Source organism: Erinaceus europaeus, chromosome 15, assembly GCF_950295315.1.
Source record: "Erinaceus europaeus chromosome 15, mEriEur2.1, whole genome shotgun sequence".
In the NCBI taxonomy this organism is placed as follows: domain Eukaryota; kingdom Metazoa; phylum Chordata; class Mammalia; order Eulipotyphla; family Erinaceidae; genus Erinaceus; species Erinaceus europaeus.
Genome location: NC_080176.1, coordinates 95,015,227 through 95,082,676, shown reverse-complemented (window position 1 = coordinate 95,082,676; position 67,450 = coordinate 95,015,227). Strand labels below are relative to the sequence as shown.

The 67,450-nt window shown below is 65.5% G+C and overlaps 2 protein-coding genes across 12 annotated transcripts in view; both read left to right on the top strand.

Moving 5' to 3' along the window:
• Positions 1-1,732, top strand: part of ATP9B (ATPase phospholipid transporting 9B (putative)) — a 68,415-nt gene extending 66,683 nt beyond the window's left edge. For 5 of the 10 annotated variants that reach the window (XM_060174069.1, XM_060174068.1, XM_060174072.1 and 2 more), the window contains 4 exons: positions 363-471; positions 671-728; positions 1,033-1,236; positions 1,548-1,732. In XM_060174069.1, coding sequence (XP_060030052.1) covers positions 363-471; positions 671-728; positions 1,033-1,236; positions 1,548-1,684 — 508 coding nt within the window. In that variant the 3' untranslated portion in view covers positions 1,685-1,732. The other 5 variants (XR_009545107.1, XR_009545108.1, XM_060174071.1 and 2 more) reach the window with 5 other exon arrangements.
• Positions 1,733-11,593: 9,861 nt separating this feature from the next.
• NFATC1 (nuclear factor of activated T cells 1) lies at positions 11,594-47,397 on the top strand. Of its 2 annotated transcripts, XM_060174067.1 has the most exons (12): positions 11,594-11,777; positions 12,969-13,199; positions 15,628-15,741; positions 18,495-19,521; positions 22,817-22,976; positions 26,129-26,331; positions 26,457-26,629; positions 29,318-29,458; positions 32,939-32,994; positions 33,910-34,042; positions 35,146-35,420; positions 46,089-47,397. In XM_060174067.1, exons 1-12 carry the CDS (start codon positions 11,759-11,761, stop codon positions 46,089-46,091), a joined length of 2,535 nt encoding a protein of 844 aa, XP_060030050.1. In that variant the 5' UTR covers positions 11,594-11,758; the 3' UTR covers positions 46,092-47,397. The 2 variants fall into 2 exon arrangements, with proteins under 2 accessions (XP_060030050.1, XP_060030049.1); XM_060174066.1 differs by lacking the exon at positions 15,628-15,741 and having other exon boundaries at positions 11,597-11,777.
• Positions 47,398-67,450: the final 20,053 nt, after the last annotated feature.

Sequence of the window (67,450 nt, the reverse complement as noted above, 5' to 3'; positions counted from 1 at the left end):
GGGTCGCCACACCAGCACCACGCCCAGGGACGGACCGACAGGCATGTGGGAGACAGCTCCGGGGGTTGGGCATCCAGCCCGGGGGGGTGTCCCGTCAGGGTGCAGTTCTGGACCACAGGGACATGTGCGCAATGTACAGAGAAACGCCGGCTTGACCAAGGCCAGCAAATGCTGCCCGCCACCCCTGGGCAGGTGATGGGTGCAGTCCCACGCAGAGGTGGTACAGCTCAGAGCCACCCCAGCAAGTGACCCGGCCCGGACCGGGCGGGCTCCTCGGTCCCTGTCCCTGCCCAGGCACAGAGGGCGCAGGCCATCAGGGACAGGAGAGAGAGCACCCCCAGAGCCCCGCGCCCCCGCCACAGGTACGCCACCGTGTACACCATGTTCCCCGTCTTCTCTCTGGTGCTGGACCGAGACGTGGAGCCTGACGTGGCTCTGCTCTACCCTGAGCTCTACAAGGACCTCACCAAGGTGGGGCACAGCACAGCCATGGGGACAGGCTGTGGGGGCACAGGCGGCTGCCTAGCTGCAGACACCCTGGGACACCGACTGTCCTTGGGCACGTGGGGCCCTGACCAGGCCGGGCAGACCCACAGACCCAGCAGGGCACGGGAGGGGTGGCTGTGCCCAACTACAGAGCCCAGGTGCCAGCTCTGACACACACCCCCAGGGCCGGTCTTTGTCCTACAAGACCTTTCTCACCTGGGTGCTTGTCAGTATCTACCAAGGTAGGTGTCTGCCCCCAGCCTTCACTGTGGGGGTGCTGGGGTCCCCAGTGTGTTGGGCCTCTGGGGCCCACAGTCCAGCCCTCTGAGCCTGTCCCAGGACCCCAGCCCTTGGCACCCAGGTGGTCAGCATGGGGGGCACTCACTGCAACCAGCAGGATCAGACACGCCTCCCACATCTTCCAGGCCCCCGTGTCCCCCCCATGCCCCCACACATACCCCACACTGCCCCCTATGCCCCCCCATGCCCCACACCTCTCGTGCCTCCACACCCCCACGCCTCCACGTCCCGTGTCTCCGCCCGCAGGCGGCACCCTCATGCTGGGCGCCCTGCTGCTGTTCGAGAGTGAGTTTGTGCACGTGGTGGCCATCTCGTTCACGGCGCTGGTGCTGACCGAGCTGCTCATGGTGGCGCTCACCGTGCGCACGTGGCACTGGCTCATGGCGGGCGCCGAGCTGCTCAGCCTGGGCTGCTATGTGGCCTCGCTCGCCTTTCTCAATGAATACTTTGGTGAGTGGGGACTCGGGCCCCAAGACCAGCACTGACCACAGCAAGGGCCATGCCCCGGTCCCACGGGGGCACATGTGGCCGCTGCCTCCGGGAGCCCACACGGACCTGCCTGCGGTCGGCCCAGGGTAGCCACAGGAGAGGCCACAGGCCACGGGGGAGGCGGTCAGGGGAGGAGGCCACAAGGGACAGCCACAGGAGGACAGCTACGGAGAAGTCCCAGGGGGCGGATGTGAAGGTGTTCACAGGAGAAAGAGCCGGGGGCGGGGGGCGGCAGGGCCACCGGGTGAGGCCGGGCTGCCCCTGTCCCGCAGACGTGGCTTTCATCACCACGGCCGCCTTCCTGTGGAAGGTGTCGGCCATCACGCTGGTGAGCTGCCTGCCTCTCTACGTGCTCAAGCTGCTCAAGCGTCGGCTGTCGCCCCCCAGCTACTCCAAGTTGCGCCCTTAGCTGCATCACGCGCCCCGCCCTGCCCCCGCCCCGCCAATAAAACCTGGACACAGCTTCTGAGTGTGTCTCTCCTGCCTGCACTGCCCTCGGGGACTGCCAGCTCTCTGACCCCGTGCCACGCCCAGTGACCCCAGCTCCTGCCATCCCCACTTCCTGGCTGCTGGGGACGTTGCCCACCGTGCAGGACGGGCCGGCCACGCCCACCGGCCTCAAGGCTCCAGGCTGCCGGCTGCCTGAGAGCAGGACCTCCTGTGGGTCACTGGGTGCTGCCTGTCCAGGCTGGGCCCCTCCCGCCAGCTCTTCCTGGCTAGGTGGCCCTATCCCCACCCACTCTGGCCAGTGGGCTGGGGGGACCCGGGTGCCCCTGCTGCGTGTGTCGCTCACAAGCCCGCAGCCAGCCCACTGGGCCCCTGCTCCCATGCAGCTGAGGGAGTCCAGGTCTGCTCCGGGGCTGTCCCCCTCTGGGGGCGGCTGCAAGGGCCTCTGTCAGGAGGCCTGGGTGTCCTGGCTCCCAGGATGGGTGGGCAGCAGGGCAGGACGCCATGAGCGGGCGGCGGTCACTCCCTGGCTCCTGAGTGGGTGGGCACTGGGTATGGGCGCGGGCATGGCCAAGATGGACGGCAGGGGTCAGGGCTACTGCGTGGGCTGAGGGCTGAGCCCGCCACGTCCCCGAGAGCCACAGTCCCTGGTGTGAGAAGGGGAAGGGATGGATGGATGAACGGGGGGCGGACAGGCGTGTGCATGGGTGGACAGATGGGCGGACAGGCGCGTGGAGGGGTGGATAGATGGACAGACACGTGAGGGGGTGTGGTGGGTGGGTGAGGGGTGCAGTGTTGGTGTGGGTGGGAGAAGGCCGCCCCCGCTGGCCCCGCACATCCTGTTTCTGGGGATCAGGAGGACGCTGCGTACCCATGTCCTGTCCCTGAGTCCCCCATCCCCATGCCCTCCCTCCCTGTCCTCGTGTCCTGTCTGTGTGTCCCGTGTCCCTATGCCCTTGTCCCCTTGTACCCATGCCTGCTGACAGGGCCACTTGCTCAGCTTGTCTTATGCTGGGTACCGGGTGACAGCTCGGTGCTACAGAGCAGAATGTGAGCTGCTGTGGACCAGGCGTCTGGGTCAGTGCCACAGACCAGTCATCAACCAGCTGGGACCCCCGCCCCCCAGACAGCCTCAACACCAGCTGGTCCCCGAAGTCCCAGTGGGCCTGAGGGGGGAGTGCCAGCCCACGGCTCCCCCATGTCCACGTGCCCAGCTCAGGAGCAGGAGGAGGGGCGGGACCCCACCATGGGCTGGGGGTCACCAGCTGTGGGCCCCAGATAAGCCCAGCCCAGGGGAGACACCAAGGAGATTCCTGCCCAGGGGAGACCCCAGCCCAGAAAGAGTGCAGAGGATAGCCTGCTGCCGCCCATCAGACTCAAGTCCCCTCCCAAGGCACACTGCATCCAGACGTCAGAGCAGACTGACCCACTCGGTCCTCTGGCCTTGTCCCCACCCTGTGGAGGGGAACTGAGGCAGGGGGGGAGGGCTGCTTCAGGGACCAGGTATCTGCTCCCCAGGTCCACACCGCCTGGGGGGAGCATGGGGCTGGCCTCTAGAGCCCCTGGGGATGCTGAGGGACATTGCAGGGGGCTGACAGGAAGGTCCATTCCCACCCAACCCACGTGGGGCCCCCCAGTGGGGAGTATGAAACCCCCCAGATGACCCTGTGGGCCAAGCAGAAGCTTGGTTGCGGTTTGAGGGGCGTCTGCACCCCCCCCCCGTCTAAAGGGGCACAGCCCTTTGCTGCCAGGATGCAGGGCCCCAGGTTCTCGCCTGTGAGGGATGCTTTCCCGGGCCCCCTTTCCCTGTGGGAGCAAGCAGGCACCCCAGAACCAGCTGGCAGGGCCCCCCCAGAGTCAGGCATCCCGGCAGGTGTCCCTGCCTGTGCTGCAGACACAGCCGTTCCAGAAGCTTCCAGAAGGTGGTGCTAGAGGCCAAGGAATGCCACTGTGCTCGCCTCCCTCCTGCAGCTCCGAGGGGGCTCCCGCCCCACCGCTGGGCTCCCCAAGACATGAACTCCCTGAGCGGAGGGGCCCCTAGGCAGGGCTCCCAGGTAACCAGACCTGGAGCCACAGCAGCAAGGGTATCTGCTCGGTCTCAGAGCGGCGGCCCCTCCCCACCAACTCAAGGCCCATGTTTCCCACACCACCTTTTTTTTAATTCTTTTTTATTTTTCCCCTTTTTGTTGCCCTTGTTTTTCACTGTTGTTTTATTGTTGTTGTTATTGATGTCGTTGTTGGCTAGGATAGAAATGGAGAGAGGAGGGAAAGACAGGGGGAGAGAAAGACAGACACCTGCAGACCTGCTTCACCGCCTGTGAAGCGACTCCCCTGCAGGTGGGGAGCCGGGGCTCAAACCGGGGTCCTTGCGCTTTGTGCCACGTGCGCCTAACCCGCTGCGCTACCGCCCTACTCCCATGACACCCCTTCCATTCCCCCAGGGGGAGGGTCGGCAACTATGGTCTGGGGTCAGCTCACAGCCCCGCCCCTCACTGACGCTCAGAAGAGCCACCTGTGTCCAGACAGGACCAGGACTACACCCAGCACCCTCCCCACCAGCTAGGCTGCCCCCGCGGAGGACAGGAGTCGTGCCCCTGAGCGCCCCCAGCTGACGTGTGGGCCTCCTGCCCCCTGGGCCCCGCGGACTGTCCTGGGGACGAGACAGAGGAATGGCGGCCAGCAGATGCGGAAAGATAGACAGACGCTCCTCTGCAGGAGACGTGGGGTCAGGGACAGAGACAGAGGGGATGGAGTCTGGGACAGGAGAGGACAGGATAAGAACAGGTGGGAACGGGTGGGGACAGGGTGGAGGCTGGAACTGAGGGCAGGGAGGTGGGACAGGAGCAGGCAGAAGGGTGGCGGAGGGGACAGGAGTGTGGAGGGGCTTGACGTGGTAGCAGAGCTGTGGGGCAGCTGTGGGTGTCTGTTCCCTCCCCTCCTATCCCGGGACCTGCTGCCCTTGGTCAACACCTGTCCAGCCAGCGAGGAGGCAAGCAAGAATGGGAGTTCGGGGGTGAAGAGATGCCGGAGTCTCACAGGCACTGGGGCTGTGGTCCTGGCCCCACTCCCGCTCTGCCATCCTGCTTCCATGCAGGGTGCAGTGTGGGCTCCCCGGGCCCAGCCCCTCAGCTTCTGTCTCTCAGAAGCTCAATTCCCAGAAGTGACGGCCCCCGCACCCCTTGCCCTCTGTTCAGCGGTGATGCCTACCCACGCGTAAGCAGAGGCCCCTGTGACACGCGGGGGCCAGCACCCCACTCCTGGCAGGACTCAAAACTGAAGCAGGGCCAGGGGGCGGGTGGTCTCGGTCCCAGAGCAGCATAGGGGGTGAGGTGGGGGGTAGAGCCCTGGGCCACTCTGTCCCAGTCGGGACATCCTGAGGGCCTCCCATCCCTGGGCAGTGGGGTCTGGGCAGAGGCTGTGGGGTCTGGGCAGGGGCAGTGGGGTCTGGGCAGGGGGCAGTGGGATCTGGGCAGGGGGAGTGGGGTCTGGGCAGGAGGCAGTGGGGTCTGGGCAGGGGGCAGTGGGGTCTGGGCAGGGGGCAGTGGGGTCTGGGCAGGGGGCAGTGGGATCTGGGCAGGGGGAGTGGGGTCTGGGCAGGAGGCAGTGGGGTCTGGGCAGGGCCAGTGGGGTCTGGGCAGGGGGAGTGGGGTCTGGGCAGGGGGCAGTGGGGTCTGGGCAGGGGGAGTGGGGTCTGGGCAGGGCCAGTGGGGTCTGGGCAGGGGGAGTGGGGTCTGGGCAGGGGGCAGTGGGGTCTGAGCAGGGGGAGTGGGGTCTGGGCTGGAGGAAGTGGGGTCTGGGCAGGGCCAGTGGGGTCTGGGCAGGGCCAGTGGGGTCTGGGCAGGGGGCAGTGGGGTCTGGGCTGGAGGCAGTGGGGTCTGGGCAGGAGGCAGTGGGGTCTGGGCTGGAGGCAGTGGGGTCTGGGCAGGGGCAGTGGGGTCTGGGCAGGAGGCAGTGGGGTCTGGGTAGGGGGAGTGGGGTCTGGGCAGGGGGAGTGGGGTCTGGGCAGGGGGAGTGGGGTCTGGGCAGGAGGCAGTGGGGTCTGGGCAGGAGGCAGTGGGGTCTGGGCAGGGGGCAGTGGGGTCTGGGCAGGGGGCAGTGGGGTCTGGGCAGGGGGCAGTGGGATCTGGGCAGGGGGAGTGGGGTCTGGGCAGGAGGCAGTGGGGTCTGGGCAGGGCCAGTGGGGTCTGGGCAGGGGGAGTGGGGTCTGGGCAGGGGGCAGTGGGGTCTGGGCAGGGGGAGTGGGGTCTGGGCAGGGCCAGTGGGGTCTGGGCAGGGGGAGTGGGGTCTGGGCAGGGGGCAGTGGGGTCTGAGCAGGGGGAGTGGGGTCTGGGCTGGAGGAAGTGGGGTCTGGGCAGGGCCAGTGGGGTCTGGGCAGGGCCAGTGGGGTCTGGGCAGGGGGCAGTGGGGTCTGGGCAGGAGGCAGTGGGGTCTGGGCTGGAGGCAGTGGGGTCTGGGCAGGGGCAGTGGGGTCTGGGCAGGAGGCAGTGGGGTCTGGGTAGGGGGAGTGGGGTCTGGGCAGGGGGAGTGGGGTCTGGGCAGGGGGAGTGGGGTCTGGGCAGGGGGAGTGGGGTCTGGGCAGGAGGCAGTGGGGTCTGGGCAGGGGGAGTGGGGTCTGGGCAGGGGGAGTGGGGTCTGGGCAGGGGGAGTGGGGTCTGGGCTGGAGGCAGTGGGGTCTGGGCAGGGGGAGTGGGGTCTGGGCAGGGGGAGTGGGGTCTGGGTAGGAGGCAGTGGGGTCTGGGCAGGGGGAGTGGGGTCTGGGCTGGAGGCAGTGGGGTCAGGGCAGGGGGCAGTGGGGTCTGGGCTGGAGGCAGTGGGGTCTGGGCAGGGGGCAGTGGGGTCTGGGCAGGGGCAGTGGGGTCTGGGCTGAAGGCAGTGAGGTCTGGGCAGGGGGCAGTGGGGTCTGGGCAGGGGGAGTGGGATCTGGGCTGGGGCCAGTGGGGTCTGGGCAGGGGGAGTGGGGTCTGGGCAGGGGGCAGTGGGGTCTGGGCAGGGGCAGTGGGGTCTGAGCAGGGGGCAGTGGGGTCTGGGCAATGGGGTCGGGGCAGCAAGGAAGCAAAACAGAGACCAAGGATTCCAGCCATGTGAGTTCTGAGCCAGCAGACATGTTACCCAGGAAAAGTCACGCCCCCCCATCCCAGGGAAAAGGAAGTGGGGGGTACAGGAGATGAGGCCCCCAGTCACAGGGATACCAGAGTCCAGAGGCACAGACTGCAGAACCAGAGCCCACAGTGCTCAGACACCTAAACTGCTGACCCCCAGAACCCACAGCCCCACATCACAAGCTCCCCCAGAAACCACAGCCCCCAACCCCAAGCCTCCACAGCCTCCACACCCCAAGCCCCCCAGAGCCCACAGCCCCGACACCCAAGCCCCACAGAACACACAGCCCCCACACCCCAATCCCCCAGACCCACAGCCCCCTCACCCCAATCCCCCCCAGACCCACAGCCCCAACACCCCAAGCCCCCCAGAACCCACAGCCCCGACACCCCAAGGCCCACCAGAACCCACAGCCCCCTCACCCCAAGCCCCCCCCAGACCCACAGCCCCGACACCCCAAGCCCCCCCAGACCCACAGCCCTCACACCCAAGCCCCCCAGACCCACAGCCCCAACACCCAAAGCCCCTCAGAACCCACAGCCCCGACACCCCAAGCCCCCCAGAACCCACAGCCCCAACACCACAAGGCCCCAAGAACCCACAGCCCCCACACCACAAGCACCCCAGAACCCACAGACCCCACACCCCAAGTCCCCCCAGAACTCACAACATCCAGAACCCACAGCCCCAACATCACAAGCCCCCCAGAACCCACAGCCACCACACCCCAAGTCCCCCCGAACCCACAACCTCCAGAACCCACAGCCCCCACACACCAAGCCCCAGAACCCACTACATCCAGAACCCACAGCCCCACACCCCAAGCCCCCCAGAACCCACAGCCCCCACACTCCAAGCCACCCAGAACCCACAACATCCAGAACCCACAGCCCCGACACCCCAAGCCCCCCAGAACCCACAGCCCCCACACCAAAAGCTCCCCCAGAACCCACAGCCCCCACACCCCAAGCCCCCAGAACCCACAGCCCCCACACCCTAATTCCCCCAGAACCCACAACCTCCAGAACCCACAGCCCCCCCAGAACCCACAACCTCCAGAACCCACAGCCCCCACATCCAAGCCCCCCAGAACCCACAACCTCCAGAACCCACAGCCCCACACCCCAAGCCCCCCAGAACCCACAGCCCCCACACACCAAGCCCCAGAACCCACAACATCCAGAACCCACAGCCCCCAAGCTCCCCCAGAACCCACAACATCCAGAACCCACAGCCCCGACACCCCAAGCCCCCCAGAACCCACAGCCCCCACACAAGCCCCCCCAGAACCCACAACCTCCAGAACCCACAGCCCCCACATCCAAGCCCTCCAGAACCCACAGCCCCCACACCCCAAGCCCCCCAGAACCCACAGCCCCCACACCCCACCCCACCCCAGAATTCACAACCTCCATTCCATTGGGGGTCCCGTGGGTGGTTCTGAGTTTCAGGGCAGGGCCTGGACAAGGGAGGCTTGTCCAGTTTGAGGGGAGTGCCCACCAGGTTCGGCAGTGCCCAGAAGCCTGCTCCCCTGGGCCCTGTGCTCCCCAGGTGGGGACTCCCACAGGCTCAGAATAGAGATCAGGTCTGGTGGTCAAGCTATCTGCAGAGGCAAGCTATCTTGCTTAAGTCTCCCTGAGCCCAAAGCCGCCCCAAGTGCTGGGGAACCCTACATCCCACACCCCCTCAGCTTTCCATGCCCGGGGGGGGGGTCAGCTGTGTGGTCTGGGGTGCCCTGGGAAGTTGCCCCACATAGGTGGGAATGGGGAGCAGTGCTGGGACTGGGGCTCAGCTGAAGGGAGACAGGTCTGTCCCTGCCCTGCCCCTGCCAGTGACCAGGGAGAGGTGACTGTCCCCATGTTAGCGTCTGAGAAAAGTCACCAGCTTGCCAAGCCAGGTGTCCCCAAGTCAGGACACTGGGCTGCAGCGGGGCAGAAACTATATTAGGGTCCCTGGCCAGTGCTCCCCCCAGCTCCAGGCAGGGGCTCTGCACCCCCAGGGGCAAGGCACAGGGGCTGGGCTGGGGGACTGGAGTGGGAGGCTGGGGATGAGGAGGGGGGTTTTGGGTCAGGGGCTGGGGATCAGGATAGGGTTCTGAGCAGGGCTGGAGGCCAGGAGGCTGGGGATCAGGAGGGGGTTTCTGTGTTTCTGATCAGGAGGGGGGCTGGGGGTCAGGCGGGGTTCTGGGCGCGGGTGGGGACTGGGATGGAGAGCTGGAGCAGGGTGCTGGGCAGGGGGCCTGGGGGGTTGGGGAGGATGGGTGGGGAAGGAGGTCTGGGCAGCAGAGCCAGGAAAGGGGATGGCTGCTTGGGGCCCTGGGTGGGAAGCTGGGGGTTGAGCATGAGAGCACCTCGGTGACAGGGAACCCTGAATGGTGAGGGGTGCTTCCTGGTCCTTGGCCAGGTGCAGGGGCAGAGTGCGAGGGAAGTGGGGTGCGGCGCAGGGGGGTCCCCAGCAGCCGCGGGTTCAGGCCGCCAGGCACAGGCATCTCCATGGCCAGAGCCCAGGTGCTAGCGGGCGGCAGCGTGGAGCGGCCGGGCGCGTTTGCCCCAATAATCCGAGAAACAAGGCTAAAAATAGGCCTGTTTTCTGTCCCCAGCTCTGACTGTTAGTCATGGAGCCTGAGGGGTCTCCCTCCTCGCCTAGACCAGCACCTTAAGGCCCCAGGTGCAGCGGCCTGAGGGGGTCCTCGGGCAGGGGGTCCGGCTCCTGGAGCCGGAGAGCGGTGGCGGTGCCCGGGCGGGGGAGGGGGGTCGGGGACAGGGGGGACGGGGAGCCCGGGTAGGAGGGGCAGGGAGTGGGGGGATCGGGGACGGGGAACTGGAGCCCCGGTGGGGGTCGGGGGGCCCCGGCGGGGAGGTGGGGTTCGGGACGGGGTGTCGGGGAGCCCGGGGGAGGGGGACGGGGAGCCCTGGCCTGGTGCGGGCGCGGGGCGCGGGGAGCCCGGCGGGGCGCGGGCCGCGGGCAGAGCCGCCTCCTCCGGAAGCCCGCTCCTGGCCGGCCGCCCCGTGGCCCCGGCAACGGCATTAAACACGCGGCAACAGACGGGGATTCCGTCAGCGGGGCCGGCGGGCAGGAAAGGCGCTTCTGGCGGGAGATTTATAGACACCCCCCCCCCCCCCGGGGCGCGGCTGCCGCGTGTGCTGCAGACTGGGGGCTCCACGCTGGAGGGGGCGGGGGGCTCCACGCTGGAGGGGGCGGGGCGGGGGGCTCCACGCTGGAGGGGGAGGGTTGGGGGGCTCCACGCTGTAAATGGGGGGGAGCTCCACGCTGGAGACGGGGGGGGGGTCCGGGGACTCCACGCTGCAGACAGGGGGGCCGGGGACTCCACGCTGCAGGAGGGCTCCACGCTGCAGACAGGGGGGATGTGGGAGATCCACGCTGCAGACGGGGGGGGGGTGGGGGCTCCGCGCTGCAGACGGGGGGATGTGGGGGCTCCGCGCTGCAGACGGGGGAGGGGCGGGGGCTCCACGCTGCAGACGGGGGGGGGGGTGGGGGCTCCGCGCTGCAGACGGGAGGGGTGGGGGCTCCACGCTGCAGACGGAGGGGGTGGGGGCTCCGCGCTGCAGACGGGGGGCGGGGGCTCCGCGCTGCAGAGGGGGGGGGTGGGGGCTCCGCGCTGCAGACGGGGGGGCGGGGGCTCCGCGCTGCAGACGGGGGGGCGGGGGCTCCGCGCTGCAGACGGGGGAGGGGCGGGGGCTCCACGCTGCAGACGGGGAGGTGGGGGCTCCGCGCTGCAGACGGGGGGGCGGGGGCTCCGCGCTGCAGACGGGGGGTGGGGGCTCCACGCTGCAGGGGGGGGTGGGGGCTCCGCGCTGCAGGGGGGTGGTAGAGGCTCCACGCTGCAGACGGGGGGGGGGGGGCTTCACGCCCAGATGGGGAGGGGGGCTTCCTTCCTAGCGTAGGAGCGCGCCTCCAGTGGCCCCCAGACACCCCCCAGCCCGGGGTGGCTACCCCCCCCCCCACCGCAGCCCCGCTGGAAAGCCGGGCGGGGAAGGTGAAAACCCCAGGCACAGCCGTGGCACCGCGCCCACCCCACACGCCCCCATACCCTCGAGGGACACCCGAGCCGGACTCATGGAGCCCCCCAACCTGGGCATCCCCGCCCCCGCCACCACCCCCCCACTGCACATCTTGTCTCCGGCCCCCTGCGTCTGGGCATCCCAGAGGAGCCCCCACCCACGCGGGCCAGCAGCCGTGGGCGCTGGGTGCCCTGACCCCGGCCCTAGGGTCCCGCAGCGGGGACGGGGACGGGGGCGGGGGCGGGGGTACCCGCCGGGCTTTGTTTTCCAGCTGGAGGTGAGGTGTGTGCTCCCCCAGACAGGGGAGCCCCAACGGACAGAGGAGCCCCCGACAGGGCAGCCCGCGGGGCAGGAGGACCCCCGACACGGCAGCCCGCGGGCAGCGGAGTGGGGCGCCCTGCCCGGCCGGCAACAGGCGACGTGGACGCGGCCTGGAGTTTCCCAACCGGGGAAGCCGCGCTCCGGCCGCGCCCCCGCCACCCGGGATCCCGGGACCGCCGCCCGCGCTCCGCCCCCACCCCGAGCCTGGGACCCCCTGCGCCCGGGGGACGCGGCCCCGCCCCCCGGCCGGGGACCCCCGCCCCGCCCCCGCCCCCGCGGCCCCTTCCCCCCGCCCGGGGACCCCCGACACCCATGGGCGGCGGGCGGGCGGGGCGGTGACGTCAGGCGGGGCGGGCGGGGCGGGGGCGGGGGGAGGTGTTTCCCGGCTTTAAAAGGCGGCGGCCGCTGCGTCAGAGCCGAGGGGACTCGGCGGGGACCAGGCGGGGACCAGGCGGGACAGGCGGGACCGGTGGCAACCCCGCGCCCGCGCCCGCGCCCGCCCCCCGCCCCCAGGCTCGGGGCGCAGCTCTCCCGCCCCCCGAGTTTCCTCTCTCCGGGGCCTGCGGAAAGTTTGGGGCGCCCCGCCCGCCACCATGAAGTCGGCGGAGGAAGGTACGCGCGCCCGGGAGTGCGGGCCGGCGGGCGGAGGGTTCCGCGCCCTGCAGCCGCCACCGACCGCGTGTGGCCCGCGGGTCCCTGGCGCTCGGGCACATGGGCAGCGGGCAGCAGTGGGACAGCGGGCCGGGTCGTGGGTCAGGCAGGGGGCTGAGCAGGGGCAGCGGAAAGGGAGCCGCAGGGGCGGGCGGCGGGTCGTAGGCGGTGAGCGGGGCCGGCAGCGGGCTGACCCCGTGGGCAAGGGGCGGGCGGGTCCTCGGCGAGGTCGGGCGCTGCGCCCCAGGACCCCTCAGCGCCCGCTCCCTACGTCGCCGTGAGGGGACCGCGGTGGTCACTTGCTGTCTGGCCCGCGTGTAGAGAGCCCCCCGGCTCTGCGTGGTATCTGCTGTACAGACAGCAGCTGTGTTTCTCCGCCCTGAGGGACCACCGCCCCACCACCCCTGGTGGACACCCACTGGCCAGACACCCCTCCCCGCCAGCTGCAGGGAGGGAGGCAGCGTGGGCTCTGGCTGTGGACTGTTGGTCCCCAAGACCCCACTGTCCCCACGTCCCGCTGTGAAGGGGGTGGCACCCCCGCTGCTTTGCCTGGCCTCCGACAGAGCGGGGGTGGGCCTGGGGGTCCCTGTTGGAGGCACCAGGTGCACGGGGGGGGGGGGGGTCTGGGTGGGGTGAGCACCCGGCCAGTGTCTCCTCGAATTCAGGGGGAGGGGGCCGGGGGGGTGCATCCTGTGGGTCTCCTGCCCAGGTGGGGGGGCGCCCTGTGGGGCTCTCTGTCCAGGTGGGGAGGCCTACCGAGGCTGGGGGGCGTTCTGCAGGACTCCTTGTTCAGGTGGGGGTGGGGGCGTCCTGTTGTACCTGTCCTGGCTGGAATGGGCGTTTTGTGGGGGTCTCCTGGCCAGGAGCGGGGAGGGGCGTCCTGTGGGGCTCCTGTCCAGGCTGGGAGAGGCATTCTGTGGGGTCCCCTGTCCAGAAGGGGGTGTCCTGTAGGGCCCCCCTGTCCTGGTGGGGGCATTCTGCGGGGTCCCCTGTTTAGAAGGGGGTGCATCCTGTGGGGCCCCTGTCCAGGCTGGGCGGGCGTTCTGTGGGCTCCCCTGTCTGGGAGGGGGCGTCCTGTGGGGCCTCTGGCTAGGTGGGGGCGTCCTTTAGGGTCCCCACCACCCCGGGGGTGTCCTGTTCACTCTCCTCTAGAAACTCCAGAGGTCCTGCCCCTGTCCTGGGGGAGCAGGGCCATGGCGCCCCCGCCAGGTGTCTGCAGACAAAGCCAGCCTGTTCCCGCCAGTGCCGCCGTCCAGGGAGCAGGCCCGGCGCCGTCCCCCCCAGACTGGGCCGCGCCCGCCAAGCCAAACACCCCAGCCGCCTGCCCAGAGGAGCCTGGAGCCCGGGTGTGGTCTGGGACCGTCCTCAGCTCCTGGGGATGCGGTGAGCGGGCATGGGGGGGCGCAGGGCGCGCTCCAAACAGGGCTTCAGGGCGCAGGTCTGGGCCTGGCCTCGCCACCCTACACGCACACACACACAGTGTGGAGGCGCCCAGCAGCACTCAGAGGCCCCCCAGCACCCCCCCAGCTGGCAGAAAACGAAGGGGCTGCTCTGTGCTGGGAAGGAGTGAAGCATACAGGGGTGACAGGAAGCCGGGGTTCCAGCTGAGCGGCCCAAGGCTGGGGGGGCTGCTGCTAGCACCTTGGGGTGCTGTCTTCACACCCCCACCTTACATCGCCCCAGGAAGCTGCTCCTGTCCTTTCCTGGCTGTTGGGCTCAGCTGGGGCCAGGGCTGGTGCTGCGGACTAGGAGACCTGGGGGGGCTGGGGCTGGGGTGCTGGGACTGTGGACTAGGGGACCTGGGGGGCTGGGGGTGCTGGGACTGTGGACTAGGGGACCTGGAGGGCTGGGGCTGGGGTGCTGGGACTGTGGACTAGGGGACCTGGAGGGCTGGGGGTGCTGGTACTGTGGACTAGGGGACCTGGAGGGCTGGGGGTGCTGGGACTCTGGACTAGGGGACCTGGAGGGCTGGGGCTGGGGTGCTGGGACTGTGGACTAGGAGACCTGGGGGGCTGGGGTGCTGGGACTGTGGACTAGGAGACCTGGGGGGCTGAGGTGCTGGGACTGTGGACTAGGGGACCTGGAGGGCTGGGGCTGGGGTGCTGGGACTGTGGACTAGGAGACCTGGGGGGCTGGGGTGCTGGGACTGTGGACTAGGGGACCTGGGGGGCTGGGGGTGCTGGGACTGTGGACTAGGGGACCTGGAGGGCTGGGGCTGGGGTGCTGGGACTGTGGACTAGGGGACCTGGAGGGCTGGGGGTGCTGGGACTGTGGACTAGGAGACCTGGGGGGCTGGGGTGCTGGGACTTGGACTAGGGGACCTGGAGGGCTGGGGCTGGGGTGCTGGGACTGTGGACTAGGGGACTTGGGGGGCTGGGGCTGGGATGCTGGGACTGTGGACTAGGGGACCTGTAGGGCTAGGGGTGCTGGGATTGTGGACTAGGGGACCTGGAGGGCTGGGGCTGGGTTGCTGGGACTGTGGACTAGGGGACCTGGAGGGCTGGGGCTGGGGGTGCTGGGACTGTGGACTAGGGGACCTGGAGGGCTGGGGCTGGGGGTGCTGCGACTGTGGACTAGGGAACCTGGAGGGCTGGGGTGCTGTTACTGTGGACTAGGGGATCTGGGGGGCTGGGGCTGGGGTTGCTGGGACTGTGGACTAGGGGACTTGGGGGGCTGGGGGTGCTGGGACTGTGGACTAAGGGACCTGGGGGGCTGGGGGTGCTTAGACTAGGGGCCTGGGGCTGCAGACTAGGGCCTTGGGAGCTGGAGTCTGGGGGTGCTGGTGCTAGTGCTATGGACTAGACTACCTGGGGGCCTGGAGGGTTTTGTGGGGCTGGGGCTGCAGACTAGGGGCTGTGGGGCTGGAGTCTGGGGGTGCTGGTACTGTGGACTAGGGACCTGGGCACTTGGGGCTGCAGACTAGGGGCTGTGGGGGGAGGTTGGGTGTGTCTGGTGCTACGGACTAGGAGATGGGAGAGGCTGGGGGGCTGGAGACTGGGGGACTGGAGGTTGGGGTGCTGGAGGTTGGGGTGCTGGAGACGGGGTACTGGATGCTGGGGTGGCCTTGGCTGCAGACTATAGGACAGGGGCTAGAGCTGGGACTGCTGACTAGGGGTCCTGGGTGGGTTGGAGACTGAGGTTGTGGGGGCTGCAGACTAGGGGACGAGGTGTGGCTGTGGGGCCCGGATCTGCCGACTAGGGGACCCAGCTTGGGGCGGGCTGGTGCCTCCTGCACTCCCACCTCCTGGGGACGCCATGGGTACCAGCGCTCAGCTCCCAGGAGCGGTGTGTTCATGGCTGTGCATCCAAAACAGTGTACCCCCTCTCGAAAGGCCGGGCACCCAGTGGGCTACGCTGGTGAGGAGTCCTCAAGCCACCCCCACTGCCACTGTCCAGTCTCTGGAGCTGACTCCACCCCATGTCCTCCTGTCCTGTGTCCCCTATCCCCATGCCTTCCTGCCCCCAGCCTGCATCCCTTGTGCCCTGTCTCCATACTCATGTCCCCTGTCCTGTGTCCCCTATCCCCATGCCTTCCTGCCCCCAGCCTGCATCCCTTGTGCCCTGTACCCCGTCCCCATTTCTCTGTCCCGTTCTCCTGTTCCCTGTCCCCTACCCCGCTCCATGGTTCCCGTGTCCGTCTGTCTCCACATTCCTCTGTCCCCTGTCCCAGAGTCACTGTGTCCCCGCCCGGAGCAGCAATGAGAGTTTATTTAAAACTCGGAAGCATGGTGGCTTGTTTGTGTCGACCCGGAAACGGGAGGGGGGGTAAGAGGGGGCGGTCACGTTACCGGGCGGCAGGGCGGCCCCACAGGTGCCCGGGACCCGCCTCGGACCCGGGCCGCCATGACGCGGTTGGAGGAGGACCCAGAGTTCGACTTCGAGTTCCTCTTTGAGTTTAACCAGAGCGGCCCGGGCGCCACCACAGGTGGGTCCCCAGGAGAGAGGGTGCAGGGCGCAGGGTGCTGGGGGTGGGTTAGGGGAAGCAGGGTGCCGGGGGAGCGGGGTGCAGAGACGCTGGGGTGCGGGGCACGGGGGTGCAGGGGGTCTGGGGCGTGAAGGGTACCGGACGCAGGGTCTGGAGTCAGGAGAGAAGGGCCGCAGGAGAGGCACGAGGATGCAGGGGCACAAGGGGCAGGGCTGCAGGACTGGGGATGTGGGGCACAGGGGGTGCAGGCCAACCGCCCGCTGTCCCCGCTGCCCACAGGCCCCTCCCCCTGCTGTGCAGCACCCGCTGTCCGGGTCGGGTTTCAGGCGGTGGGGGGGGGGCGGGGGCGGGGTGCCCCCAGCAGGGAGCCTGCATGCACCCCGCCCCCCAGGCCAGGACAGATGGCCAGCTCAGCCAGAGGGCGGGGTGCCCCCAGGGCACTTAAAGTGGCCGCCCGCTGGGCTTCTCTTCTCCCCAGTGGTCAGCCATGAACACTGCCCCCCAGAGCCCGTCATAGTTTCCACCCCGTGCTTCCCGGCCAGGCCCAGAACCCCGCACCCCAGCAGGCAAGCAGCCTGTCCAAGGGGCCTCCGCTGGCCCCCACCCCAGATGCTGAGGCCCGGCTCCTCAGGCCCTCAGGGCTCCTTCTCAGCGCCCCCAGCCGGGGGGTGGAGGGGCGCTCGTAGGGCAGGGCCCCCCAAGCCACACACAGCCTGGGCCCCCTGCCCAGGAGAGGTCAGCCAGGTGCCGGCTGAGCACCGTGTCCCCTGCCCGCCAACCCCCTGCTCACACCCCGCTAGCTTCACCCAGCAGGGTGAAGACCAACCAGCACCACACGGTGAGTGGAGAGGGACGAGAGGGACGTGTAGCACTTCAGGGCTGGGCACAGGCGCTCCTCCAGACCCGTGCCCGGCATAGTCAGAGCGGGGTGGCGTCCACTCCCTGTGCTGAGAGGACTCCGTGCTGTGGCAGGAGGAGGTCACTGGAGGAGCCTGCTGACCGGGCCTCTCTCAGTGGCTGAGGGGGCCAGGCCTGTGGGTCACCCGTGAGACCAGGCATGTGGGTGGCTTGTCCCGCAGAGGCCCCAAGGGAAGTGTGGACAGCCAGGTGCGAGGTCTGAGGGGCTAGAGGCCTGGTCCCACCCTTATCCCATACCCTCCCTGCACCACTGTCCCTACCCTGCAACCATCCCCTCCCCGCCGCCCCCACCAGCAGGCCTGGGGCTCCCCCGAAGGTGAGGCCTAACAGCCTCACCGTGTCCCAGAAGACAGAGTGTTGTTATGTCATATGGCTCTCGGTGCCGCTCAGCCGGGTGCTGGGTGCTGGGTGCCCCTGGAGCCCTGCTCTCGGTGCGCCCGTCCCTCCTCCCCTGTGCCCCCCACTCCACAGCTCTGATCTGGGGGCCCCTCCCCATCAGAGAGCTCAGGGCTCTCCTCAGGAGCCCACCGCAGAGCAGACAGCCCTGATCCTCTGTCTCCTGGAGCCATCCAGTCCACTCAGGGCTGGGGGAGGGGTGGGGGGTGCAGGCAGCCTGCAGGGGGAACCTCCGTGCTCCCCACACACACCCCCAGGGCAGCTTTCCGGGCAGGGGCAGGCCTGTAGGCAGACTGTAAGCCAAGGACTCTGGGGTCCTCCCAGGTGCCCTGCGTCCGTCCCAGTCCCAGGCAGTGTGTGGGGCGGCTGCGGCCCGCTCAGCCTCAGGGTGTGGGGCTCCTGTGAGACCGGAGGCTGGTGGTTTCTGGGAAAGTGACCTGTCCCAAGCGTCACGTGACAGTTCCTGAGGTGGGCCAGGCGTTGACGTTCTGTTGCCAGTTCCCCTTTATTTGGGTGTTAAAGGCTCCTGCTTCCCCCAGCCCGGTGCTGCCCTGTGGCCATGGCCGGCCGGGGCCTCGGTGTTGCCCCGAGAGCTGGGGGCACCCTGGGGTGGGGCAGCTGGTGCCTCGCGGGAGGATGGGTGCGGGAGCCCATGGCCATCCCGAGAGCCTCGACGGGCCCTCAGCACTTTGGGTGTCCGGTTCCCTTCTAAACCCAGCACCCACCCCGGGCTTCCCAGCCTCTCTCAGGGTGATCAGCAGTGACACCCACACCAACTGCACCCACCCTGCCATCACACTCCCTTCGCAAACATCTGTCCATCCGTCCATCTGTCCAGCCATCCGTTAATCTTGCTGTTCCTTCACCCGACCGACCCCCTGTCCTCCAGGCCCGCAGTGCCGTCCCACAGCTGTGAGCTCCGAGCTCAGGGTGCTGCGCTGTGGGTGTCCCTGCTGAGAACTGCTCTGCAGGGTGGCCGTGGTACAGGGTGCTGGAGCTGAGGTGCTGCGGGGACCCCTACCCCGGGGAAACAGCTTCCCACAGGGGCCTGGGCCAAGGAGCCACCCGGAGGGTGGGGCCGGGGCCGAGTGTCACAGCGACTCCAGGGCCGTGGGCCTTCTGGCGTGTCCACTGCCTGAGTTTCTGACCCAAGCCCGCCTGTGCACTCCCCTCCCCTCTGTGGGACCCCATCTCTCTCTCAGTATGTCACACAGCCCTCACGCACGCCTGCCTGCTGCCCTCGGCTCTCACCCCTCCTCCTCCCCCTCAGCCCCTCCCCCCCACCCCCTCAGCCCTGCACCCCTCACCCTTGCAGCCCTCCTCTCCTCACCCCCTCAGCTCTCCGACCCTCGCCCCTCTGCCCTCAGCCTCTCTCCACCTGCTCTCGCCCCTCCCTGCTTCCCCACTTCCCCCTAACTCACCCCTGCTTTCTCCCGCAGAGCACTACACCTACCCGTCCTCCAGTCTGGGCCCGGCGCTGCCTCTGCCCACAGCACCCCCCACGGTCTCAGGGTGCCATGAGCTGCAAACAGTCGGCCTGGGGGGCCCGCCAGGGGGCTACGGGGCTGTGGTGGACGCTGCCCCGGGCTACTTCCTGGCGGGTGGTGGGCGGCCCAACGGGGCCCCCCCGGCTCTGGAGAGTCCCCGCATCGAGATCACGCCCTACCTGGGCCTCCACCCACACAGCCAGTTCTTCCCGGACACCGAGCTGGACGCACTGCCCGGAGCCCGGCGCCCCTCCAACACGGCCACCCTGGGCCTGCCCCCCCTGGACGCCTACCGCGACCCCAGTGGCCTGAGCCCAGCCAGCAGCCTGTCCTCACGCAGCGGCCACTCCGAGGCCTCGTCTTTCGAGTCCGGCTGCTCCTACAGCTATGTGTCCCCGCAGACGTCCCCCTGGCAGTCCCCCTGCGTGTCCCCCAGGGCCGCCGAGCCAGATGACGCCTTTCCTCGTGGCCTGGGCAGCCTGCTGGGATCCCCAAGGCCCTCGCCCGCAGCCTCCCCAAGGCCCGGCCTGGGCGAAGACGGCTGGCTAGCCGAGCGCCCCTCACGGCCCTGCTCTCCCTCTGGCCACAAGCGCCGCCTGGCTCCGACCGGCTCCCCGCAGCCCTCTCCCGGCGCGTCCCCTGCAGGCTCCCCGAGGCTCAGCGTGACAGAGGATTCCTGGCTGGGCGCCGGCCACTTCCCCAGCTCAGCCATCGTGGCCGCCATCAATGCATTGAGCACGGACGGCCTGGACCTGGGTGACGGCCTGCCCCCCAAGGCCCGTCGCACTGCCGAGCCGCCCACCCCAAGCCTGGCGCTCAAGCTGGAGCCCGCCTGTGAGGACCTGGGTGCGCCGGGCCCTCCAGCCACTGGCTTCTCTGGGGATGGCCCCCCACGCAAGCCCACCTTCTGTGACCAATTCCTGGCCGTGCCCCAGCCGCCCTACACCTGGGCTCGGCCCCGCTCCCCCGTGGCCTTCAGGTGAGTGGCTCTCAGGGGCGAGAGGCCAGGCGCAGGGCCAGGCCGGGGGTCAGGGTCAAGGTTGGGAGACTGGGTCCGGGTCTAGAGTCAAGGCCAAGGATTAGGGTCGTGGCTGGGATCAGGGTCAGGGGTCTGATCTGGGTGAGCTCTAGGGTCAAGATCAGGGGCCAGGTCAAGGGCTGGGGATTAGGGTCTAGGCTTAGTGTCAAGGTCAAGGTCAGGGTCTGGAGTTAGGGGTTAGGGTCTAAGTTCAGGGCCTGGGGTCAAGAGTCAAGATCTCAGTGAGCCCCAGGGTCAAGGTCAGGGCCTGGTCAAAGGTGGGAGTCCAGGTCTGGTTCCCTTGGGTACAGCTAGGCCTCTGGGGGTTAGCTACAAGGACACCACCCACACCCTGCCTGCTGTCCCCGCACCCCTGTCCCTGTGCCCCCGTCACTATGTGCCATCCCTGTGCCCCCATTCACTATCCCAACCCTGTCCCTGTGCCCCTGTCCCCCGTCTGTGTCCCCTGTTCACTGTCCCTGTGCCCCTGTCCCAGTGCCCCGTCTGTGTCCCCTGTTCACTGTCCCTGTGCCCCTGTCACTGTGCCCCTGTCTGTGTCCCCATCTGTGTCCCCTGTTCACTGTCCCAGCACCCCGTCCCTGTGCCCCTATCTGTGTCCCCTGTTCACTGTTCCTGTGCGCCTGTCCCTGTGCCCCTGTCTGTGTCCCCGTCTGTGTCCCCTGTTCACTGTCCCAGCGCCCCTGTCCCTGTGCCCCGTCTGTGTCCCCTGTTCACTGTCCCTGTGCCCCTGTCCTTGTGCCCCTGTCCCTGTGCCCCGTCTGTGTCCCCTGTTCACTGTCCCTGTGCCCCTGTCTGTGTCCCCTGTTCGCTGTCCCAGCGCCCCTGTCTGTGTCCCCTGTTCGCTGTCCCAGCGCCCCTGTCCCTGTGCCCCTGTCTGTGTCCCCTGTTCACTGTCCCTGTGCCCCTGTCTATGTCCCCTGTTCGCTGTCCCAGCGCCCCTGTCCCTGTGCCCCGTCTGTGTCCCCTGTTCGTTGTCCCTGTGCCCCTGTCCCTGTGCCCCTGTTCGCTGTCCCTGTGCCCCGTCTGTGTCCCCTGTTCACTGTCCCTGTGCCCCTATCCCTGTGCCCCTATCCCTGTGCCCCTGTCCCTGTGCTCCACCTCAGCTGCCTCCCCCTTAATCCCAGCTAACTGCTGTGCCAGGCACAGAGTCTCCAGGGCCCCCCCGCAGCAGCAGAACAGCGGCCCTCGGGGACAGGGACTCGGGGACGCGGCTCCTGCTCCTGCAGCTCCAGGCACTCAGCCGCCCCAGCAGAGGATCTGTGCACCAGCTGCTGCTGTGTAAGGCAGGCTGGGACCATCCCCTGCCCGAGACTCTGTCTGCGTGTCCACATCCACACTGCTCCTGTGGGCTGGGACTGTCACCAAACTGCCTCCCAGCAGGGCCACCCCCTCATGCTGGGCTGCTGGGACAGAAGCTGGGGCCGCTCCACCGCCCTGTGTCACCCCCAGGCACAGTGCGGGTGTCACCTCCGGCCTGCCGGGTCAGAGTGGGGCCCCTCCTCTGTCCCCCAGGCCACAGCTGGGTCTGCCGCAGCCCGGCTTCCTGCCTTGCCTTCCGCAAGGTGCTTCCCCTGAGCGCAGGGTCCTGGCGGCTTCCGCCCCAGCAGAAGTGATGCTTGTCCCTTGCTCCTGTCCTCACCACCCCATTGGGGCCCAGTGCCTGGTGGAGCTCACCAGGTCACGGTCACCGGCGGGGTCTGTCCACTCTCCCTGATCCCCCAGTGGTGCTGTGAGTCTAGAAATGGACAGAGAGGAAGGCGAGGGCCGGGAGGGCTCCTGGACCCTCTTGTAAGTGAGAAAGGGGCTTTTGGCTCGAGCGTGCATGCCAGTCTGCCTTAAGGAAATTATAGCTGCGTCCCTGGCCCCTTGCCACCGCCCCCAGGCCCTGTGGCACCCCTGGCCTTGGGTGCCGTTCAAAGGTGTGCTCACACTCACTGTGGAGAGAGAGCGGAACCAGGCCCAGGGTCCAGAAGTGGAGCAATGTGCTGCCCCACCTGCCCACTCAGAGCTGGGCACCTGGGAGGTGGAGAGGCTGATCAGAGCCTTGGGGGCTCTGGGGGGGGGGGCGAGGCTTTCTCAGCTGGGCCAGCTCCCTGCCTTGGCTTTCTGTTTTACTTTTAAGGTTTATTTTCACATGAGAGGAAGCAGGGGGAGCACAGAGCCCGGCTCAGGTGTCCAGTGCTGCTAGGGCCAGGGAATGGGCCGGGGGACCGGGCGGGGTGGGGATGGGGCCTGGCCTCGGGGCCCGAGGGTGTGCATGTCCTGGGTCTAGTAGCTGGGCTGTGCCCCGGCTCTGGGGCAGCGGGTCCTCAGTGGGGCACCGTGACAGGCTCCCTGCTGCCACCAGACCAGAATGGGGAGCCCGCTCCAGGTGCTGGTGCTAAAGTGGGTGTTTCCTGGTAGGGGCCTTGCTCAGTCCAGGCTGCCCCCTGGGAGCCCAGCGGCCAGCATGGGGGCGCCTGTGGGGACAGTGTACACTTCCTCACACAGCACCCAAGGGCCACGGGGTTGCTGCGCAGGCCCACTAGCAGGAGGCCCTGTGGGCTCCGCCCTCGCTGTGTCTGTCCCTCTTCACCGAGGGCCATGAGCCTCCCCGGCGGTCAGTTTGGCCCTGTAGCCCCTCCTTGGGCCCCAGCAGTCCCCCTTGCCCAGAGTACCCTGCCGTGGATGCCTTCTTCTCTGAGGAGGGGCGGTCTGGGGGCTTTTGCTGCCCGGCCCTCCTGGACCCAGCTGTCGTGGCTTTGCAGAGGACATGTGTGCACACCACGTGTGTACCAGGCTCACCCGTGAGCACAGCTCACACCCACGAGCACAGCACATGCTTGCATGCACGTGGCAACACGTACGTGGCAACATGCACGTGCCATGTTGAACCCACAGAGCACACGCCTCATGCGTGTGCACACTTGCTCCTGGCACGAGCTGAGCTGGGGGTCCCCATGCAGGTGGATGGAGGGGCCTGGGAACCCATGAATCTAAGGCTGTGGACTCGGAGCTCCTGTGGCATGTCCCCGGACCCCATGGCTGTCACCCAGCACTGAGGGGTCCAGGCTGCCTCAGCTCCAGGGTCTCAGGGCCTTCAGAAGGTTCTGGAACCTTCCTCCCCAGGGAGGCCCTGCAGGCTGTTGGGGGGGGTGTGATGGCCCACAGGCTCCAGGGACTCCCCTGGAAGCTGGCCAACCTAGACCCCTGCGTGGGGATGGGCCACCCCCAGCTCACTCCCCCACCCCCTCAGCCCTACCCTGCCCGCCCTGGACTGGCAGCTACCCGCCCGCTCAGGCCCCTATGAGCTGAGGATGGAGGTGCAGCCCAAGTCCCACCACCGCGCCCACTACGAGACGGAGGGCAGCCGGGGCGCCGTGAAGGCTGCAGGCGGCGGACACCCCAGCGTGCAGGTAGGCACCACCCACCCTCACCCTGCGTGGTGGCCAGGGCACCAGAAGACAAAGCTACTCCAAGGGGTGGGGGGTGGGTGACAAAGAGTGGCTCCCAGGGTTTGGGGTCCTGGAGGCTGGGGAGGGGCATGGGGTCTGGGGATGGGTGTGGGGTCTGGGGGCCTGAAGGGCCTAGGGGTCTGGGATGAGCATGGGGTGTGAGGAGCCTAGGGGTCTGGGGATGGGCATGAGGTCTGGGGGTCTGGAGATGGGCATGGGGTTTGGGGATTGGCCTAGGGGTCTGGGGATGGGCATGGGGTTTGGGGATTGGGCTAGGGGTCTGGGGATGGGCATGAGGTCTGGGGGTCTGGAGATGGGCATGGGGTTTGGGGATTGGGCCTAGGGGTCTGGGGATGGGCATGGGGTTTGGGGATTGGGCTAGGGGTCTGGGGATGGGCATGAGGTCTGGGGGTCTGGAGATGGGCCTAGGGGTCTTGGATGGGCATAGGGCATGGGCATCTGGGGATGCTCCTAGGGTTCTGGGGATGGGTATGGAGTCTGGGGATGGACCTAGGGGTCGGTGATGTGTATGGGGTCTGGGGGTCTAGGGATGGGCGTGAGGTTTAGGGGGTTTGGGAATAGTCCAGGGCCTGGGGATCTGAAGGCCAGCAAGGGGCCACTCTGGGCCTGTACCCCCTTCCCCCCATCCCCAGACTCCTCATATGGCCTCCTGTCCATGTGAGGGTTGGAGGGACAGACAGACTCATGCCCTTGCACCCTCAATGGCTGGATAGACAGACCTTCATTCTCTGTCTCGGGGGCAGAGTCATGTGGGCAGGGGCAGATGGGTAGACCAGCTCGGAGCCTTCAGACCCTGGGCGGGGCTCTGGGAGGAGTGAGTGGGCCGTGCGGGGAGGTGGCACTGTCAGAGGGTGGGGCCCAGGCTGGGGAAGGAGAGGGGCTGCCTGCGGGGCCCATGTGGGGTCTCCCTGGAGGGCAGGCCCAACGGCCTGCAGTCTCGTCCCCACAGAGTGTGGGCTGAGCACTTGGCTGTCTCGGGGGAGCGAGAGTCCCCAGCCGGGACAGCCCCCCAGGGGAGGCACCCCAAAGCTGCCAGGTGCGGACAGAGGGCTGTGCCCCTGCCTGGAGTAGCCCTGGCTGGGGTCCGAGGCCACTGTGTGGACAAGAGTCCTGTTGGCAATGGATGCCTGTGGGGGCGGGGCAGGGGCAGGGGCTGTCCCTCTGGCCAGAGGCCACCAAGCAGAGCTGTATGGGTTGTGCTGCTGCCAGGGCACCCATCCCCCAGCACCCAGACAGGTGGGGTAGGCTGCTCTGCTTGGGCCTTGGAGCCCCCACCTCTCGACACCCCCAGCCTGGGTGTGGGTGACCCTGGCAGAGGGCAGGGCAGGGCGAGGCCCTGTGATGGTTCTGTCCCTGGGGAATGGTCCGGCCCCTCTGCCCCTGTCCTCTGCTGGCTGGGAGCCTGGGGAGGGGGGGTCCTTTGCCCTGCGGGAGCCCTTCCCCCAATCTGTAGCTGAGTCTGGCTGTGGGCAGAGTGACCCCTGACCCGGGTCAGGGCCAGCTCCACTTACCCAGGGCCAGAGCCACCAGCGGGTGATAGCATCTGGTCCCCTGAATAATGCAGGTCCGAAAGGGAGCTGACTGTGGCCTCCTGGGCCTGCCACTGACCAGCTGGGTGGGACCCGAGGGATGGGGCAGGGCAGCCGGGGGACCTCTGCTCCCTGTTGGCTCCCCTGCGGCCACTGGGCTGGGCACCGGTCACTCACAGTCCAGCCTATGGGGACAGCTGCCCCATGGTGGACACGGGCAGTTGGAACCTGGGCCCCGCCCCCTCCCTCCCTCCCGCCCTGATGTGGGTCCCGCTCTGCTCCCCACACCCACCGTGTGCTCAGGGCCGGAGTCCCCCCGTGGCACAGACTGCAGAGCCTCAGAAGCCCGGGCTCAAGCCTAATGAGCGTCTTAATGACACCCCGTCCTCGGCACTCCTCAGCGCTTTTCTGGAATGTTCCTTGGGGCAGAGCAGTGTCTTGGGACTCTTTCAGGATCTGGGTCCCGCTTGCACCCAGCCTTCCAGCTCAGTGTGGGGGTGGGGGGGACAGCAGACGGGGTGCCAAGCGAAAGGAATGAGAAAACACGGACCCTTGTCTGCCGCCCTCTGCCTGAAGGGGGGCTCGGCCATGGCCCCCACTCCTGCCGGGTGGGCATCTTCCCAGGCCACAGAGAGTTCTGGGTGGGGGTCACAGGAAGGGACACTGGGACTCCCAGGTGGGGAGGGAGCCACCGAGGTCTCTGGCTCGGGTCACCACAGCAGAAGCCACCCCGGGGTCCCTGCCTCCAGCAGCACCCATTTGCCTGTCTGTCTGTCTGTCCCACTGCAAAAGCAGCTGTCACTGGCCCCATGGGCTGGGGGCTCACCCAGTGGCCCATCTGAGCACCTCCCTGAGGATCCTGGCTCCTGTGGGGCTGGGCTGGGTGGCCTGTCCCTGCAGGTGAGGTCAGAGCCCGGGCCCCATCCTGTGGACACCAGGCTGGGCATGGCCCTGCCAGCTGGCCAGTCCCCAGACCCTGTCACAGAGGCGGGGGGGGGGCGTCCCTTGTCTGAGCCACCCCTGGCCTGCCCTGAGGGCCTCCGGTGGGTGTCTGAGCTGGGCGAGCTGGCCACCACCCCGTCAGCCCTGAGGGTACATGGGAGCCCACACACCCAGGGTACGCATACACTTGGAGAAGTTCCCACAGGGCCAGGCTCCTCTGAGGCCTCTGCTGTCCTGTGAGTCTTGCTCCCCGGAAGCTGGTGGAGGGGTCTCTCTAGATTCCAGACGTATCCTCCAGGGACTAGCTTCTCCCATTTGGCCAGTGCCAGCCTTGTACCTCCTGCTGGCTCGGGGGGCTTGCAGGGAGCTTGCTTACTCTGTACACCCACAGACCTGGGGGTCAGCCTGCCCAGTGTGCATCACATCCCACAGAGCTGGGCACCTCTCTCTTAGACTGCACCCCAAACTGAGGCGCAGTCTGCACTGGGGCAGGGTCACAGCACAAGGCTCCCAGCTGAGCCCCAAAGCCCTCTATCCAATGCCCCCACCCCGGAGCCCCCTCTCCTCCCAGCTGCACAGCTGTGTGTCTGGTGAGCCCCACTGAGCCCCCTCTCCCCCCAGCTGCATGGCTACGTGTCCAGTGAGCCCCTGACTCTGCAGCTGTTCATCGGGACGGCTGACGACCGGCTCCTGCGGCCGCACGCCTTCTACCAGGTGCACCGCATCACAGGCAAGACAGTGGCCACCAGCAGCCAGGAAGCCGTGCTGGCCCACACCAAGGTGCTGGAGATCCCTCTGCTGCCCCAGAACCACATGCGCGCCGTGTAAGTGGGGCCGGGCGGCCTCGGGGTGCTGGGGGCCCGGCTGCGTGGACTGAGCGGGGAGGGTGCTGGGTGCCCGGCTGCGTGGACTGAGCAGGGAGGGTGCTGCTCACTGGGTGCCCTGGCAGCATCGACTGTGCAGGGATCCTGAAGCTGCGGAACTCAGACATCGAACTGCGCAAGGGGGAGACGGACATCGGCAGGAAGAACACGCGTGTGCGGCTGGTCTTCCGTGTGCACGTGCCCCAGCCTGGTGGCCGCACGCTGTCCCTACAAGTGGCCTCCAACCCCATCGAGTGCTGTGAGTCCTCCCCCAGGGTCCTCCTGCGTGTGCCGGACAGCCCCCAGCCCCAACCCCACAGACGGGCAGCTGGTGCCACAGCCAGAGTCGCTGTGGTCAGAGTCCCCATGGTCAGAGTCCCCTGTGGGCAGAGTCCCCGTGGTCAGAGTCCCCCCGTGGTCAGAGTCCCCCATGGTCAGAGTCCCCTGTGGTCAGAGTCCCCATGGTCAGAGTCCCCTGTGGTCAGAGTCCCCATGGTCAGAGTCCCCTGTGGTCAGAGTCCCCATGGTCAGAGTCCCCCCACATGGTCATAGTCCCCCGTGGTCAGAGTCCCCTGTGGTCAGAGTACCCATAGTCAGAGTCCCCTGTGGTCAGAGTCCCCCTGGTCAGAGTCCCCCCTGGTCAGAGTCCCCGTGGTCAGAGTCCCCCGTGGTCAGAGTCCCCGTGGTCAGAGTCCCCCAGGTCAGAGTCCCTGTGGTCAAGAGTCCCCGTAGTCAGAGTCCCCATGGTCAGAGCCCCCCTGGTCAGAGTCCCTGTGGTCAAGAGTCCCCGTAGTCAGAGTCCCCCTGGTCAGAGTCCCCGTGGTCAGAGTCCCCCCTGGTCAGAGTCCATGTGGTCAAGAGTCCCCGTAGTCAGAGTCCCCGTGGTCAGAGTCCCCCTGGTCAGAGTCCCCTGTGGTCAGATCCCCCTGGTCAGAGTCCCCATGGTCAGAGTCCCCCTGGTCAGAGTCCCCCTGGTCAGAGTCCCCCTGGTCAGAGTCCCCATGGTCAGAGTTCCCGTAGTCAAGAGTCCCCATGGTAGGAGTCCCCGTGGTCAGAGTCCCCCCTGGTCAGAGTCCCCCGTTGTCAGAGTCCCCCTGGTCAGAGTCCCCCTGGTCAGAGTCCCCGTGGTCGGAGTCCCCCTGGTCAGAGTCCCCGTGGTCGGAGTCTCCCTGGTCAGAGTTCCCTGTGGTCAGAGTCCCCGTGGTCAGAGTCCCCGTGGTCAGAGTCCCCCTGGTCAGAGTCCCCTGTGGTCAGAGTCCCCCTGGTCAGAGTCCTTGTGGTCAGAGTCCCCGTGATCAGAGTCCCCCGTGGTCAGAGTCCCTGTGGTCAGAGTCCCCCCTGGTCAGACTCCCTGTGGTCAGAGTCCCTGTGGTCAGAGTCCCCCTGGTCAGAGTCCCCGTGGTCAGAGTCCCCCATGGTCAGAGTCCCCCTGGTCAGAGTCCCCCCTGGTCAGAGTCCCCGTTGTCAGAGTCCCCCTGGTCAGAGTCCTCCCTGGTCAGAGTCCCTCCTGGTCAGAGTTCCCTGTGGTCAGAGTCCCCGTGGTCAGAGTCCCCGTGGTCAGAGTCCCCCTGGTCAGAGTCCCCTGTGGTCAGAGTCCCCCTGGTCAGAGTCCTTGTGGTCAGAGTCCCCGTGATCAGAGTCCCCCGTGGTCAGAGTCCCTGTGGTCAGAGTCCCCCCTGGTCAGACTCCCTGTGGTCAGAGTCCCTGTGGTCAGAGTCCCTGTGGTCAGAGTCCCCCTGGTCAGAGTCCCCGTGGTCAGAGTCCCCCATGGTCAGAGTCCCCCTGGTCAGAGTCCCCCCTGGTCAGAGTCCCCCCTGGTCAGAGTCCCCCTGGTCAGAGTCCTCCCTGGTCAGAGTCCCCCGTGGTCAGAGTCCCCGTGGTCAGAGTCCCCGTGGTCAGAGTCCCCCTGGTCAGAGTCCCCGTGGTCAGAGTCCCCATGGTCAGAGTCCCCGTGGTCAGAGTCCCCCTGGTCAGACTCCCCCTGGTCAGAGTCCCCTGTGGTCAGAGTCCCCCTGGTCAGAGTCCCCGTGGTCAGAGTCCCCCTGGTCAGAGTCCCCTGGTCAGAGTCCCCCCTGGTCAGAGTCCCCCTGGTCAGAGTCCCCCCTGGTCAGAGTCCCCCTGGTCAGAGTCCCCTGGTCAGAGTCCCCCTGGTCAGAGTCCCCGTGGTCAGAGTCCCCCGTGGTCAGAGTCCCCCCTGGTCAGAGTCCCCCCTGGTCAGAGTCCCCCGTGGTCAGAGTCCCCCTGGTCAGAGTCCCCGTGGTCAGAGTCCCCCATGGTCAGAGTCCCCCTGGTCAGAGTCCCCCTGGTCAGAGTCCCCCCTGGTCAGAGTCCCCCTGGTCAGAGTCCCCCCTGGTCAGAGTCCTCCCTGGTCAGAGTCACCCCTGGTCAGAGTCCCCCTGGTCAGAGTCCCCCCTGGTCAGAGTCCCCCCTGGTCAGAGTCCCCCTGGTCAGAGTCCCCCTGGTCAGAGTCCCCCTGGTCAGAGTCCCCGTGGTCAGAGTCCCCGTGGTCAGAGTCCTTCGTGGTCAGAGTCCCCCCTGGTCAGAGTCCCCCGTGGTCAGAGTCCCCGTGGTCAGAGTCCCCTGTGGTCAGAGTCCCCCTGGTCAGAGTCCTTGTGGTCAGAGTCCCCGTGATCAGAGTCCCCCGTGGTCAGAGTCCCTGTGGTCAGAGTCCCCCCTGGTCAGACTCCCTGTGGTCAGAGTCCCTGTGGTCAGAGTCCCTTGTGGTCACAGCTCTCTGTGGTCAGCAGGGTACTCCCTGGGGCATTGGGGATGTGTGACCAGTCTCTCCTCAGAGCAAGAGGCACAGACATGCCCGGGCTCTTGCCACCTGTCACCTGCTGTCCCCAGGCCAAGGCGGCAGAGCCAGCAGGGCAGGCGGAAGGGGCATTGCCAGGAGGGTGGCGTGGAGGGCAGGGCCAGGCATCCTCACACGCATTGTTCCCTGCAGCCCAGAGGTCAGCACAGGAGCTGCCCCTCGTGGAGAAGCAGAGTGCGGCCAGCGGCCCTGTGCTGGGCGGGAGGAAGATGGTGCTGTCCGGCCACAACTTCCTGCCTGACTCCAAGGTCATCTTTGTGGAGAAGGCACCAGGTAGCCCGGCAGCTGGCAGGCGGGCGGCTGCAGGGGGGCGAGTGGAAGGCAGGGACCCAGGGCCCAGAGACCAGGACTGGACACAGCAGCGAGTGTGGATGGTCTGATCTGGGTCTGGACATGGGCTTGGGTCCCTCTGTGTGGGTGTCCAGGTGCGAGTGCCTGTCTGCACGTATTGCAGGATGCCTGCTGCGTGGCTGGGTGCCTGTGCCTCCAGGCTGGACATGGGGGCCTCAGGAAGTGCTGGGAGGGCCGAGGTGTGAGGGTCTGGGGTCTGAGGTCTGAGGCCTGGGGGTCTGAGGTGTGGGGGCCGGGGGGTCTGAGGTGTGGAGCCTGGGGTTAGGTCAGGGGTCTGGGGTCTGAGGCATGAGAGCTTGGGTCCTCCACACTCTGGAAGCTTCTGTGCAGGAGCTGCAGGCAACTGGGACTGGCTGCTGGGCAGGGGCGGCAGGCAGGGCCGTAGGCGACAGGCGGGGCTGGAATCCGGCTCTCCGTTGTCCCCGCCTGGAATCTCCCCTTGAGGGAGCAGCCAGTGGTTCCCACGCGAGCAGGGACCCGGAGGCTGGCCCTGACAGCGGGGAGCGTGGCCACACAAGTGCCCAATCAGGAGAGCCGGGAGTCTAGGGGAGCCGGGCGGGGCACAATCAGGCTCACAATGGCGACATGGGACATCAACCCAGCGTGGGACAAGGCAGGCGGCTCTGGCACAGCTGCGGAGGAGGGGCAATCAGAGGGCATTCAGCTCCATGCACACGTGTGTGAGCGTGTGTGTGAGAGAGAGAGATGGGCGGACACCTGCCCCTGCACTGCCTCTGCGGGGCCACTGCCCATGGCGCAGGAGGCCAATCTGTCTGGCAGTGCAGGAGCAGTGTCAGCATGAGCACGTGAGAGCAGGCGTGTGTGAGCACATGTGAGAGCACATATGTGGGCAGGAGTGTGTGAGCACATGTGAGATCAGGTGTGTGTGAGCACATATGTGGGCAGGAGTGTGTGAGCACATGTGAGAGCAGGTGTGTGTGAGCACATGTGAGAACAGGGGTGTGTGAGCACATGTGAGAGCAGGTGTGTATGAGCACATGTGAGAGCAGGTGTGTGAGCACATGTGAGCAGGTGTGTGAGAGCACATGTGAGAGCAGGCATGTGTGAGCACATGTGATAGCAGGTGTGTGTGAGCGCATGTGAGAGCAGGTGTGTGGGAGCACATGTGGGAGCAGGAGTGTGAGCACATGTGAGAGCAGGCATGTGTGAGCACATGTGAGCAGGTGTGTGAGAGCACGTGAGAGTAGGCATGTGTGAGCACATGTGAGAGCAGGTGTATGAGCAGGCATGTGTGAGCACATGTGTGAGCAGGTGTGAGCACATGTGAGAGCAGCAGTGTGTGAGCACATGTGAGAGTAGGTTGTGTGAGCACATATGTGGGTAGGTTGTGTGAGCAGGCATGTGTGAGCAGGTGTATGATCAGGCATGTGTGAGCACATGTGTGAGCAGGTGTATGAGCAGGCATGTGTGCGCACATGTGTGAGCAGGTGTGTGAGCAGGCGTGTGTGAGCACATGTGTGAGCAGGTGTGTCTGAGCTGGTGTGTGTGAGCAGGTGTGTGAGCACATGTGTGAGCAGGTATGTGTGAGCACATGTGTGAGCAGGTGTGTGTGAGTATATGTGTGAGCAGGTGTGTGAGCACATGTGTGCAGGCCTGTGTGAGCACATGTGTGAGCATGTGTGTGAGCACATGTGTGAGCAGGTGTGTGAGCAGGTGTGTATGAGCACATGTATGAGCAGGTTGTGTGAGCAGGTGTGTGTGAGCACATGTGTGAGTAGGTTATGTGAGCATATGTATGAGCAGGTTGTGTGAGTAGGCCTGTGTGAGCACGTGTGAGCAGGTTCTGTGAACAGGTGTGTGAGCACATGTGTGAACAGGTGTGTGTGACTCTCAGACACCTGCCAGCTGCCTGGTGCACAAGTCCACTTTAGTCCCTGCTACCATAGTCTGCAGGAAGCCGTCCACCCACTGGACCTTCGACGGGCCCACCCGGCCGTCCTCACGTCCCAGCCCTTAGCCCAGCGTCCCTCTTGGCTTGTCCCCATGGCCCCTCTCTCCTTGGCACTGCGGTGTAGGGAGGTCCCCATGCCCCCCAGCCCCCTGCCCTCGGGTCCCCGTGCACCGGAACTCCTCAGGCCTCAGGCTGGACCCCATCCAGTCAGGGCTGCTGGGCCACTGCCCTCCGTGCAGGCGGCTCCTGCGGTTCAGTGCCCCCACCTCACCACGTGCAGGGGGGCCTGGGCGCGGGGTGTGGGGTGCAGTCCAGGCCCCTCCCTTCCTCCCCCCACCCCCCCAGCCGGGGAAGCCTGTGACTCAGCAGCAGGGAATCCCAGGCTGAGGCCTGTTTCCTACATGGCTGCCAGTAGAGATAAGACACAAAGGCCCATTCAGCCCCCACAGCAGGACAGGCTACAGCAGCTCTGGTCTGCTGGGGGGGGGCTGCTCCTGGCCTGCTGCTGGGGAGGGCTGCCCCTGGCCTGCTGCTGGGGGGGGGCTGCTCCTGGCCTGCTGCTGGGGGGGGCTGCCCCTGGTCTGCTGCTGGGGGGGGCTGCCCCTGGTCTGGCTCCCAGGGGTGGGGTTCAGGCAGTGCTGTCCAGGCTGGCCCTGGTCCCAGCAGATGAGCACCTGTGCCTACTCAGAGTGGGATGCAGGCCGGCACCTGGGGACTTCAAGCTGGGTCGCCCTCCTTGTCCCCCCCGCCCCCAGAGGCCAGGCTCTGCTGTCCTTGTGGCCTGATTTCTTGGGTTGCTGCTGTGGGTGGGGTACCCTGGAGACCCGGGGAGCCTCACCACACCCTGGGGTGCACACTGGGCAGTCTCCCCGTGTCACTTAGCTTTCTAGCGGGTGGGATACAGGTGGTCCTGGGGGAGGTGGGGCAGCCTCTTGGTGCCGGGTCCACACTACCCTCTGGGTGCTGGGTCTGCAGTGACTGCTGGGTACTGGGGAGGGTCCTGCCCCACCCCCTCCCCTTCACTTTGTCCCTGCCTGTGTCTCGGGGTGATGCCTCAGACCCAGCACCCACTGTGGGAGAGTCCCGGGGTGGGTGCGGGGTGAGCGGGTGTGTTGGTTGAGGACTAGGACCCCTTGGCCAGCCCACACCCACCCTTGGGCCCCCAGCGGGGAAGGTTCTAGAACTGCAGCCCCCAGTGGGAAGTGGCCTCCTTCCTGGTGGGCCAGCACCTGGGGGAGAGCGGGGGCCTGGTAGGCCTGGGCCCCAGTGGGGGTCTTGTATGGTGGGGTCCCCGGCCTGGGAGCCTCTGTACACACCCTGGGAGGGTGGACAGGCGCTGGGGGCATGTACATTCAGCCATGGAAGCTGGCTGGACAGGCTGCAGGCCCAGGGTGGGATTAGCTAACCCTACCCCAGCCCTGGCTGCTCGTGCGTCCATCCCAAGGTGGGACCCCACCCTGGTGCCTGGTGCCACAATCTCTGTGTTGCAGATGGGCACCACGTGTGGGAGATGGAGGCCAAGACAGACCGGGACTTGTGCCAACAGGTGAGCGTCCGTGCCTGTGCCCTCCTGCCCTGCTGTGCCCCCAAGTCCCCCGTGCCCTCCCACCCCCATTGTAAGCCCCTCCTCTATGTGCCCCACTGTGTCCTGGAACCTGGCCTGGAGTGTGGCTTCTGAGGTCAGAGACCCAGTGAGAGAACCTACTCCTCTTCACCCAGCACTGAGCAGGGACAGACAGGTGGCAGACAGACAGGGATGCACACAGGGGACAGCCAGACATGGGGACAGGCACAGGGCCCAGACAAGGGGGACAGCCAGTCAGCACAGAGCCCAGAGAGCTGGGCCCGGGTCCTCACACTGTGAGACCTGAGGGTTTGCTGGAACTGTTGGCGCAGGGAGTCCTGCTCCGGACTGAAGCTGTGGCTTCCGCACTGGTGGGGGGGGGGGTAGGCCCAGCATCAGCTGCAGCCTGAGGGAAGCTGGGTCACAGAGCTGTCCCTTCCCCTCCCCTGTCAGGTGAACAGGTGCTCTGTCCTCACCTCCAGCACCTGGGCTCCAGGCCTGAGAGAACCCCCCCCCCCACCCGCAGGCCCTAGGGAGCTGAGGCCAGGCCTCTGATGACCACCTGCCATGTCTTCTAATCTCCCTGGCCAGCTAGGGCATGGGGAGGAGTCAGCTAGGAGAGCGTTAGGACCTTCCCCGAGGATGTGTGGGTCATCTCAGGGCTGCTGTCAAGTGGGGAGGTGCTGGGGTCTTCCGTCCCTGCCCTCAGGGTCCTGGGGGCTCCCTCTACATCCTGGGCCTTCCATCCCTCCCCTTGGGGCCCTGGGGGCTCATTTCCCTGCCCTCAGGATGCTGGAGGCACCCCTCACTCCCCTCAGGGCCCTAGGGTCTCCTTCCCCTTCCCTTGGGGTCCTGCAGGCTCCCTCAGTGCTGAGTGTGGACGCCCCCTCTCCCCAGAACTCCCTAGTGGTGGAGATCCCTCCTTTCCGTAACCTGAGAATCAGCAGCCCTGTGCAGGTCAGCTTCTACGTCTGCAATGGGAAACGGAAACGCAGCCAGCTCCAGCCCTACACCTACCTGCCGGCCCACGGTGAGCCTGCATGCTCAGCCCAGCCCAGCAGCCCAGCCAGGCCCTGCGTCCAGCCCCTGCATCGACCCAGCCCTCTGCCCTGCGTCCAGCCCAACCCCCTGCCCTGCGTCCAGCCCCCTGCCCTGTATCTAGCCTGGCCCAGCCCCCTGTCCTGCATCCAGGTGTCCAGCCCCAGTGTCTAGTCTCTGCGTCTAGCTCCTGCACCCATCCCATGTCCAGACCCTGCGTCCAGCCCCTGCATCTAGTCCTAGTGTCCAGCCCCAGCGTCCATTGCTGGCATCCAGTCCCGCGTCCAGCCCCTGCACCCATCCCATGTCCAGTCCCTGCTTCCAGCCCGTGCCCAGCCCTGATGTCCAGCCCCTGTATCTAGTCCCGGTGTCCAGCCCTTGCCCCCAGGCCCTGCCTCGAGCCCGTGTCCAGCCTGCCAGGCTCCTTGCTCGGTGGCTGGTGACACCACTCCCTGCTGGGCTGCAGGTACCCATGTGGGGGCTGGGTGCCCACTGCCCTGGGTATGGTGTTGCTGGACCCCATCGCCCCCCAGCTGGCCACTCAGGGTGACACAGCCCCCGCTGACCATCCTGTCTCTACCTCAGAGCCATGGCTGCAGTCCAGGGGGTGGGTGGGAGGGGCTGTGCCCAGCAGCAGAGGACACAGAATGTGCTTCGTAGGGTGAGAGCAGAGCCCTTTGTGCGTGGGAGCGGGGCTGCACTCGGACAGCGTCCGGCTCAGGAGGGAGACTTTCAGCTGGGACCCTGCCCAGCCCTGTGTCCCTGGATGTCCCATGGCAGGGGTGTCACCACCCATCTCCGGCCAGCGGTCTGTGTTTTCAGCCGGGGGCCCCTGCCACTCTGTCCCTGGTGAGGGCTGTCCCCGACCCTGCAGAGACGCATCCGTCCACACTGGGCAGAGGTGGAGGGCGGCCAGGGACCTGAGGGGAGCCCCCAGCCTGCAGCAGGGAGGAGCCCACATCCAGAGGGGAAGGCCGCAGGACTCTGAGGCCCACAGGTGGCACTTCTGGGTGCAGTCCCCCCAGCGCAGTGGGAGGACACGGTCAGGGCCGCTGGGTCCCAGATGCCCACTGCTGACCCTCAGCCTCCCTACAGCACCCATCAAGACAGAACCGGCGGATGAGTATGATGACTGCAGTCCCCTGGGCTTCAGCCCCCAGCTGGGCCTGGGACCCTCACCTACCGCCTGCATGCTGCCAAGCGGTCCCCCCCTGCTGGCCCCCACACCCAGCACCAGCCCCATGCTGCACGAGCTCACCCCCGCAGCCCTCAAGGCCGGCCCCACACTCTGCCACCTGGGCCTGGCAGCTCCCAGCACCCAGGACCTGCTGCCTGGACCCCCCCAGCCATCTGCCTTGCTGCAGCCACAGGTGAGTGCCACCTCCCCGTGTCCCCCCAGACCACACCAGTGTCCCTGCCTCCCCCTGTCCTGTCCTCATCTTCCTCTGTCCTTCCAGGATATGCCCATATCCCCCCGCAGGCCCCACAGTCCTCTGAGTCCGCGCTGCCTCTGAAATGGGGTGTCCTGAGCAGCAAGAGTCCTGGCCTAGCCCACAGCAGGGCTGCCCCCCACCCCCAAGCTTGGCCTCCAGAAAGTTTGGCTCAGCTGTGGAGTGCCAGGAAAGCCCCACAGTGTGCTACAGGAACCAGCGGCGGGGGGCTGGGAAGGGGGCGCATGGGCAGGTCCTGTGGACACCTGAGGAGCAGCCCAGAACTCCTATGCCCTCCTGGCCCCAGGCCCGGGCAACAGGAGCCCAGGGTGTGTCCACAGGGCTCAGGGATCCCAGCCCACAGAGCCCACCAGGCCAGTCTGTCCACTGCCCACAGCCAGCTCCCGAGTCTGCATCTAAGGGACAGACATGCAGACAAAGTGCTGATCCCAGGGAAAGCAAGTGTCCACCAGGAACTGGCCGACAGACCACTTCAGACCTGAGCCCGGTGACCAGGTGTGAGGTGACCCAGGCTGGTTCTGACCCGGCTCCGTGACCAGGTGTGAGGGGGACCAGGCTGGTTCTGACCCAGCTCTGTGACCAGGTATGAGGGGACCAGGCTGGTTCTGACCCGGCTCTGTGACCAGGTGTGAGGGGACCAGGCTGGTTCTGACCCGGCTCTGTGACCAGGTGTGAGGTGACCCAGGCTGGTTCTGACCCGGCTCTGTGACCAGGTGTGAGGTGACCCAGGCTGCTTCAGACCCGGCTCTGTGACCAGGTGTGAGGGGACCAGGCTGCTTCTGACCCGGCTCTGTGACCAGGTGTGAGGGGACCAGGCTGCTTCTGACCCGGCTCTGTGACCAGGTGTGAGGGGACCAGGCTGCTTCTGACCCGGCTCTGTGACCAGGTGTGAGGGGACCAGGCTGCTTCTGACCCGGCTCTGTGACCAGGTGTGAGGGGACCCAGGCTGGTTCTGACCCGGCTCTGTGACCAGGTGTGAGGGGACCAGGCTGCTTCTGACCCGGCTCTGTGACCAGGTGTGAGGGGACCAGGCTGCTTCTGACCCGGCTCTGTGACCAGGTGTGAGGTGACCCAGGCTGGTTCTGACCCGGCTCTGTGACCAGGTGTGAGGGGACCCAGGCTGGTTCTGACCCGGCTCTGTGACCAGGTGTGAGGGGACCAGGCTGCTTCTGACCCGGCTCTGTGACCAGGTGTGAGGGGGACCAGGCTGGTTCTGACCCAGTTCTATGACTATGTGTGAGGGGAACCAGGCTGGTTCTGACCCGGCTCTGTGGCCAGGTGTGAGGGGACCAGGCTGGTTCTGACCCGGCTCTGTGACCAGGTGTGAGGGGACCAGGCTGGTTCTGACCCGGCTCTGTGACCAGGTGTGAGGTGACCCAGGCTGGTTCTGACCCGGCTCTGTGACCAGATATAAGGAGACCAGGCTGGTTCTGACCTGGCTCTGTAACCAGGTGTGAGGGGACCAGGCTGGTTCTGACCCGGCTCTGTGACCAGGTGTGAGGGGACCAGGCTGCTTCTGACCCAGTTCTGTGACTACGTGAGGGGAACCAGGCTGGTTCTGACCCTGCTCTGTGACCAGGTGTGAGGGACCAGGCTGCTTCTGACCCAGTTCTGTGACTACGTGTGAGGGGAACCAGGCTGGTTCTGACCCGGCTCTGTGACCAGGTGTGAGGGGACCAGGCTGGGTGACCACGTGTGAGGGTGACCCAAGCAGCTCCACCCTGGTCCAGGGGACACCAAGGTGTCACTCCAGGCTTCCACCCACATGGCTGGGCTCAGGTAGATACAGGTGAATGACCACAGGGAATCCAGGACTCAAGTCCCTTCTCTGCAGCACTGGATTCTGCCAGCCTTGCCCACGGCTTCCCAGCGAGACTGCCACCTGAGTGAGGGTGACACCCGGGTGGGCAGAAGGCTGGACGCAGGACAGGACTCAGCTTCTGTGCAATGTCAGAAATGAGCTGCGTGTGCTGAAGCAGCATGTTTTTTTTTTATTTTTTATTTATAAAAAGGAAACACTGACAAGACCGTAGCATAAGAGGGGTACAACTCCACACAGTTCCCACCACCAGAACTCCGTATCCCATCCCCTCTCCTGACAGCTTTCCTATTCTTTATCCCTCTGGGAGCATGGACCCAGGGTCATTGTGGGATGCAGAAGGTGGAAGGTCTGGCTTCTGTCATTGCTTCCCCACTGAACACGGGTGTTGACAGGTGGATCCATACTCCCAGCCTGCCTCTCTCTTTCCCTAGTGGGGCAGGGCTCTGGGGAAGCAGGGCTCCAGGACACATGGTGGGGTCGTCTGCCAGGGAAGTCTTGTCGGCATCATGATGGCATCTGGAACCTCGTGGCTGAAAAGAGAGTTAACATACAAAGCCAAACAAATTGTTGAGCAGTCATGGACCTAGAGGCTGGAATAGTGCAGATGAAGGGTTGGGGGGGGGGTCTCCATTTTCCGTTTTGTAGACAGCTGGTAGGCATATTTTAGTTCTATTCCAAAGGACCTGTGGCTATACTAGTGGGTTTTTTGTTTGTTTGTTTGTTTTTTGTTTTGTTTTCCTGAAGCAGCATGTTTTAAGCATGGTGTGATCTCTGGAGGAGCCACTAAGAAAATGACTTTTTTTTTAAGTACAGGAAATAGGGCTGGGAGACAGCACAGTGGTTCTGCAGAGGACTCTCCTGCCTGAGGCTTTGAGGTCCCAAGTTCAGTCCCCAGCACCACCCTCAGCCAGAGCTCAGTAGAGCTCTGGGGAAAACATGTATTGTATACAGAAAATAAAACAAATGCAATTAAGTATCTGAATGCTACTCCAGAAAATACACACTTAACACCTCAGGGCGGAAAGAGCAAAGCACAGCAACAAGAGCAAGCAGGTGCCTAGAAAACCAGGATTGTGCACGTGGAAATCACATTAAATGTAAATGAGCGAAACCCTTGAGCTAAAAGGTGGAGGCTGTCGGCCTGGACTGGAAAAAGGCAGGGAGGCCTCTGCGTCTGTCTACACAGACGCAGACACACAGGGAAGGGAAGTCGGCACGGAAAACACGCGTCATGCAAATATTGACTAAGACACATCTGGAGTAGCCGGGCTAATATTAGACGAGGCCAAAAAAGTTCCCCGCAGAGGAGGGCCGTTTTCTGACACGTGAGATGCAAACCCTCAGGAATGGGCCACTGCGGATTATCACCTGGCGACGGCCCCCAGTATAAGGAGACAGAGGGCCAGCACTGAGGGTCCACCCAGGCATCTGTTGCTGAGGCCCACGGGGTAGCCAATCTCGGGGGGCCTCCCCAGTGCCTCTGGACACTTAGTCCTGGGCACCCCTTCCCAGAGTTCCACAGGCATTTCCCTGCTGACACGGCTGGGGGCCTGAGGCTTCCGCACAAGGCTGGAGCAGAGAGCAGAGGAGGGGGCAGTTTCAGGCCCCTGTAAGCTGGGGGCAGGCCTGGGAGCCCACTCAACTCCTCTCTGTGAGTTGGTTCTTCGCCTTCGGAGAGACGGCGCACGGGAGCCTCACTGGCCCTATCTGTGGCTCTGGGGGACCACCTGGAAGTCCACACTTGTTGGACACAGCCCCCCCGGCCCCGCCCACCACCGGGCTCCTAACAAGGGTGCCTGACCGGGTGGCAGGCAGAGCCCTTGTGACAAGCGGTGCTGGACCAGAGCCGCCCGCCCGCCCTGCAGTGAGCCAGGCTGTGGTGGCCTGGTCAGCACTCCCAGGCTGGGTCTAGGCTCGCGCGGCTTCTAGGCGGGGCCCAAAACGCAGCCCATGAAGCCTAGAAAGGGGCTGGGGGCTGGGCCGCGCTGCTGGAGCCCTGGCAGCACAGGGCAGCCCCGGGCATGGTGGAGCAGTGCTGGGGGGCCGCTCCCCTCTTCACTAAGGAGAAAGAAGGAGAAGTGGGGTCCGGGAGCTGGTCAGCAGTGTCACGCCTGCCTGAGACCTTGAGCGCGGCCTCCTGCACCTCAGAGGGGTTGAGAGGACGTTCTGACCTCATCAGAGTGGGAGCGTGCGTCAAGGGAGGTAAAGGGGGCAGGTGGGGTGCACCCAGTTAAGGGCACACAGCACTGAGCACAAGAACCCAGATTTGGGCCCCACCTGCCCAGGGAGGTGAACGGGGGGGGGGGGTACTAGTGTCTCTCTGTCTTTCTAGTTCCCCATCCCTCTCCATTTCCATCTTATCAAGAATAATGCGGGGGACAAATGCTGTCGCGAGTGGTGGGTCTGTGGTGTCAGCACCGAGCCCCTGGTCACAGGAAAAAGAAACGGGCCGTGACGGCAGTTCTGGGCTGAGGCAGGTCTGAGCGAGGCCGGTGTCCAGCCTGCAACCAAGAGGCGGGTCTCGGGGACAAAGGACTCCAGCCGCTGTAGAGGCCCTGGGCTCTGTCCCCAGTGTTGCAGGAGACGGCATGTGGCTGCGGTGCTTTCTGGCTGATCTCGTTTCCTTCCCCCAGGGTCTCCTTCTCCCTGGGACTCAGTGCCGGCACCACGAATCCAGCAGCCGTCTTTTCCATTTTATCGGATAAAGAAAGACAGAAGTTGAGGGAGGAGGGAGATAAGGTTAGGGAGCGACGGAGAGGCCCGCAGACCTGCTTCCGTGCTTGGAGAGTGGGGGTTCGAACCCGGATCCTTCACGGATCTCTGATTGACCGTTTAGAGTGACATGGAAGCAGGAGCCCCAGTTTCAGGCCAAGGGGAGAGAGTGGTGACTGCTCCCAGGGATAAACTCTGGGTAGGGGGAGATCCCCGTCCCCAGGGACCACACGCCCGGGGCTGCGGCCAGCTGGCTGACACTTCTCCAGATCAGTGTGGACACTGCCCTCGCCCCCCGCCCCCCATATCAGGCTGGGACGGGGCTGACAGTGACAGCTCCCAGACCGGTGCAGCCCTGTCCCCAAGGCCGGGGCAGGATGCCCAGCCGCCACGGGGCCCGGGGCCTTATCGGGCCTCCATCCCCTGGTGCCCCCACCCCCCCGTGGCTATCGGCCTGTCCAGCTGTGCACTCACAGCACAGGAAATTGCTTGGGGCTCCGGCTGCTGTGACTGTGTCTCTGGCTCCAGTGATTGGGGTGGGGGTGCGGCGGTGGCCACAGACGGTCTGGTGGCCACACTCTGGGCCCTGCTGTCCACCAACGAGTGGCCTTTGGATCAGCCCCTGTGTGCAGGGGTGAGGAGGGTCCCTGGGGTCTGCCCCTGTGTGCAGGAGGGGGGCGTACTGCGTTTGTGGTCAGCCTCTGAGTGTAGAGGTGGGTGTTCTGATTGGAGTCTGTGTGCAGAGGTGAGGGAGTGCGGGCATCCCTGCTGAGTCCTCCAGGGAGGGTCCAGGGTGGGTGCTGGCATCCTGCTGAGCCCTCCTGTGTCCAGATCCTTTTCTTGAAGATGGTCTGCAGATGGGCCCTGGCCCCCTTCCCGTGGGGGGTGTCCACGTGCCCCTCCCCCCCATCCTCCAGGAGTGCTGACCCCATGCCTTGGCCCCCCAGAACCCACAGGCCCGGTGTGGGGTCCCTCCCAGCCCAGGAGGCTGCCTGCCCGCCAGGCGCCCTGACCGTCCAGCCCCCACCCTTCCTGCGGGCAGTATGCATCCCTGGCGGCCTGCTGGGCTTTGATGGGGCCTTGGAGCCAACCAGCCCTCGCCTGCACTTCCTGTTTCCCTCCTGCCACTTCCTGTCCTGCCCAGCTCTCCGGGACTAGGACTCTGCACAGCCTAGGCTCTCCAGCCGGACTCAGCAACACAGCTGCACCCCACCCTGCCCCCCGGCCCTGAGCCCCCAGCCCTGCGCAGCCCCGGCCTCCGGCACTTTCGGCTGGGGTGTCTGTGCCTCTCTAGTCCTGCGTTCTGGCTGGAATTGGGGGACCCTCCACCTGCGACCCCACAGCCCCTAAGGTTCAGGTCTTTGTGCCTGCTGTCTGGGCACACCAGCCTTTCTCCCCAAGATGGAATTTCCTGAGGTTCAGGGGTGGGGGGCTAGAGGCCGTGCTCGGGGAACAGAAGGCCCACCCAGCCATCCCTACTTGGGGGCGGCCCTTGCTGCCCACCTGAGCCCCCCTTCTGTGCCCCCTCCCGTGCCAAGTGTCCAGGGGCCCACAGCCAGCCCCGTGTACCCGGGCAGTGGGAGCCCGGGTATCCAGGTGGCGGGAGAGCCCTGCCCCTTCAGGTCCTGTGGGTGCTGTCCGCAAGGATGCGTTTCACCAAAATGGGCTGCGTGGCCCCAGGGTGCTCCTCTGTTCCGGGCCCCCGTGCTGTGGGCGGCCCAGTACACACGGCCACCGCCAGTGTCACCTTCCGGGCTGTCACGGGAACAGGGCCTGTGTCCTGCTCTGAGTCCCTTCCCAGATGCTGGCCTGCTGGACACCCAGCGACCTGGGCACCCGGAGCTGCAGCCTTGTCCACTCCTGCCCACAGCTCAGGCTCACAGGCCCGCAGTGTGACAGCCTTCCTGATGGAGGAGCTAGTGACACCCTGCTCCGGGCTGTTCATCCACTAGGACAGAGCCTCCCCTGGTGTCTGGGGACACCCATGTGGTGCTCGGGTCTGAACCTACCTGAGAGCTCTTTGGCCGTCTGGGGTGTCACCTTCAAGAAGGGGGTTCAGTCATGCCTCACACACAGGGTGAAGGTCTGTGGCATCTTAAGTTGGCTGGCGGCCGGTCAGCGTGGAGCCAGGGCCAGGCCTGCTTAGCCGTGCGGCCTCCCCACACTGACGCAGACACGACGACTCTGTCTGCACTTCTGGGTCACGGGCAGCTGAGTCCTGTCAGCTCCGTGGGCCCAGGGACCCGTGACGGGTGGGAGCTGACGGACAGACAGACAACAGACAGATGTCGGACAGCTGTCCCGACGCCACTTCCCGGGGGGCCCCTGCTAAATGTGACGCCGAGAGGCGGATTATTCCGTTTTAATGGCTGACGCCCCTTGTTCCGAGGCTCCTGGAGCCCGGGCTCAGCTGGGGAGGGAGGGTCATGTTTTATTAAAACCGGTCTCTCTGCAGCCTGCTCTCCCTCCCGAAATAGCAGGCCCCGTGGCGGTGGCCATTAGGCTGGGGATGCCCCGCGTAAGCCGGCTGAGGGGGCGCCCGAGGGGGGCTGAGAGGTGTGTGGTTTTCCACTGCTCCTCCCAGAGGCTCCGTGGCACTGCCAGTTGGCATCTTCAGAATGACGTGGGGTGGGGGCCTCTCCCGCCTCCCGGGCGTGGCGCTGCTGGGTCTGCGTGGGCCGGGGGGGACGGGCCGCCCGGGAGCGGGCAGGAGGAGGGGCCCTCTGCTCGGGAAATGAGGGCCCCCCCTCCCCGCCCATCACCTGCAGGGACCACGTGCCCCACCCACGCTGGAACCTGGCCTCTCGCTTCCTGCTTCCTGGCCTCTGAGCTGTGCCCGCACCCCCTCCCCACTCGCCACCCAGGCCTGGAGCCCCTCTGGCTGGGGCCTGGCCGCCCACTGTGTACACTCAGTGTTCCCGAAGCAAGGACCCCATGGTGCTGACCCAGCCCAGACGGGGGTGTCCCCAGCGTCCCCTCTCCGCCTATCCCTGGGCGCCTGGCTGCCGCAGGACTGCGTTCTAGCAGCTCAGAGTCTCCACTGGCCCTCAGCAGGTCCCAGAGCCAAAGAACGTCCTCTCCTGCACGCCGCCCCCAGGATGCCCCTGGATGGGGCATGTACCCCATGAGATGGCGGTGGTGGCAGAGACCCCTAGGTGCAGGGGTAGGGTGGGGAGTGGAGGAATGGAGCTGTGCCCTGATGGGCCAGTCGGTCAGCCCTTGTCCCTCATCAGTTTGTCTGAGGGACAGTGGCGGCAGGCCTGTCCCTGTCTGCTACCCACCTCCGAAGGCCCGGGGGTCCAGGCAGTGAGGGCGTCAGGCAGCACCCCTCCAGCCCCAGATGTGTTTTGGAAAGACGGTTGCTTTTAGTAAATGAGACACACACACACACACACACACACACACACACACAGATGGAGACAGAGGCCACGAGAACAGGTGGGGACCCTCGGGACCTCGGCCTGGTCTGCTGCCAGGGAGCCGGCTCCCGGCTTGTCCACAGCTCCTGACACACCGCCGGTGTGTTGTCCCAGCTGCTGTCCTCAGGGCACAGTGCAGGCCGGGTTCCTGGCCCCCTGGCCCTTCCCCCCCCAGGCAGGACAGTGCTGGGCCAGGGGCAGTGCAGGCCGGTCCCATATGGAGGGGGTCAGTGTGTGAAGGAGCCTGTCTCCCCAGCCCCGTCCCCGTCCCCCCCAGGCAGAGCAGCCTGGCGGGTGACGTCACCTGTGTGTGGCAGTGGCCGTGCAGGTTCACCCCGTGAGGCAGAGACCCGAGAGTTCAGGGAAAGTCCAGGGTGTCTCCGAACAGACGCCTGCACCCAGGGCCCCCACCCAAGACCGCCACCCAGGACTCTGCTCTCGGGGAGTGATCCTGCACAGGGCCAGGCCTCCTGAGCACACTGTCCCAGGTGAGGACGGTGGAGCCAGAGCCCCGGGTCCTGGCGGGGACCCCGGCTGTAGCTGGGGACGGAGGGGACCTCCCAGCGGAGGGGAGAGCGAGGGCTTCAGACGGGCTGGGCCCCCCACACAGCCCTTGGCACACACATCGGGCCCCTCACACAGGCCTCCCTTGGAGCAGGTCTGAGGAGGGGTGGGCATGGTGCCCTGAGGGAGGGCCAGGGATCCTGGGGCTTCCAGGGTGAAGGGTGAGGTGGCTGTGGTCCCCCCACAGCATGCTTTCGGTGCCCCTTCTCCCTGCATCTCTCTCTCTCCCTCCCCCCCCAGAGTCTCTCTCTCTCCCTCTCCCTCCCCCGCAGTGTTTGTCTGTCTCTGCCCCTGTCCCTCTCCTCCCCTGAGTGTCTGTCTCTCCCTCCATGTCTCTCGCCCTCCCCCCATGTGCCACGCAGGCAGGGCTCCCACTTCCGCCGTCCACGGCAAACAAGGATTCAGACTGATACCTGAGCTGTGCGGGAAAAAGCCAATACTTTCCGCCTCAGGAGCGTTTGAGAGGAAAGTCGAGTATCAGGGGAAAAATCTTTCTTATGAAGTGAAGCTGCGGTGTGGCAGCCCCCCACATCCTGTGAGGACAGCTGACGTGGGACCCAGGTTCCTCTTTCAGGTCCCTGAGTGAGTGAGGGTCACATGTCACCTGCAGCACAGACCAGACCGCCGTCCTGAGCCAGCAGGCGTTGGCGGAAAAGCTGATGCAGAGATGGAAAGTGCTGGGCGGCCGCCCCCGCTGCCTGGGGACGGGTCTCCACAGGAACCACAGCCGCGCTGCACCCATGACCTCAGCAGCGCATGGCCGGGCGACCCCAGGCAGGACTCAGGGCAGGACCCGGGCAGGGCCTGGGCACCGCCGGTGTCGGCCTGGCAGGAATGACCCACGCTCAGTCCTCCAGGGCTGCTGGGGCGTGGGGGAGACAGGGTGAGGACCAAGTAGAGGCGCAGCCTGGTACTGTCTGCCCTGCATCTGGCTCTGGGGGCCTTGGGGTGGCTCTGGGGACCTGGCAGCCGCACAAGGTCCAGCCAGGACTCTGCCCTGCAGGAGGAGGGAGACGGCACCTCGGGGGCCCTGGGCACAGGTCTGCGGGTCAGCGCGCCTTGTTCTGTCCCCAGTGGGTCCGGTGTGCCAGCCCAGGCAGGGAGGCTGTGGGCAGGGGGAGCCCCGGCTGCCGCTTCCCTCTTCCTCTCACTCCTTTCTGTGGGCGCAGCACCCAGAAGGTTCTCAGTGCCCAGGCAGCTCCTGGGGGGGAGGCTCGGCCACCCAGCTCTGCCCCAGGAGGCCCTCTGCCGGGCTCCCCGACCCCATCCCACATGCAGTCACGTGTGTGGGTGCACACGGCGGGGCCTGGGAGCTCCACTGGCCACTGTGAGCATGGGGAGAAGTGTGGTGTGTCTGATGGCTGCGTGTAAGCTGAGGCAGGCTGAGGGCGGAGACCCAGGCCCTGCGGCCAGGTACTGCCCTCACGCCCAGGCCATTGTCTGGCCCCCCAGGGCTGGCCTGCCGCGGCTACCGTGTCCCCTCCCCTGTGTGTGTGTGGAGGGGGCTGCAGCTGGGTGGCCCCATCCTCAGTCTCCTCAGGCAGGTGCTGTGTCCAGGGGTGCAGTCCTGACACCCATCACATGGGTGACCCGGGGGCCTGCGCCATCTCCTGGCTGGGCCCCACGGGTGTCCACACAGCCTGGTCGCCTGTGGGCAGAAGGGGGCTCGTGACAGCCCCTGGTGATGGCCCTGTCACAACCCCGTGACAGCTTCTCAGGAGGGGTGTGGGCAGGGCCGGCCTGGGAGCATCCGGCGGCTACAGCAGGAAGCCCCAGGGCCCCGTAGCCATCACCCTCATCCTGGATGTGCGCTCCGTGACGCCAGCACTGTCCCCGTGCGGCTGCAAAGACGGGAACAGCTCCCGCTGGCATTTCCCCCTGGGTGGGTCCGGACGGGTGGAGGGAGGCTGAGCCAGGCATCACTCCTCCCTGCCCACCTGCCGGCCATCTCAGGCAGGATAGACGGTGACACCCAAGGTGTCTGCCTGCCCTCCAGCTCGGCGGGGCCGCAGGGCATGTGCGTGCATATCTGCCCATGTCCCTGACACCATCTCTCTCTGTCTCTTGCAGTAAATAGGACTGTCTACATGGTGTGGCCAATGGGGGTCCAGGCCTGGCTGTCTCGGACCGCCCGCACTGGCCACAGTGAGCAGAGCTCGGCCGCCATCCCCGGGCCCGGCAGCCCTGCCCGAGGAGCCCCCCAGAGGCCACTTTCTGGGGGGGAGCGAGCTGGCCGCTGGAGCTCCTACAAAGAGTGTCCACTCCAGGAGACAGTGACCGTGGGGGCATCCTCAGGCCGCTGGAAAGTGCAGTGGATGGCACCCTGGGCAGGAGCCTGGACATGCCCTAGCAGACTCTCGGGACTCAGCCTACAATCTGCTCCTGGACAGTATCAGCAGGACCAGAAGCCGTGAGAACTCCCTTCTGGACGTCCCCCGTGTCCGCCCAGAGGGCGCTGGCCAGCTCGGTTTGTGGACACCCGGGGAGCCCCGGCAGCGGGTGCAGTTGGCCTCCCTGGCTTGGCCATGACCCCTCCCTGCCTCGCGCTGCCACATGGACCCTGCCGGCCCACCTTGCCCCCTTGCCCGCAGCCCAAGGAGGCTGAGTGGTGGTGGCCGAAAGCCCCCGCCTCCTGAGGGAGCTCCCTGGCATGTGCGTGTCAGCGTGCGGGAACCTTGTGCATGCAGAGGCAGGCATGTGAGCACGTGTGGGCCTCCTTGTGCGTGCAGATGCAGGCGTGTGAGCACGTGTGGGCCTCCCTGTGCGTGCAGACTCAGGCGTGTGAGCACGTGTGGGCCTCCCTGTGCGTGCAGACGTAGGCTGTGAGCACGTGTGGCCCCTGGTGCAGGGCTGCGTCTTGGGGAGCCCCTGCCGTCTCCCCACTGCCTCCCCCACCCCAGCTGCCCTCCAGGACCCTCAGGGAGCCGGGAGGGGCCAGCGCCCAGCACCGCACCTGGGAAAGGGTCTGAGAGGGGCAGGACGTTTGTTCAGCTGCAGGACTCACTTCACAGAAGCCCAGGTCCCACTTGGTGGGGGAGACACCCCACATCCAGCCTGAAAGGTGCTGTGTGGGCGCGGGGGTGTGGCCCTCCTGTTGGGCAGCCCTGCCTCCAGCCTTAGCAGTGGCCGCCCCCTACTGGCGCGGGCGGTACCTGCACCCGGGGACCCTAGCGATGGCCACCGTGATCCTGGGGTGGCTCCCACAGACACCTGCTTCCCACCCATCCCCACCAAGGACGCCCTCTGATATGACCTCCCGGGGCAGGCGAGTGACCGCCCACCCCTGCCCCCACCCTGCATGACCCTTTGGGGGATGTCCTGCAGAGGCCATCTGGGTATCTTGTAGTTAGGAGAGACAATAAAGTCCTGTCAACCTGCAGTCTTGAGTGGCTCCTTCTCTGGGCACCTGGGTCCCCAGGACACCTGCTCTCTGGGCACCTGGGCTCTGTGGGCACCTGCTCTCTGGGCACCTGGGCTCTGTGGACACCTGCTCTCTGGGCACCTGGGCTCTGTGGACACCTGCTCTCTGTGCACCTGGGCTCTGTGGGCACCTGCTCTCTGGGCACCTGGGCTCTGTGGGCACCTGCTCTCTGGGCACCTGCTCTCTGGGCACCTGGGCTCTGTGGGCACCTGCTCTCTGGGCACCTGGGCTCTGTGGACACCTGCTCTCTGGGCACCTGGGCTCTGTGGACACCTGCTCTCTGGGCACCTGCTCTGTGGGCACCTGCTCTCTGGGCACCTGCTCTCTGGGCACCTGGGCTCTGTGGGCACCTGCTCTCTGGGCACCTGGGCTCTGTGGACACCTGCTCTCTGGGCACCTGGGCTCTGTGGACACCTGCTCTCTGGGCACCTGCTCTGTGGGCACCTGCTCTCTGGGCACCTGCTCTGTGGGCACCTGGGCTCTCTGGGCACCTGCTCTCTGGGCACCTGGGCTCTGTGGCTTCTATGCTAGGACTCCTGGTGGACACTGATCGCGGCTCCAGGAGAGACCAGATACAGCTGAGAAGCAAGTGTCCTGGGACCTGTCCACCCAGCCCACGGCTCAACCTGGCCAACAGCACTGGGTAGGCAGCCCCAGGGTGCCGGGCCACTCACCCTCAGTCACTCATTCTCCCACCCACCAATTCACCCACCCACTCAACCACCCACCCACTCAGCCACCCACCCACTCAGCTACCCACCCACTCAGCTACCCACCCACTCAGCCACCCAGTCACCCACCCACCCGCTCACTGGCTGAAGCCTCCTTGGAGCACCTAGTTCTCGGGTCGGAGGCCTAGGACGGCAGTGTAGAGCTGGGCCCCCAGCAGCAGGCAGCAGACACCCTGCCGCACCTCCAGTCCCCGAGGCCCCTGAGCCCAGATGCCTGGTCCCCAGCTGCTCTCCCACTCCCCCACCCCTCCCAGCATGCACCCCTGCTCCCAGGGGCCCTGGAGCAGCTCCTCTGCTCTGGCAATGCTGTGCCACAGCCCCTGCCCACAGGTGGGTCTAGTGGGCTGTGTCGCGGCCCCTCGGGGACAGGGACCCAGTACCCACAGACAGGGCCGGGCCCAGGCGGCCCTGGGTGTGAGCAGCAAGGCTCCAGCTCTCCTTCTCCCCTCCCAGGTCAGTAGCCGCCCCTTGGAGACAGCTCCTGGCTGTTGCTCGCCGTTTATGGTCACAGAGCCTCCCTCCCGGGGAAGCCAGGGGCTGGGGTTGTGTCAGCGGCCCGGGTCCCCTGAGGGCTGCCTGCCGGCCGGCCGTAAACACACCAGCCGACAGCACAGGCTGGGCCCGGCCCCCACCCCGATGGCTGCACCCTGACCTGATTAGCACCCTTGCATGGGCATCACTGAGCCATGATGCTTCACGGCCGGACAATTAGGTTAGCCGCGCGATGACCGACGCTTCCTCTGTCCAGAGCGGAAGGCCCATCCCTCAGCCGCTGTCCCCGGGGCCGCCCGCAGGGCGGGATGAGGCGGGGCATCCCACCTCTGTCTTCCAGCCATGTGGGGCCTCGGGGTGGGGTGGGGGTCAGGGCTGGCAGGGCCAGGCAGCCATGCTTCTGCCCCCAGCTGCCCACTGACCGGCGCTGACCCTGGGCCCAGCAGAGACAAGTCTCTGGCCTGCTGCCCACGGAGAGCGGACAGATGGATGGACAACGAGCAGAGTCTGTGAGGCCGCCGGCTGTGAGTCCTGCAAGGCAGAGGCTCCTGCAGCCTGCCCCGCTGTGCCCTGTCCAGTGCCCTGTGCCCGTCAGCTCTACTGCAGCCCAGGGGATCCGCCCTGTGCTGGTGTCGCTCCAGGCTGAACTGTTTCCCTGTGGTGGGAAGCGCCTCACAGGAGAGGAGCTGGAGCCCCGGGCCCTGCCTGGAGTGTCTGCTTCAGGGGCCGTGGTCCCGGCCGCCACGCGGGCTCCACACCCCCACACAAGGGCTTTCCAAGTCAAAGCAGCCCCTGGCAGCCCGGGCCCTGCCTGGGCGTCACTGGCCTGGCCTCCCGGGGCTGCAGGGCTGTGGCTGTGCTTTCTCCCCGGCCGGGCTGGGGGTCCAGCAGCTGCTCCCATGCTCCAGCCTCCCGGGAGGCTGCGCCCGGGGAGCCTTCAGCCTGCCCCGTGTGGCCACCCTGGCAGCCCAGCCCGGGACGCTGCAGAGCACGGGTCCCTGCCCGCGCCCGCCCGGCCCACAATGCTTCATTCTCTGAGTCTCCCGAGTGAGCCGGCCAAGCAGATCTGCCCGCGGGCCGATTGCTTCACGGGAACAGACGGAAAAACAGCTCTGCTGCCAGGGGCGTCCCGGGAAGGGGGGCGGGGGCGGGCGGGCTCCCTGCTAGACGAGGAGACGTAGCCTGTGGCCCCGGCAGCACGCACCTTAGCCTGGCAGACCCCCACCCGCCACATCGGCGTCGGAGGGCACCCTAAGCATCTCGAGACACCGCAGTCAGGCCCTGCAGGCGGGATCGGGGACCCGGGGTGGCGGCCCAGAGTTTAGGCTCGGTTTGGTGTCCAGCAGTGCCCTTGGTCTCTCAAAAATAAGAAGGAAGGGAGAAGGGAGGAAGGGAGGAAAGAAGGAGTCTGTTCTTTTTAGTTTAGTTTTGTTTTAATAAAAAGCGACACATGGGGGGGTCCGGAGGTAGTGCAGCGGGTTAAGCGCACGTGGCAGCATAAGGATCCACCTGCAGGGGGGTCGCCTCACAGGCGGTGAAGCAGGTCTGCAGGTGTCTGTCTTGCTCTCCCCCTCCGTCTTCCCCTCCTCTCTCCATTTCTCTCTGTCCTACCCAACAACAACGACATCAGTAATAACTACAACTATAAAACATGGGCAACAAAAGGGAATAAATAAATCAAAAAATACACAAAAGATATTTATCTATAATATAAAATGAAATTTAAGATAAATAAGAATGTCAAGTATAATCATTAGAATACAGTTTGTGCCAAGTGTCTTTATTTTTTGAAGTGACAGCTTATTCACTTATTGGCAGCATGAGGAAATTGAAGGGAAAGAAGAGGCAGAGAGCAGAAGTGTCTGCAGTGCTGCCTCACCACTTGTGAAGCTCCCTTTGTAGGTAGGGCCTGTGCATGGCTGCGTGTGCTCAACCAGGTGTGCCACTGCCCTCCTCCTGCCAAGTGCATTTGCTAAACCATTTATCTCAGAAAAAACTTTTTTTTAATTTTAAAAAAGGAGAAATTTTTAAAAAGCAGCACATGGGGCTGAGCAGCGGTGTACCGGCTGCGTGCACACATTTTCATGTGCAAGGATCTGGATGAGAGCCCCCAGCCCCCGTCCGCAGGGGAAGCTTCACTATCAGTGAACACGTGTCTGTCAGCCCCCTTCGCTCTTAATTTTCCTTTGTCCTATCAAGTAAGAGAAAAAAGAAAAAATAATAAGGAAGAGGGAAGGAAGGGGAAGGAGAGGAGGGGACGGGGGCAGGCTGCAGGGAGCTGTGGACTGTAGTGCTGGCATCGAGTGCCAACAATAACCCTGGAGGCCATAAAAAGTGGCCTGTGGGCTGGCAGCAGCTCACCTGACAGTGTGTCTATTGCTTTGCCATGTGCAGGATCCGGGTTTGAGCCCAGCCCCTGCCACAGTGAAGGGAGCTTTGGTGCAAGTCTCCTGCTCTCCCTGCCTCTCTGCCTTCCCTGACTTAGCTAAAATAATCATGATACCTATAAAGTTTTTAAAGTGACGGGTGCCTCACAGACATCGCAGAACCAGCCATGAGCCCAGCACCTGCAGGCTTCTGGGAAAGTGGCCGGGACGCCCCCCAGCCCAGCCCAACATGGGACATGGCGCAGATCTGTTCGCCTGCCTGGACCACCCGCCTGGCCCTGGGCTGCCCTCCCCCATCCTGGGCTGCCCCCATCCCCCATCCTGGGCTGCCCCCTCCCCCACCCTGGGCTGCCCCCATCCCCATCTCGGGCTGCCCCCTCCCCCACCCTGGGCTGCCCCCATCCCCATCTCGGGCTGCCCCCTGTGCCTGGGACAGCCCGGGCCGAGTACCCTGAGCTGCCCAGGCCATGGACAGGCCACGTGAGTCCTCCAAGCCCACCTTGGCTGGGGCTGGAAGGTGCAGCTCCCCTCCGAGTGGCCTCTCATGCCCCCACAGGCCCAGCATCAGCGCCGGACGCTGCCAGGAGGGGCTGGGGCTCAGACCCACTGTGTGCAGGGAGGCCGGGGCTGAGGGCACCACTGGCCGCACCTCCAAGGACCAGGAACGGCAGGCCACCCCATGTGGGTGGACGGGCCTCTGGAAAGCCGTCTGCACAGGGCAGGGGGGTGCTGGGGAGGCGGCTGACTGTCGGGCCTGGGGCGCTGAGGGAGACGGTCCAGCTGAGGGGCACGGGCTGGCTCTGAGCCTCGGACTGCCTGGACGGGGTCCCCTCAGCCCTGCGCGTGGGACTGACTCGGGCCACCTCCCCGTGACTCACCCGTCCTGTCCCAGCCCTGCCCTGCCCTGCCCTGCCCGGGTCTGGGAACCTGCCGCCGGTCTGAGCCCGCTCGGGACACACCTGTGATAGGGACAGGGGACAGGGACTCCAGAGCATAGCAGGCGGGGACAGACAGACAGACTGAGCACACAGGACTCAGACAGACAGACAGACTGCCTGTATACACAGCAGGCTGGGGCCAGACAGACAGCGAGCACACGGGCCGGACAGACAGGGCTGTGCTGGCTGGTCGGTGGGTCCGGCTTTCCCCCGCTGAGGGCCTGGTGCTGGGACCCGGCCGCCTGGTTGACCGCCCCGTCCCCACGGGAGCAGAGTCTCTGGGTGTGTGACTGACGCCAGGAGGCGAGAAGCGGCGGGCACCTCGATCTGAGCAGCTCATTAATTTGATTTCACAACCCACAGGCCGCCACCACCTGCAGCAGCTGAGGTGACAGGCCCAGACCCAGCCGCCTCCCTCACAGGGCCTGCGGCCACGCCACTCCCGGCCCCCCACAGGCAGAGGCCGCCTCCCACCACGCCCCCCGTCCGTCACCTCTTGACCCTCTCAACTGCCCTGTCACCTCTCAGTGTCCCTCACTCTCAGTGTCCCTCAGCTCTCAGTGTCCCTCACTCTCAGTGTCCCTCAGCTCTCAGTGTCCCTCACTCTCAGTGTCCCCTCAGCTCTCAGTGTCCCTCACTCTCAGTGTCCCTCAGCTCTCAGTGTCCCTCAGCTCTCAGTGTCCCCTCAGCTCTCAGTGTCCCTCACTCTCAGTGTCCCCTCAGCTCTCAGTGTCCCCTCACTCTCAGTGCCCCTCACTCAGTGTCCCTCACTCTCAGTGTCCCCTCAGCTCTCAGTGTCCCTCAGCTCTCAGTGTCCCTCAGCTCTCAGTGTCCCTCAGCTCTCAGTGTCCCTCACTCTCAGTGTCCCCTCAGCTCTCAGTGTCCCTCAGCTCTCAGTGTCCCCTCAGCTCTCAGTGTCCCCTCAGCTCTCAGTGTCCCTCAGCTCTCAGTGTCCCTCACTCTCAGTGTCCCTCACTCTCAGTGTCCCCTCAGCTCTCAGTGTCCCCTCACTCTCAGTGTCCCCTCAGCTCTCAGTGTCCCCTCACTCTCAGTGTCCCCTCAGCTCTCAGTGTCCCCTCACTCTCAGTGTCCCTCACTCTCAGTGTCCCTCACTCTCAGTGTCCCTCAGCTCTCAGTGTCCCCTCACTCTCAGTGTCCCTCAGCTCTCAGTGTCCCTCACTCTCAGTGTCCCCTCACTCTCAGTGTCCCCTCACTTTCAGTGTCCCTCACTCTCAGTGTCCCCTCACTCTCAGTGTCCCCTCACTCTCAGTGTCCCTCAGCTCTCAGTGTCCCCTCACTCTCAGTGTCCCCTCACTCTCAGTGTCCCTCACTCTCAGTGTCCCCTCAGCTCTCAGTGTCCCCTCACTCTCAGTGTCCCCTCACTCTCAGTGTCCCTCAGCTCTCAGTGTCCCCTCACTCTCAGTGTCCCCTCACTCTCAGTGTCCCTCACTCTCAGTGTCCCCTCAGCTCTCAGTGTCCCCTCACTCTCAGTGTCCCCTCACTCTCAGTGTCCCTCACTCTCAGTGTCCCTCACTCTCAGTGTCCCTCACTCTCAGTGTCCCTCAGTTCTCAGTGTCCCTCACTCTCAGTGTCCCCTCACTCTCAGTGTCCCCTCACTCTCAGTGTCCCTCACTCTCAGTGTCCCCTCACTCTCAGTGTCCCTCAGCTCTCAGTGTCCCTCACTCTCAGTGTCCCCTCACTATCAGTGTCCCTCAGCTCTCAGTGTCCCTCACTCTCAGTGTCCCCTCACTCTCAGTGTCCCCTCACTCTCAGTGTCCCCTCACTCTCAGTGTCCCCTCACTCTCAGTGTCCCTCAGCTCTCAGTGTCCCCTCACTCTCAGTGTCCCTCAGCTCTCAGTGTCCCTCACTCTCAGTGTCCCTCACTCTCAGTGTCCCTCACTCTCAGTGTCCCCTCACTCTCAGTGTCCCTCAGCTCTCAGTGTCCCCTCACTCTCAGTGTCCCTCAGTTCTCAGTGTCCCTCACTCTCAGTGTCCCCTCACTCTCAGTGTCCCCTCACTCTCAGTGTCCCTCACTCTCAGTGTCCCCTCACTCTCAGTGTCCCTCACTCTCAGTGTCCCCTCACTCTCAGTGTCCCTCAGCTCTCAGTGTCCCTCACTCTCAGTGTCCCCTCACTATCAGTGTCCCTCAGCTCTCAGTGTCCCCTCACTCTCAGTGTCCCTCAGCTCTCAGTGTCCCCTCACTCTCAGTGTCCCTCACTCTCAGTGTCCCTCACTCTCAGTGTCCCTCACTCTCAGTGTCCCCTCACTCTCAGTGTCCCCTCACTCTCAGTGTCCCTCACTCTCAGTGTCCCTCAGTTCTCAGTGTCCCCTCACTCTCAGTGTCCCCTCACTCTCAGTGTCCCTCACTCTCAGTGTCCCCTCACTCTCAGTGTCCCCTCACTCTCAGTGTCCCCTCACTCTCAGTGTCCCTCACTCTCAGTGTCCCCTCACTCTCAGTGTCCCTCACTCTCAGTGTCCCTCACTCTCAGTGTCCCTCAGCTCTCAGTGTCCCTCACTCTCAGTGTCCCCTCACTCTCAGTGTCCCTCAGCTCTCAGTGTCCCTCACTCTGTGTCCCCTCACTCTCAGTGTCCCTCACTCTCAGTGTCCCCTCACTCTCAGTGTCCCTCAGCTCTCAGTGTCCCCTCACTCTCAGTGTCCCCTCACTCTCAGTGTCCCTCACTCTCAGTGCCCCTCACTCTCAGTGTCCCTCAGCTCTCAGTGTCCCTCACTCTCAGTGTCCCTCAGCTCTCAGTGTCCCTCACTCTCAGTGTCCCTCACTCTCAGTGTCCCCTCACTCTCAGTGTCCCTCAGCTCTCAGTGTCCCCTCACTCTCAGTGTCCCTCAGTTCTCAGTGTCCCTCACTCTCAGTGTCCCCTCACTCTCAGTGTCCCCTCACTCTCAGTGTCCCTCACTCTCAGTGTCCCCTCACTCTCAGTGTCCCTCACTCTCAGTGTCCCCTCACTCTCAGTGTCCCTCAGCTCTCAGTGTCCCTCACTCTCAGTGTCCCCTCACTATCAGTGTCCCTCAGCTCTCAGTGTCCCCTCACTCTCAGTGTCCCTCAGCTCTCAGTGTCCCTCACTCTCAGTGTCCCTCACTCTCAGTGTCCCTCACTCTCAGTGTCCCCTCACTCTCAGTGTCCCTCAGCTCTCAGTGTCCCTCACTCTCAGTGTCCCCTCACTCTCAGTGTCCCTCACTCTCAGTGTCCCCTCACTCTCAGTGTCCCTCAGCTCTCAGTGTCCCTCACTCTCAGTGTCCCTCACTCTCAGTGTCCCTCACTCTCAGTGTCCCCTCACTCTCAGTGTCCCTCACTCTCAGTGTCCCCTCAGCTCTCAGTGTCCCTCAGCTCTCAGTGTCCCCTCAGCTCTCAGTGTCCCCTCACTCTCAGTGTCCCCTCAGCTCTCAGTGTCCCTCAGCTCTCAGTGTCCCCTCACTCTCAGTGTCCCCTCAGCTCTCAGTGTCCCTCAGCTCTCAGTGTCCCTCACTCTCAGTGTCCCCTCACTCTCAGTGTCCCTCACTCTCAGTGTCCCCTCAGCTCTCAGTGTCCCTCACTCTCAGTGTCCCTCACTCTCAGTGTCCCCTCAGCTCTCAGTGTCCCTCAGCTCTCAGTGTCCCTCACTCTCAGTGTCCCCTCACTCTCAGTGTCCCCTCACTCTCAGTGTCCCCTCACTCTCAGTGTCCCCTCACTCTCAGTGTCCCCTCACTCTCAGTGTCCCTCACTCTCAGTGTCCCCTCACTCTCAGTGTCCCTCACTCTCAGTGTCCCCTCACTCTCAGTGTCCCTCAGCTCTCAGTGTCCCTCACTCTCAGTGTCCCCTCACTCTCAGTGTCCCTCACTCTCAGTGTCCCTCACTCTCAGTGTCCCCTCACTCTCAGTGTCCCTCAGCTCTCAGTGTCCCCTCACTCTCAGTGTCCCCTCACTCTCAGTGTCCCCTCACTCTCAGTGTCCCTCACTCTCAGTGTCCCTCACTCTCAGTGTCCCCTCACTCTCAGTGTCCCTCAGCTCTCAGTGTCCCTCACTCTCAGTGTCCCCTCACTCTCAGTGTCCCCTCACTCTCAGTGTCCCTCACTCTCAGTGTCCCCTCAGCTCTCAGTGTCCCCTCACTCTCAGTGTCCCTCACTCTCAGTGTCCCCTCACTCTCAGTGTCCCCTCACTCTCAGTGTCCCCTCACTCTCAGTGTCCCTCACTCTCAGTGTCCCCTCAGCTCTCAGTGTCCCCTCACTCTCAGTGTCCCCTCACTCTCAGTGTCCCTCAGCTCTCAGTGTCCCCTCACTCTCAGTGTCCCCTCACTCTCAGTGTCCCCTCACTCTCAGTGTCCCCTCACTCTCAGTGTCCCCTCAGCTCTCAGTGTCCCCTCACTCTCAGTGTCCCCTCACTCTCAGTGTCCCTCAGCTCTCAGTGTCCCCTCACTCTCAGTGTCCCCTCACTCTCAGTGTCCCTCACTCTCAGTGTCCCCTCAGCTCTCAGTGTCCCCTCACTCTCAGTGTCCCCTCACTCTCAGTGTCCCTCAGCTCTCAGTGTCCCCTCACTCTCAGTGTCCCCTCACTCTCAGTGTCCCCTCACTCTCAGTGTCCCCTCAGCTCTCAGTGTCCCTCACTCTCAGTGTCCCCTCACTCTCAGTGTCCCTCACTCTCAGTGTCCCTCACTCTCAGTGTCCCCTCACTCTCATGTCCCTCACTCTCAGTGTCCCCTCACTCTCAGTGTCCCCTCACTCTCAGTGTCCCTCAGCTCTCAGTGTCCCCTCACTCTCAGTGTCCCTCAGCTCTCAGTGTCCCCTCACTCTCAGTGTCCCCTCACTCTCAGTGTCCCTCAGCTCTCAGTGTCCCTCACTCTCAGTGTCCCCTCACTCTCAGTGTCCCTCAGCTCTCAGTGTCCCCTCACTCTCAGTGTCCCCTCACTCTCAGTGTCCCTCACTCTCAGTGTCCCCTCACTCTCAGTGTCCCCTCAGCTCTCAGTGTCCCTCAGCTCTCAGTGTCCCTCACTCTCAGTGTCCCCTCAGCTCTCAGTGTCCCTCAGCTCTCAGTGTCCCTCAGCTCTCAGTGTCCCTCACTCTCAGTGTCCCCTCAGCTCTCAGTGTCCCCTCACTCTCAGTGTCCCTCACTCTCAGTGTCCCTCACTCTCAGTGTCCCTCACTCTCAGTGTCCCCTCACTCTCAGTGTCCCCTCACTCTCAGTGTCCCTCACTCTCAGTGTCCCCTCAGCTCTCAGTGTCCCCTCACTCTCAGTGTCCCCTCACTCTCAGTGTCCCTCAGCTCTCAGTGTCCCCTCACTCTCAGTGTCCCCTCACTCTCAGTGTCCCTCACTCTCAGTGTCCCCTCACTCTCAGTGTCCCCTCAGCTCTCAGTGTCCCTCAGCTCTCAGTGTCCCTCAGCTCTCAGTGTCCCCTCAGCTCTCAGTGTCCCCTCACTCTCAGTGTCCCCTCACAGTGTCCCCTCAGCTCTCAGTGTCCCTCAGCTCTCAGTGTCCCTCACTCTCAGTGTCCCCTCAGCTCTCAGTGTCCCTCAGCTCTCAGTGTCCCTCACTCTCAGTGTCCCTCACTCTCAGTGTCCCTCACTCTCAGTGTCCCCTCACTCTCAGTGTCCCTCACTCTCAGTGTCCCCTCACTCTCAGTGTCCCTCACTCTCAGTGTCCCCTCACTCTCAGTGTCCCTCACTCTCAGTGTCCCTCACTCTCAGTGTCCCCTCACTCTCAGTGTCCCTCACTCTCAGTGTCCCTCACTCTCAGTGTCCCCTCAGCTCTCAGTGTCCCTCAGCTCTCAGTGTCCCTCAGCTCTCAGTGTCCCCTCACTCTCAGTGTCCCTCACTCTCAGTGTCCCTCACTCTCAGTGTCCCCTCACTCTCAGTGTCCCTCACTCTCAGTGTCCCCTCACTCTCAGTGTCCCCTCAGCTCTCAGTGTCCCCTCACTCTCAGTGTCCCCTCAGCTCTCAGTGTCCCCTCAGCTCTCAGTGTCCCTCACTCTCAGTGTCCCCTCACAGTGTCCCCTCAGCTCTCAGTGTCCCTCAGCTCTCAGTGTCCCTCACTCTCAGTGTCCCCTCAGCTCTCAGTGTCCCTCAGCTCTCAGTGTCCCTCACTCTCAGTGTCCCCTCACTCTCAGTGTCCCTCACTCTCAGTGTCCCTCACTCTCAGTGTCCCCTCACTCTCAGTGTCCCTCACTCTCAGTGTCCCTCACTCTCAGTGTCCCCTCACTCTCAGTGTCCCTCACTCTCAGTGTCCCCTCACTCTCAGTGTCCCCTCAGCTCTCAGTGTCCCCTCACTCTCAGTGTCCCCTCAGCTCTCAGTGTCCCCTCAGCTCTCAGTGTCCCCTCACTCTCAGTGTCCCTCACTCTCAGTGTCCCTCACTCTCAGTGTCCCTCACTCTCAGTGTCCCCTCAGCTCTCAGTGTCCCTCACTCTCAGTGTCCCTCACTCTCAGTGTCCCCTCAGCTCTCAGTGTCCCCTCACTCTCAGTGTCCCCTCAGCTCTCAGTGTCCCTCAGCTCTCAGTGTCCCTCAGCTCTCAGTGTCCCCTCACTCTCAGTGTCCCTCACTCTCAGTGTCCCCTCAGCTCTCAGTGTCCCTCACTCTCAGTGTCCCCTCACTCTCAGTGTCCCTCACTCTCAGTGTCCCCTCACTCTCAGTGTCCCCTCACTCTCAGTGTCCCTCAGCTCTCAGTGTCCCCTCACTCTCAGTGTCCCTCACTCTCAGTGTCCCCTCACTCTCAGTGTCCCCTCACTCTCAGTGTCCCTCAGCTCTCAGTGTCCCCTCAGCTCTCAGTGTCCCTCACTCTCAGTGTCCCTCACTCTCAGTGTCCCCTCAGCTCTCAGTGTCCCCTCACTCTCAGTGTCCCCTCAGCTCTCAGTGTCCCTCACTCTCAGTGTCCCCTCACTCTCAGTGTCCCTCAGCTCTCAGTGTCCCCTCACTCTCAGTGTCCCTCACTCTCAGTGTCCCTCAGCTCTCAGTGTCCCTCACTCTCAGTGTCCCCTCACTCTCAGTGTCCCCTCACTCTCAGTGTCCCCTCAGCTCTCAGTGTCCCCTCACTCTCAGTGTCCCCTCACTCTCAGTGTCCCCTCACTCTCAGTGTCCCTCACTCTCAGTGTCCCTCACTCTCAGTGTCCCTCACTCTCAGTGTCCCCTCAGCTCTCAGTGTCCCCTCACTCTCAGTGTCCCCTCACTCTCAGTGTCCCCTCACTCTCAGTGTCCCTCACTCTCAGTGTCCCTCACTCTCAGTGTCCCTCACTCTCAGTGTCCCTCAGCTCTCAGTGTCCCTCACTCTCAGTGTCCCCTCACTCTCAGTGTCCCCTCAGCTCTCAGTGTCCCTCAGCTCTCAGTGTCCCTCACTCTCAGTGTCCCCTCAGCTCTCAGTGTCCCTCAGCTCTCAGTGTCCCCTCACTCTCAGTGTCCCTCAGCTCTCAGTGTCCCTCACTCTCAGTGTCCCTCACTCTCAGTGTCCCTCAGTTCTCAGTGTCCCTCACTCTCAGTGTCCCCTCACTCTCAGTGTCCCCTCACTCTCAGTGTCCCTCAGCTCTCAGTGTCCCCTCACTCTCAGTGTCCCTCACTCTCAGTGTCCCCTCACTCTCAGTGTCCCCTCACTCTCAGTGTCCCTCAGCTCTCAGTGTCCCCTCAGCTCTCAGTGTCCCTCACTCTCAGTGTCCCTCACTCTCAGTGTCCCCTCAGCTCTCAGTGTCCCCTCACTCTCAGTGTCCCCTCAGCTCTCAGTGTCCCTCACTCTCAGTGTCCCCTCACTCTCAGTGTCCCTCAGCTCTCAGTGTCCCCTCACTCTCAGTGTCCCTCACTCTCAGTGTCCCTCAGCTCTCAGTGTCCCTCACTCTCAGTGTCCCCTCACTCTCAGTGTCCCCTCACTCTCAGTGTCCCCTCAGCTCTCAGTGTCCCCTCACTCTCAGTGTCCCCTCACTCTCAGTGTCCCCTCACTCTCAGTGTCCCTCACTCTCAGTGTCCCTCACTCTCAGTGTCCCTCACTCTCAGTGTCCCCTCAGCTCTCAGTGTCCCCTCACTCTCAGTGTCCCCTCACTCTCAGTGTCCCCTCACTCTCAGTGTCCCTCACTCTCAGTGTCCCTCACTCTCAGTGTCCCTCACTCTCAGTGTCCCTCAGCTCTCAGTGTCCCTCACTCTCAGTGTCCCCTCACTCTCAGTGTCCCCTCAGCTCTCAGTGTCCCTCAGCTCTCAGTGTCCCTCACTCTCAGTGTCCCTCAGCTCTCAGTGTCCCCTCACTCTCAGTGTCCCTCAGCTCTCAGTGTCCCTCACTCTCAGTGTCCCTCACTCTCAGTGTCCCTCAGTTCTCAGTGTCCCTCACTCTCAGTGTCCCCTCACTCTCAGTGTCCCCTCAGCTCTCAGTGTCCCTCAGCTCTCAGTGTCCCTCACTCTCAGTGTCCCCTCAGCTCTCAGTGTCCCTCAGCTCTCAGTGTCCCTCAGCTCTCAGTGTCCCTCACTCTCAGTGTCCCCTCAGCTCTCAGTGTCCCCTCACTCTCAGTGTCCCCTCACTCTCAGTGTCCCTCACTCTCAGTGTCCCCTCACTCTCAGTGTCCCCTCACTCTCAGTGTCCCCATTCTCTCTGTGTATGGCCCGGCCACCAGTCTGTGAGGAGGCAGGGCGCCATCTCCTTGGTCTTTGGTGCGTCCCTCCGGCCTCCACCAGAGCACAGCCAGTCTCCGCCCGGGAGGATGTAGGAGAGGAGGTGGGAGCTCTGTCTGTCCTGCGGAATGCCACTCGTGGGTGCAGAAACTAGGGAGCGGAGTCAGGAGGACCCCGGGGTGGAAGCAGGTAGGCTGTGAGGACAGGAGCCAGGCAGGGTCTGGGCAGCTGCTCCCGGGGCTCCCCGGCCTCCTGCTGCGGGGAGAGACTGAGGGAGGGGTGTGGGGAAGGGTGCGGAGGAGAAGGCTGTGGAGAGGAGGGTATGGAGCGGTGAGGAGCGGGCCTGGCATGTGGATCAGTAGGTACGCCCCTGGGCAGTGGGCAGTGGGCAGTGGCGCGGAGGGAGCTGGTCCCACAGGCCGCCTGGAGCCCGGGTGCAGGGCCGCTGGCCTCCAGAGGCGCCGAGGTCACCGGGGGCAGCGCGCCGGAGGGGCAGAGGGCACAGCTGGGCTGGGAGAGGAGCTTCTGGAAGCGGCCGACCGTGGAAGCCGGAGGTGGGGGAGCCCCACGGTGGCCAGAGCCCCTCCGTCTGGCTTCAGAGCAATGGAAGGGGTCCCCCATCCCACAGCCACGGGGGGCAGCTCCTCAGGTTTCAGTCTGACGCGTGTCCCTGGGCAGGCAGCCCAGGGCTGCAGCCAGCAGGCCAGAGACGGACCGTGTGGGGGGCGGGTGCCACGGCTGCCGCACAGGCAGCTTCTCCTGGTCTCGCAGGCCCAGCTGTCTGCTGGGAGCTCCCCGGTGGCCCAGAGCAGTGGCCAGCAGGTCGCCCGGGGCCTCCTGTCTGTCTGCAAGCTCTGAGGAGCTCTGGGCGGTGCCCACAGTGAACACTCTCCGGACACAGCAGACTGGGCCTTGGCAAAGCCAGACTGCAGCCGGGCCCCGGGGACCAAGGACACTCACTGAAGGGACACAGAGGCCAGGCAGTGGCATAGAGGGCAACGCACTCACACATGCACACAGCACATGTGTTTACAGCACACAGGGTCTGTGCACAGACACAGCATGCAGACACACATTCACACACATGCCCACACGCTTACACACACATCCACAGAGACAGACACACAGAGAGACACACACACAGGGACAGACACACACACACAGAGACAGACACACACAGAGACTCACACACAGAAAGAGACACACACACAGAGACAGACACACGTACACACACATGCACACTCACACAGACTCAGACACACACACACAGACAGACACACAAAGACGCACAGAGACACACACACAGAGAGACATACACACACAGAGAGACAGACACACACACGCACACTCACAGACTCCAGACTCACACACTCACACACAGGAGCTCACTCACACAGACACACACACAGAGACAGACAGACAGAGACAGACACACATACACAGACACACAGAGACACAGACACACAGAGAGACAGACACACATGCACACTCACAGACTCACACACAGGAGCTCACTCACACAGACACACACACACAGATACACAGAGAGACAGACACACACACACACACACACTCACACAGACTCACACACTCACACACAGGAGCTCACTCACACAGACACACACACAGACACACAGAGAGACAGACACACACACACAGACTGACACACTCACACACAGGAGCTCACTCACACACACACACAGACACACAGAGAGACACACACACGCACACGCACAGACTCACACACAGAGACACACAGACAGACACACACGCACACACAGACTCACAGACACACACACGCACACGCACACAGACACACGAGTCCCACACGCGCACACTCACATGCCCTGGAGCCGCCCCAGCCCGCAGGTGGTGGCCTTGCCATGGGGGCGTCGGCGGCCTGTTTTCTCTGACTCGGAGGAACCGGGTGGCAGCCGTGCTCCGCCGCTACCTCCCCCCAGCAAGTCTCTTGATTAAGAGACTTAATTGAGAGCACCAGGCGGGACGAGTAAATGGACGGGCCCGGCCCGCAGCGCCCATTAGCCCCCCGCGTCCCTCCCTCGAGTCCCCGGTCAGACCCACTGCTATTTAAGGAGCTCTCTGTCACCTCCGAGGAGCCCTGAGCGACGGCGTCCCGGGAAGCAGCAAAGGGACACTGTCCACAGACGGCAAGGGGACGCGACTCCACGGGGCCGTCTGTCCGGGGCTGCGGCTCTCTGCTGACCACCAGGCGCTGCGTCCTCTCTGGCGGGCGGGGGGCTCCAGGCCGCTCTGAGACCTTGTCGCAGACCCGAGGGGAGCTGCCCCACACGGGTGCACGTGGGGTGGTGGGAGAGGGTGGGCTTCGTCAACCTGGGCAGGGCACAGAGCCCAGGGCAGGGGCGGCCTGGCCGTCCAGCGGGCGTCTCTGAGCGGCTTCCGCAGGTGCTGTGGGCAGTCGGTGATAGGCCCGCGGCTGCCGTGAGCCATGCCGGGAGGTGACCCTCGGGGCTTCCCCGGGGGCCGGGGAGGAGGCGCAGGAGGCAGCCCCCCGGCAACACCTGGCCACCACGAGACCACGGCGGCCCCCCAGGCCTCAGCCACCAGCCCCAGAGCCGAGAGAAGCCCCCACGTCCTGCCACCCTTTCCCGCACCAACCTCCTCACACCTGACCACACCTGACTGGGGTCCCGGGGCCGGCAGGCACCCCCCCCCCACTCTGGGGCCAGGCCACACTGCTCGGCTCAGACCACGCAGGGCCCGGCCTGCTGGACGTGGTCACACTGCAGGGACAGAGAGAACACACAGTCCTGTGCTCAGGGGGCAGGCGGGTGGACACGGGCAGGCGGGAAGACGTGGCAGGTGGGTGCCTATGGGCACTGGTGGTGAGTAGACAAGGGGGCTGGTGGGTGGATGGGGCTGGTGGGTGGACGGGGCTGGTGGGTGGACAGGGGGCTGAGGATGGACAGGGGGTTGAGGATGGACAGACCTAGTGGATGGACGGGGGGCTAAGAGTGGACGGGGCTGGGGGTGGACAGGGGGCTGAGGATGGACAGGGGGCTGAGGATGGACAGGGGGCTAGTGGGTAGACAGGGGGCTGGGGGTGGACAGGGTCCTGGGGGTGGACTGAGGGGCCGGGGGGGACATGGTGGCTAGGGGGTGACAGGGGGAACAGGTGGGTGCTCATGGGGACTGGTGGATAGACAGGAGGCCGGTGGGTAGACATGTGTCAGGTGAAGCAGCCTGTACATGGACAGTGGCAGAATGGTCAGGGCCCAAGGCCACTGAGTGGTGACAGGACTATACGTCTATCATGAGGGTCTCTGGACACAGGTGTCCCTGAGTGTGGGCACAGGGGCTCCCCGGCCTGTAGCTGATTGTCTGGGCGCAGGGGCGTGGCCATGTCTGAGGCCCCCATGCTCCCCTCCCACCGCAGGCAGTCACTGCCCCCTTCCAGAGCTTCCCCAGACCAGCAGGTGCCTTCGTGAGCCCCGAGTGCCACGTGGCTGTGGGCCGGGCAGCCCCCACCCGAGAGACAGGGGGTCCCACAACGAGGCTCTGGGGGACCTGGGCTGCTGGGTCTGTGCCCGGCACCCGCAGGGGTGACAAGCCCAGTCGGGAGCGCCAGGGTGGGGTGGGGCGGGGGACAGCGGGCTAGACTAGAGCAGCATGCAGTGCCAGCCCGCCACCCCCGGCACCAGAGACAGGCCCTCAGCCCCCAGTGCTCCCCCATCCCAGGTCCACCCCCCTTTCCCAGGTCCCTGCACTGACGGCCCCTCCCTGACCCCTGAGAATCCCAGGTGCCCAGGGTTCCTGCAGGGCTGACCAGGAGGAGTCCTGACAGCCAGCTGGCTGTGGGGAGGGAGCGGCAAGCTGGGGGCGGCAGGCTGGGGGCAGCAGACTGGGGGCAGCAGACTAGGGGGCAGCAGACTGGGGGGCAGCAGGATGGGGGGCGGCAGGCTGGGGGGCAGCAGACTGGGGGCAGCAGGCTGGGGGCGGCAGGCTGGGGGCAGCAGACTGGGGGCAGCAGACTGGGGGCGGCAGACTGGGGGCAGCAGACTGGGGGCAGGAAGCTGGGGGGCAGCAGACTGGGGGGCAGCAGACTGGGGGCAGCAGACTGGGGGCAGCAGACTGGGGGGCAGCAGGCTGGGGGGCAGCAGACTGGGGGCAGCAGGCTGGGGGGCAGCAGGCTGGGGGGCAGCAGACTGGGGGCAGCAGACTGGGGGGCAGCAGACTGGGGCAGACTGGGGGGCAGCAGGCTGGGGGGCAGCAGGCTGGGGGGCAGCAGACTGGAGGCAGCAGACTGGGGACAGCAGGCTGGGGGGCAGCAGGCTGGGGGCAGCAGACTGGGGGCAGCAGGCTGGGGGCAGCAGACTTGGGGGGCAGCAGACTGGGGGCAGCAGACTGGGGGCAGCAGGCTGGGGACAGCAGACTGGGGGGCAGCAGGCTGGGGGCAGCAGGCTGGGGGCAGCAGGCTGGGGCAGCAGACTGGGGGCAGCAGACTTGGGGGGCAGCAGACTGGGGGCAGCAGGCTGGGGGCAGCAGACTGGGGGCAGCAGGCTGGGGACAGCAGGCTGGGGGCAGCAGGCTGGGGGCAGCAGACTTGGGGGGCAGCAGACTGGGGACGGCAGACTGGGGGCAGCAGGCTGGGGACAGCAGACTGGGGGCAGCAGACTGGGGGCGGCAGACTGGGGGGCAGCAGACTGGGGACGGCAGACTGGGGGCAGCAGACTGGGGGCAGCAGACTGGGGGCAGCAGGCTGGGGGCAGCAGACTGGGGGCAGCAGGCTGGGGGGCAGCAGGCTGGGGGGCAGCAGGCTGGGGGGCAGCAGGCTGGGGGAAGCAGGCTGGGGGCAGCAGGCTGGGGGCAGCAGACTGGGGGCAGCAGGCTGGGGGGCAGCAGGCTGGGGGCAGCAGGCTGGGGGCAGCAGACTGGGGGCAGCAGACTGGGGGCAGCAGACTGGGGGCAGCAGACTGGGGGCAGCAGGCTGGGGGCAGCAGACTGGGGGCAGCAGACTGGGGGCAGCAGGCTGGGGGCAGCAGACTGGGGGCAGCAGACTGGGGGCAGCAGGCTGGGGGCAGCAGACTGGGGGCAGCAGGCTGGGGGGCAGCAGGCTGGGGGGCAGCAGACTGGGGGCAGCAGACTGGGGGGCAGCAGACTGGGGCAGACTGGGGGGCAGCAGGCTGGGGGGCAGCAGGCTGGGGGGCAGCAGACTGGAGGCAGCAGACTGGGGACAGCAGGCTGGGGGGCAGCAGGCTGGGGGCAGCAGACTGGGGGCAGCAGGCTGGGGGCAGCAGACTTGGGGGGCAGCAGACTGGGGGCAGCAGACTGGGGGCAGCAGGCTGGGGACAGCAGACTGGGGGGCAGCAGGCTGGGGGCAGCAGGCTGGGGGCAGCAGGCTGGGGGCAGCAGGCTGGGGCAGCAGACTGGGGGCAGCAGACTTGGGGGGCAGCAGACTGGGGGCAGCAGGCTGGGGGCAGCAGACTGGGGGCAGCAGGCTGGGGACAGCAGGCTGGGGGCAGCAGGCTGGGGGCAGCAGACTTGGGGGGCAGCAGACTGGGGACGGCAGACTGGGGGCAGCAGGCTGGGGACAGCAGACTGGGGGCAGCAGACTGGGGGCGGCAGACTGGGGGGCAGCAGACTGGGGACGGCAGACTGGGGGCAGCAGACTGGGGGCAGCAGACTGGGGGCAGCAGGCTGGGGGCAGCAGACTGGGGGCAGCAGGCTGGGGGGCAGCAGGCTGGGGGGCAGCAGGCTGGGGGAAGCAGGCTGGGGGCAGCAGGCTGGGGGCAGCAGACTGGGGGCAGCAGGCTGGGGGGCAGCAGGCTGGGGGCAGCAGGCTGGGGGCAGCAGACTGGGGGCAGCAGACTGGGGGCAGCAGACTGGGGGCAGCAGACTGGGGGCAGCAGGCTGGGGGCAGCAGACTGGGGGCAGCAGACTGGGGGCAGCAGGCTGGGGGCAGCAGACTGGGGGCAGCAGACTGGGGGCAGCAGGCTGGGGGCAGCAGACTGGGGGCAGCAGGCTGGGGGCAGCAGACTGGGGGCAGCAGGCTGGGGGGCAGCAGGCTGGGGGCAGCAGGCTGGGGGCAGCAGACTGGGGGCAGCAGACTGGGGGCAGCAGACTGGGGGCAGCAGGCTGGGGGCAGCAGACTGGGGGCAGCAGGCTGGGGACAGCAGACTGGGGACAGCAGGCTGGGGGGCAGCAGGCTGGGGACAGCAGGCTGGGGGCAGGAAGCTGGGGGGAGCTGGCTTGGGGGGTCAGTAATCTGATCTTCTCCTGCCTGCAGGCGTGCTCATTAGCGGGCTCTGGGCGGTACCTGGGCCTCAGGCTCTGCGCTCTAATCCACTTACATCCTCGGCCAGATGCCTGCACCTGACAGCACCCTGGGGACCCCCGCCCCCACCCCCACCCAGCCCTCAGCCACACCCTAGCTCACGGCCACCTTGAGGGCCTGGGGCTCGTCACGCAGCCGGGGCCCGGCTGGGGTCTCCGGGTACCCTGACCCGTGTGGAAGGGCCCAGAGCTGGGCTGCTGGCCCCATGCCTGTCATGGCACCCGGGGCCTGGAGGCCTTGTATAGTGGACGGGCCGTGCCCGGAAGGGCCTGCGAGACTGGTGGCCGGCTGTGAGGGGCCCACCCTCCGGGAGCAGGGCCTCTGCAGTGAGGGGTCTCCCGCCCGGGCACAGGACCCCAGGAGGGGTGTGGCGTGGGCTCCCTCTTTGTGGGCTCTCGCCAGCACAATCCGGCTCACGCTCACCTGGGCCGCCGTCCAGGGCCCACCCGCCCGCCGTGGCACGGACAGCAGCCACCCACCCATTCGGGCCTGGCTTGGCCAGGGTGCTGCGTCCTTCTGGGTGGCTGTGGGCAGGGTGCTGCACTGCCATGACCCCAGCTCCACCCTGCTCCCAGGGGCCAGCGACA

Bases quoted from the DNA above. Each gene is read 5' to 3' on its own strand.
- NFATC1 (XM_060174067.1), top strand. The intron at 13,200-15,627 runs GTGAGCGGGCAT...GCGGCCCCACAG, and splicing joins CCTCAGCTCCTGGGGATGCG to GTGCCCGGGACCCGCCTCGG. The intron at 26,630-29,317 runs GTGAGTCCTCCC...TGTTCCCTGCAG, and splicing joins CTCCAACCCCATCGAGTGCT to CCCAGAGGTCAGCACAGGAG.